The sequence below is a fragment of the Canis lupus genome, chromosome 5, assembly GCF_003254725.2.
Source record: "Canis lupus dingo isolate Sandy chromosome 5, ASM325472v2, whole genome shotgun sequence".
Taxonomy (NCBI): domain Eukaryota; kingdom Metazoa; phylum Chordata; class Mammalia; order Carnivora; family Canidae; genus Canis; species Canis lupus.
In genome coordinates, this window is record NC_064247.1 from 75,141,147 (window position 1) to 75,213,235 (window position 72,089).

Consider the following 72,089-nt stretch of genomic DNA (forward strand, 5'->3'; position numbering starts at 1 on the left):
AGGGGCCCGATAAAAATAACAAACATTCCCATATGCACATAATCACTCTGTGACAGCTTATCTATTTTATCTATGAACATATGAAATTATACATGCTTTGCATCCTAAATCCCAAAGCAGTTCCTCAGTTTCCAGCTCTTCACTGGATAGATGCATGTTCTTATCAAGTCATTAAATCAGAACAATAATCCTCAGAATTATGTGTACATGAAAGCATTCTATAAACTATTATTGCTGTTGCTTTGAAGGAAAAATACAGAAATGTATGACAATTTTATAAAGATACTAAACAACCTAATTCCCTTTCCTAGGGAAGGATCAAGATGAGACACGACAACTTAAAGAGTTAAAAACTTTTCCACTGAATTTAAGATCAACCTATGCAGACTTAGTGATGTAAAGTAGGAGTAAAGTCTATGATATTATCATATACTCATTATAAATTGCTTCTTGGACCGTCAAACATTTCAGCTTAGCATTTATTTTTCATTTAAACACCTGAAAATATATGTATTAGTTTATATGTGTTTCTTGCTTGATACATCATCTCTTAAATAATAAATATCATTTTGTATCCTCTCCATCTTGCTGCATAAACAAATGGAGCTTTGTGGTAAGTGCATTACAGCAATTCAGATAATTTTATCTGCCATAACTCAAGGTTTAAGTTACAAATTCAAGGATTTCAACAGGAAAAAAATTTGTCTCTCTGTAAGCATGTAAGAATAAATACACAGATGATAATAACAATATTCAAACACAATTTAACTTAAAATACTACAACAAATGAACTAAAATTGTAGACCCCATCACTTACTCATTTTACTTCAGCTTTTTAATTTCATGCTTTGGAGGAAGAGAAAAACAAAAAAATACAAAATAAGATCCAGTGGACATATGTCTTGCAGAATAGAAGTATTAAAATTCCTGACCTTATTTCTCTGTTTTAAAGAAAATTTGGGTTCTACACTGAGTAGCAGAAACAGTGAGTTAAAATATTCCTTTAAACAAAATCTTTATTAGATTCTTAATATAATACTAAGATATTATAACATCTGTTAGTCAAATTGTAGGGAGTGGAAGAAGAAAGCTATACTTTAATTAAAAAGTGTTGAAGCTACCATTTTTTTCCTCTGGTTTATCAATATAAGCCAAAGCACCTATTAAAGCTTGCTTTAAGTGTACATTTAAAGCTATATGTGGACAAGCCACTGGAAATGAGGTTTGTACCTATTTAAGCCAAAGGAGCTGGTTCCAGCGTTGGAGGCCTAGGTAGTTGTAGTAAGTGGGAATATCTACAGAAAAAGTGGTGGTGGGGGGGAGATTTTCCAATATACCAAAATGGCCATTTTTAAATGATAATACCTAATGTTAGGCTTTCCTATCAGCAGTTGTTTTGCTCAGTTTAATTTAAAGGCTCTGTGTTTGACTCTAGAGTCGCTTTATGTCAATTTTAAAGTCATGCCCCACCAAAAGTTACTATCGCAATTTCCAATCATTTCCCAAGAACCTCATGTTGAGACACTATTTTTTTTTAAGATTTTATTTATTTATTCATGAGAAACACAGAGAGAGAGAGAGAAGCACAGACACAGGCAGAGGGAGAAGCAGGCTCCATGGGACTCGATCCCAGGTCTCCAGGATCACACCCTGGGCTGAAGGCAGTGCTAAACCACTGAGCCATCCCCGGGCTGCCCGAGACACTAATTTTTATACTCAAGAGGGAGTATATTTTTATATGCAGTTGTTGTTAAAGTTTCAACAACTAACCTGAAGATCCTTTAATGCATTTTTATGAATAATACAATAGCATAATGAAATTTATTCCTATTATAATAAAAACACATTTCAACCAGCTTGATAAAACCAGTTCAATAATGGCAATAGTCTGAAAACCTGTTATTGAACTGCTCCACAATGCTGAGTTTTGGAAACAAATTTATCATTAAAGAAGAGAGTGTTCTTCTTGTATCTAGCTGGTGCAAAAGAAGTCACTGGGGAGTCTCCCAGTTCAGAAAAACAAGCAAACAAATACGTTGACTCTGCTAGGTGAATTCCTCCTTGAAGTATCAAGGTAGAACTGATTATAGGAATTCATGATAAACAACCCTACTTTAGCTAAAAAGCGTACTACTTGAAAGTATATAAAACAATGTGAGGACCTTAGTACTATGAAGAAAGTTGTCAGACCTAAATGAAGTACCAGCAGTGATGGGGGTCAAGGGTTTGCTGAACCGTGCTGAAACAAATATGCCCAGTGTGGGACCCAGGAAATTTAACAAAATCCCCTACCCCTGGACAAGCAGAGCAGAACTGACTCTATTTTGTGCTGCACCCACCTTGTGCTGACCTGCTTATTACTTAGGGCACTGCCCGGCCCTAGTCAAAGACCAGGGCACACCCTAATCAGAAATCAGCTCAATGATAGGCCAGTTCAAATGGATACTTTAAGGTATAATGTAATTAATTCAGTTGGCCACCTGCGAGTGGACCAGTATGACTGTGCAACTTTCTGCATATCCCATTGGCCACTGGCCCCTATAAAGTTGCTAAGCCTCTTAGTCTCGGGGTCCAAGTCCCTGCTCCACTGTGTTGGGTATACTTGGACCCAGGCCTGAGCTTGGAGCTTGTAAATAAACCCTCGTGTGTTTGCATCCGTGTTGGCTCCTTGGTGGTTTCTCGGAATCGCGATCTTGGGCACATTTGGGGGCTCGTCCGGGATCCAAGAAACCTCCAGGACCCCATCCGGAGGGTTTCACGCGTGGTGAGTGCACTCAACTTTTTCCACCTTTTGCGCGCATATTTTCTGAGAGCTCTAAACTGTACTTTACCCATAGGAATTCCAATCTGTATTGGGTCGGCATTGGCTTAGGCGGACGTGCTGGCGGGAGATGGAGGAGATGTCCCTTGCCCCTGCCTGGAGGACGGGGTCCTCATCTGTAAGGAGGGCCGGCTGCCAGCCCTTCAGGTTACTTTCTGTTTTATCTCCGTGGCCGCACGGAACGTTTGTCTGTTACCTTGTTCTTGTTACTGTTTGCACGTTTATCTGTGTTGTTGGGTCCTTGTTAATCGTCTTTACTGTCTGTGTCTTGGTGTGGATTGGGGACATAATGGGGGAGACAGAAACCACTCCCCTATCTCTTACGCTCTCTCACTTCTCGGATGTTAGGGAAAGAGCTCATATTCTGAGCATAGACATACGGAGAAAAAGATTCCACATTTATTGTATATCAGAATGGCCAACCTTTGACGTGGGATGGCCCCAAGAAGGAACTTTTCACCTACCTATTATCTTACAAGTTAAGACCGTGATCTTCAGGGACAAACCAGACGGCCACTCTGACCAGGTGCCCTAACATGCTGATCTGGCGGGACATGATCGAGAATCCTCCTTCTTGGCTAAAACCATTTTTACCCCCCAAAGCAGGACCCACAGAGATTCTAGCCCTGCGGAAAGCCAAAAAGGAGACCGACTCTATGCCCAAAGCACCCCTTCGTCCGGTCTTCCAGGATTCCTCCCCGCAGGATCGGATTCTCCCGCCGCCCTACTGGGCATTCCCCACCCCCACACCCCCCCCCCCCCGCTTCCACCCCTCCATTGGAGGCATCGGGGGCTGCAGAAGGGGTGCCACCCCTCCCTGACGAGGGAGTCCCTGTGCGCAGGCCAGCAGCGGGGACACACAGTCAGACCCACCGGACGGCCCCACCTCCGAATGCGGGGCCGGCTGACTCCACCGCCCTTCCTCTCTGCTCCATGGGGCCCCCCGATGAGACTGACGAACAGCTAATGTTATATTGGCTGTTCTCCACCAGTGATTTATATAATTGGAAAACCCAAAATGCAAAGTTCTCTGATAATGCGAGAGATCTAATCGGGCTTTTAGATACTGTTCTCTTTACCCACCAGCCTACTTGGGATGATTGCCAACAGCTCTTGCAGGTTCTCTTCACCACCGAGGAAAGAGAACGAATTCAGGTGGAAGCCCGGAAGTCTGTCCTGGGAGAGGACAGACAGCCGACTCAAAACCCAGACCTCATAAATGCTGCCTTCCCTTTATCCCGCCCCACCTGGAACTACAACTCAGCTGAAGGTAAGGAGAGACTCCGGGTCTACCACCAGACTCTAACGGCAGGTCTCAAGGCTGCCACGCGCAAGCCTACCAATCTGGCCAAGGTCTATGATGTGAGGCAGGGTAAGGATGAGAGTCCAGCAGCCTTCTTAAAGAGAGTCATAGAGGCTTTTAGGCAGTACACCCCTATGAACCCAGAAGCCCCGGAAACAAAGGCCGCAATGGCTTTTGTTAACCAGGCCGCTCCGGATGTTAAAAAGAAATTGCAAAGAGTAAAGAGACTGGGAGAGAAGAGCTTGCAGGACTTAGTGATAGTGGCAGAACGAGTCTATAATAATAGAAAAAGTCCGGAAGAACAACAAACCAAACTAAGTGACCGGCAGACCCGAAACCTGGCCAAGATCCTGCTGGCCACAACCATGGACGACCCACAGGAAAGACGGAACACCTCAAGAAGCTGGCTTCAGGGACAGGTAAGGAGGATGGCCCTGGTCCCCGTCGGGAGCACCCTAAGCTGAACAAAAACCAATGCAAAGAGGAGGGCCATTGGGTGAAAAGCTGCCCTAACAAAAGATCTAAGGCCCCTGCCAAGATCTTAAAAATGGAGGACCTGGACAATTAGGGGAGTCAGGGTTCGGCACCCTTCCTCAAGCCCAGGGTAACTCTTACAGTGGAGGGGCAACCTGTTGAATTCCTAGTGGACACTGGGGCACACAACATTCGGTTTTATTACAACCCCAAGGGAAATTGGCAAACAAAACTTCATGGGTGCAAGGGGCCACGGGCACCAAACAATACTCACGGACTACCCGAAGAACTGTGGATCTGGGCACGGGCCGGGTATCCCACTCCTTCATGGTCATCCCTCAGTGTCGCTGTTAGGTCGGGATTTGCTCGGGGGCACAAATTTGCTTCCACCTCAAAGGGGCAAAAGTGCTAAACAAGAAGGGGCACCCGATTCAGGTGCTTGTCCTGAGTTTAGAAGACGAATATCGTCTCCACCAAATGCCCTCAGCCCAAATGACTGACATTGACCGTTGGCTGCGGGAATTTCCCCAAGCGTGGGCAGAAACTGGGGGAATCGGGCTGGCCCAGCATCGACCGGCCATATACATAAAACTAAAGCCAGGGGCAGACCCTGTCAGGGTCCGCCAATACTCCAGCCTCTAGTAGCACGAAAGGGAATCCCACCTCACATACGGCGACTACTGGATTCGGGCATCTTAAGGCCCTGCCAATCCGCATGGAACACTCCCTTGCTGCCGGTTCAGAAACCACACTCTAACAATTACAGGCCAGTCCAGGACTTGAGTGAAGTCAACCGGCGAGTAGAGGATATGCACCCTACGGTCCCAAACCCATACACCCTCCTCTCCACCTTGCCTCCAGACAAAACTTGGTATACGGTATTAGATTTAAAAGATGCTTTTTTCAGCCTGCCTTTTGCGCCCAAGAGCCAAGACCTCTTTGCCTTTAAATGGACGGACCCTGAGAAAGGCATCAATGGCCAGCTCACCTGGGCTAAACTACCACAAGGATTCAAAAATTCACCGACCATCTTCGATCTTCACACGAAGACTTGGGTGAGTTCCGTTCCGAGCACCCTCATTTGACTTTATTACAGTATGTAGATGACATCCTGTTGGCGGTGGAGGACCAGGACACATGCCTGTGAGGCACCAGGGACTTGCTCCAGACCATAGCGGCCCTAGGATACCGGGCCTCACCTAAAAAAGCCCAGATCTGCAGAACAGAGGTGAGCTACCTTGGGTACAAATTAAAAGATGGACAAAGATGGTTGACGGATGCATGGAAGGAAACCATCTTAAGAATCCCACAGCCGCAAACCGTCCGCCAGGTACGTGAATTCCTGGGGTCAGCAGAGTTCTGTCGCTTATGGATTCCGGGTTTTGCCGAGATGGCCAGACCCCTCTATGAGGCCACCAGGCACCAGCAAAATTTTAAATGGACTGAGGCCATGAACAGAGCCTTTAATAACCTTAAAAAGACCTTGCTGTCTGCCCTGGCCCTTGGGTTGCCCGATCCAGCCAAGCCCTTCTACCTGTATGTGGACGAGAAAGACGGGGTGGCAAAAGGGGTCCTTGTCCAGTACTTAGGTCCCTGGAAAAGACCCATAGCCTATCTCTCCAAAAAGCTGGACACGGTGGCTGCTGGATGGCCCCTATGCTGAAAAATTATTGCTGCGGTGGCCACTATAGTCAAGGACACAGACAAACTGGCCATGGGGCAAGAACTGCATGTTACCACCCCACATGCTATTGAAGGGGTACTCAAACAGCCTCCAATCCGCTGGATCAGCAATGCCCGTCTGACCCATTATCAGAGCCTACTGCTAAACCCTACCAGAATTTTATTTAAGCCACCAACAACCCTGAATCCGGCAACGCTACTCCCTAACCCAGACTGGGACCCCCCTCTGCACAACTGTCAAGAAATTTTGGCACAGGTACACAGAATCAGAGCTGATCTCCAGGACCAGCCACTGCCGAATGCGGACGCCACCTGGTACACGGACGGCAGCAGTTTTGTCCAAGAAGGACTCAGATATGCGGGGGAGCCGTAACCATGGAGATGGAGGCTGTCTGGGCAGAGCCACTGGCAGCCGGAATGTCGGCTCAATGGGCAGAACTGATGGCACTGGCCAAGGCGCTGACCATGAAAAACAGTAAACAAATAAACATCTACACCAACAGCAGGTATGCCTTTGCCACCGCTCACATCCACGGAGCCCTTTACAGGAAGAGAGGGCTTCTGACAGTAGAGGAAAAGACTGTTAAAAACAAAACAGAGATTCTTGAACTCCTAAAGGCCCTCTGGCTGCCCAAGGCCCTAGCCATCATCCATTGTCCGGGGCACCAAAAGGCAGACACGCCAGTAGCCAGGGGAAACCGGCTAGCCGATTTAAAAGCAAAAGAGGCAGCCCTTCTGGAGACCCAGGTCTTAGCTACCATGCTACCTGATCCGGGGGCACTGACCCTGCCTGACACCCCCAACTATACTGATGCTGACTTACACTGGATCAAATGCTTGCCTATGACCCAGTGCTTGCATGGCTGGTAGAGGGCTCAGACTCCAGCATCATCTTGCCAGAGGAACTAGGATGGCGAGTCCTATCCAAAATGCATCGGAGTACTCACATGGAAACAAGGAAGATGGAAGACCTCATACTACATGCAAAGATCACTATTAAAGACTCTCGAGCAAAGATCGAACAGATTGTGGCAAGCTGCCGTGCATGCCAATTAACAAATGCCTCCGCCCATGGATATAACCCAGACACCTGGCTCCGAGGGGACCACCCAGGAGCCTACTGGGAAGTGGACTTCACTGAGGTAAAACCTGGAAAATACGGGTATAGGTATTTGCTAGTGTTTGTAGATACTTTTTCAGGATGGACAGAGGCATTTCCCACCAAACATGAAACAGCACAGATCCTGACCAAGAAACTGCTGGAAGACATCGTACCGAGGTATAGTTTTCCCGTTAGAATTGGGTCAGACAACGGCCCAGGATTCATATCTAAGGTAACACAGGGAGTGGCACTAGTACTTGGGGCAGATTGGAAATTACATTGTGCATATAGGCCCCAGAGCTCAGGACAGGTCGAGAGGATGAACAAAACATTAAAGGAGACCTTAACTAAATTAGCCCTGGAGACTGGCAGGGACTGGGTGACTCTCCTCCCCTTTGCCCTATATAGGGTGAGGAACTCCCCATATAAGATGGGACTGGCTCCCTACAAAATCATGTTCCGTCTTCCTCCACCTGTTATCCCCAATTTAAAACCTGAGGTGCTTGCTGAATTTGATGATCACCAACTTCTTTTCTCCCTCCAAATGTTACAACGAACCCATGAGCAGGTGTGGCCTAAGCTGAGAGCCCTCTACGAGACTGGGCCACCCCCGGACCCCCATCGATATCGGCCAGGTGACTGGGTATACATGCGGAAATACCAACACCAGACACTTCAACCTCACTGGAAGGAACCCTACCTCATGATCCTGACCACTCCCACCGCTCTCAAGGTCGACAGGATTACTCCCTGGGTCCACTACACACACGTCCGGCCAGCTGACCCGCACACCGTTCTCAAGGACTTTGTTACAGAATGGAAAAGCCAACCAGACAAGGACAATCCCCTAAAGCTAAGACTGCGCCGTTCTCACTTATTTCCCACCTCCAAGAGTCCCTAGTCCAAGGTTGTCCTTCAAAGTAGAAGGAAATTAGAATTAGTCTTCTTACAACAAAGGTGTGGGGGGGGGGGTATGTGCTGCCTTAAATGTAAATGAGAGCGAGAACAGCAACAAGGATGGTGAGAATCCTGGTTTAATCATTCCCCTGGCTCACTCTGAGAGCAACCTGGACCCATAATTGGGTCCTACATAGGATCCTCTGAAAAAGGGGAGAATGTGGGACCCAGGAAATTTAACAAAATCCCCTACCCCTGGACAAGCAGAGCAGGACTATTTTGTGCTGCACCCGCCTTGTGCTGACCTGCTTATTACTTAGGGCACTGCCCGGCCCTAGTCAAAGACCAGGGCACACCCTAATCAGAAATTGGCTCAGTGATAGGCCAGTTCAAATGGATACTTTAAGGTAAAATGTAATTCAATTGGCCACCTGCGAGTGGACCAGCATGACTGTGCAACTTTCTGCGTACCCCATTGGCCACTGGCCCCTATAAAGTTGCTAAGCCTCTTAGTCTCGGGGTCCAAGTCCCTGCTCCACTGTGTTGGGTATACTTGGACCCAGACTCGAGCTTGTAAATAAACCCTCGTGTGTTTGCATCGGTGTTGGCTCCTTAGTGGTTTCTCAGATTCGCGATCTTGGGCACAACACCCAGAATATTAAAATAGGAAACCAGTTATCAATCAAGTATGATCCTCAGAAAGACAGAAGTAATGTTCTTATAAATTGTTTATTTATTCACAGTCAACTGTACTTTTGTATATCTTATCTTTTCATATTCTCCTTTTGCTTTTTCTAAAGACCCCTATTTTGGGGTATGTTTATTTTTTTGGCAATATAATTTTAATTTTATCTTTTACATCACTAATTATCAGTAGCTTCATTCTCATAGTATATTGTTACCATGCTTTTTCCAGTTTCTCAAGCTAGTTTATATTTATTATGACTTTTCACAATAATAATAATTTTCTCCAAATAAAGTGATGGCTATGTCACATAAATCATAATGCAAGCTGATCTTGTGTTGTTTGGTTATGTAGATAATTTGTGATATTTTAAATTTTTTCTCTAATTGAGGGTTTGTGCTTTTAAATTACAAAATTTTATAGTAATTGCACTGTTGGTTTCTAGTTTTATTGGCCATAATAAAAACTGTGACTTGCAAAATCTCTAAGTTTTTAGTGTTATGGTTTTTTTTTTTTTTTTTTTTAGTGTTATGGTCTTATTTGATCATTGTACATGCCTGTGAACCAAAAAATAATACTTATACTTGCTCTTTGCACATAAGCTAAAAATATTTCTTTAGGATATATATTTCTTTAAGCTTTTAATTACAGAAGTAAAATGCAAGGTAGTCTGGCTTTTTATTGAGTTGATCACTAACATTTTTTTAACAAGTTATATATTAAAACTTACTACTATAATTTTACTTGGTCCAAGTCATTCTTTGTCCTCGGTCTGGCACATTTAAGTAATACTGTCTTAATTGTCACCAACAGTTATTTTCTCTTTTGTACTTTGCATCTTAACCACCTATGGTGTCTCTGCCTGTGTCTCTGCCTCTCCTGTCTCTCTCTGCCTCTCCTCTCTCTCTCTCTCTCTATGTCTCTATGAATAAATAAATAAATAAGTAAAAAATATTTTTTAAAAAGTAATTATAAGAATGCTTTTACTCCAAGTCTGCCTCCACTTGGCTAACTACCCACATCATATATTCATATTATACTATCCTCACCCTTTTAGATGACTCAATCCTTCTGTATTATACTTGAATAATTTCTTACATAGGATAGATGGTGGCATACCAATTGCATCTTGAATTCTCAAAAAAAAAAAAAAATTTCCTAAGAGAAGAATGATCTCTTGGCTATATATGTGATCCTTAGAGTTCTGACCTTAAACCAAACGATCAATTATATGTTGGTCTTTTGCTCCCACTTGGTTGAGCATCTACCTTTAATTTCAATGCTATTTGGGAGCCATGGAGCCTAAGTCATTCTTCTACCGCTGAAAAGGTTCTGTTATTTTTTTCATTATTACCTATCCTCTATTTATTCTTTGTCCCTCTTAGTCATCGGTTAAATATCTTTCACTTCTGATTTTCATTTCTTTTTTATTTGTCTATCTTGTAAGCTACTTATGCCACTTGGTTATCTGAGACAATAATTGGGTTCTCAGTGGAAATCTATTTTTTTAGTTCTTTTACTGAATTGTGAAATCCAATTTCAGAAAGTAATTTTGTTGTTGTTGCTCCATTTCATCTATTTGAAAGTTTGATTCATTTTTTTCTGCGCTAATGCTCCATGCTATTTATCCATTGGTTTTCCCTCAAAATTAATAACCTCTTTCAACTACTGAGTGTGTTCATCCTGAGTCATACTGAATTAGTCATTTGCAACTCTGGCCATATATTAGAAGCACAGTAGAAGATTTTAAGATCTACTGATACTTGGACTACAGCCCCAGCTTTTTTACTTCATGGTCTGCACAGCACCCAAGTATAGGTATTTTTAGAAGTTCTAAAGTGCACCCAAGGACTGAGATCCACTGTCTTTCAAGAATGACACTGACCCCCTCATTTTTATGGTTGTAATTCCTACATTGTCTACATAGGCTACAAAGGTCTCCAGGCCACCAGTGGGCAGTGAACAACAAAACAGCTCTTGCCAGAGTCAGAGCAGCAAATTGCTGCCCTGTGGAAGATGACAGAGTTAAGACTCCCTAGAGCTGTTAGGACACAGATGTCCCCTCCAGACAAGGGGATATATAATTCAGCCCCTCTGGCCAGTTGCTCTCTAGGTCTGTGCAGATTTAAACAATGAGAAAGTCTGTCCAAGGGCCAAAGATCAGAGGGAGCAGACAATGGTAGCTCTTTTCTGAGATTGCTCCCATCTGCTGGCAGAGGAGAGGCTTGGGCCATCATTGTAGATAATTAAGTCCACTGCACTTGCCCTCTTTCAGAGACATCTCAGGAAATACCACCACCAGAAACACACCCTCCAGGGTCCATCTGTGATCCTGGGTAGATCCCAAGTGGAAAAGGGAGCCAGGTAAGCACATCCAGATCATTATCTTTCAGGTCCCTCTCCTTGGGCATGGCTGTGCACACCATATGCCATAGCACAATGCCTTGCACAGATGTGCAAAGTACATATTCACTAAATCTTTGATAGCAGATGAGGTCTGAGTCATCCGTGCCCTACAATCTGAATCTTGGGGAATCTTTCAACCCCAAAGTAATATAGTTAACTGTTTCAAGAATGCCTACCTACAAATCAATTTTGCTTAGAAATCAATACTGATATTTCTTTATTCTTAGTATCCCTACTTATTACAAACTACATTATTTCCATTTATATAAGGGTGATCCCCACCCTTTGTGAGACTTCAGAAAACAGAAAACATGTATTAACCATTGCTGAATTCCCAATATCCTGCATATTAAATAATATAATAAATATTATATTTATAGTATAATATAATAAATAGTAAATGGTAAGTATTTGTTGTTGAAAAACACAGTATTTTCCACTGAGCACCTCCTCAAAGAGGTACTAAAAGATTAAATCAGATAATATATGTAAAGTGTTTAAAGTAGCTTCTTGCACAAATTAAATAATAATAAATAAAATATAGCCATTGGCTCACTTGACTCAAATTCCTGCTTCTTTCAGACATAAGCATAAACATGTAATTCAATCTTCTCTCTCACTGATGATAATAACAGAATTTATAACAAATATGTATTAATCATTTTATTTTTTAACAATAGTGCCCTATACCCTCTTCCCAGCCCCTTGTCCATATATGCTGTATAAGTGCAATATTGTCATTTAAAAAGAGAAAAACACTTTGAGTTTCTATGCCAATGATTTTTACAATGGTCCCTAAATTCCCCAGACATTGAGAAAGAACAACTCTGTCAGATTAAACTATATGTACACATGCCACACATGCATTGTTCTATAGTGATTGTGCAGAATGTCAACAGCACTGAGGTTGAGTGTAATTAGGTAATTCAGAGAGCTAACTCTGATTCTAAAAGCTAATAAACTACACTGAAACTTGCTTATAGTCACATCCTCCCCAGCTAAGCAATGTGAAATTTTAAAAAATTAGAACAAAAATAAATTTCATACAATATTTTTAATGTTTTTCTGTCCATTAACATCTTGGTAGAAATCTTGAAGAGAACAAAATAGCCAACTCAATTTATTTATTTTCCAAATATCCCTCTGGCACTTTGTGATAATTATGTGAAGTACTAATGGCATTTAAATTTTATTTAGTCATTAGACTTCTTTAGAGCTTTAGTTCCAGAATCTAAAGTGCTTTATGAAGAATTTATAAGTCCCATTATCCAGAAAGTAGGAGCAAAAGAACTCATTTAATTGTGCATAACTGTGTGCTGATGTTTTGCCTATATTTATGGAAGGAGGAGGTCAGAATTCCACTGAGTTTAATGGCATCACCAGCAGCAGCATTATCATCATCATAAAGTAATAAAACCATCATTTACTGAGCCCTTACAATATGCTTAACACCATTCTAGATGTTTAACCTCACAATAACCCTATGAGGCAATGATTATTAATTACATAATACAGATAAGGAAACTGAAGCTCAGAGAGTTTTAGTAACTTGCCTAACATTGCACAGCACCTGATAACAAAGACACTGTCTACATTCAGGTCTGACTCTAACACTTGTTATACTAACACATGCTATACTATCACACACCTATGTGTATAAGACTTATTTGATATCCGTAAAGCTACTATTGATAGAGTAGGCAGCTAGGCAGGAGCTAGAGGCAAAGGTAGTGATAAATAGATGAAGATTAGAAGTCTGAGGGCCCAACATCTTGATTTTGTGGCTCTTAACATCCTGGCTTTATGGCTTCCAACATCCCAGAGCTGATAGACCAAGAGATACAAGTGCAGACCATGCACTCTCTTATTCAACCTCTGCCCTAGGGTAATCTATAGCTTCAGTATACTATATTTACTCTGTGGTTCTGACTACCCTGCTCCCTCCCCCATCCTGAAGATGACCATGACAGTTCTGGCAAGAATCTTGTAGGGCCAAAAACTCTCCCTCCCAACCAATAGGAGGAGTCCCTTAGGTAACTGGAAACCACTTCAGTCAGAGACCACCCTGGCAGTGACCCATAACCTCTGCAAACATAAAAGACATCCCTAACCCCAGTGCAGATGCCATCTCTGGGTCTGTCCGTTCCCCATCTTGAGAGTACACTGTCCTTAATAAACTGCTCTGTGCTTACTACTTTCCTTCTGGCTGTCTTTATTCAAACGCAAATCCTCACATAAATCTTCCCCAGGGAATCCAAAAACCAAGACTCTCCCACTGGTAACAACTGTAGCACCTTGGGAAAATCACAATGTGTAATAATCCATTTCTATCAAAAGCTCTATGCAAGGCTGTCTGAGCTTGTCTGGGCTTATGTGAAGAGATGCCTCCTACTAGACATACCTGGAATAACAGGAAGGGAAGTCACGAAGGGGCACCCACTGGAAAGAAATGTATGAAAAATAAGAAATCCTTTATTAAAAAATTATTTTTCACAAGTTCAACTGTCCAAAAAGTTTTGCCCATCAAGGCCATGCTGCAAAGATTAGTCAATATTCAGTTTGGGAAGGTTTGTGCTCCTAAAGAGTTCTAACCAATGCATTTTAAGGTCAATCAAAAGGTCTCATTATAGGGGCACCTGACTGGCTCAGCTGATGAGCAGTGAGTTGTGAGTTCAAGTCCCACACTGAGTGTAGAGATTAAATTTTTTTAAATCTTTAAAAATAAATGCAATTATGATTTATTCTAAAAGGCCTCATTATAAGATTGATTCAATCAGAAATTTGGTCAAGAAATCTCTTTATGGGATCCCTGGGTGGCGCAGCGGTTTAGCGCCTGCCTTTGGCCCAGGGCGTGATCCCGGAGACCCGGGATCAAATCCCACATCGGGCTCCCAGTGCATGGAGCCTGCTTCTCCCTCTGTCTGTGTCTCCGCCTCTCTCTCTCTCTCTCTCTGTGACTATAATAAATAAATAAATAAATAAATAAATAAATAAATAAATAAATAAAATCTCTTTATAAGATTAGTACAAAGATCACCTGTTTTCAAGCTTAATTCCAAGGGAGCACGTAGTATAAGACATCATATTTGGAAATAATGCATGGGTGAGGGGAAAAGGATGCAGAGATATGATCTACTGTGGGGACCACCTGGGAGCCCTGAGGAATACTGACTGGGGAACCAAGGTCGTTATGACTCATATTGTTTATAAAGCTGATTTTGCTGGGTGGAGGCTGACCTTCTGAACCAGACCAGTCAGTTGTCTTGACGTGGACTTCACTTCTACCTATGGAAGATATAAATTGTCAGCATGTAGAATGTTCCCTTGTACCCTTTCCAGGCAATGTCTCCCATCCCAGGAAGTGACAGATATTCCAATTCTTCCACCTTCTACAACTGTTGATTTATTTTGCCTGTTCTTGACCTTCACAAAATGGAATCATACAGTATGACTAGATTTAGAACTGGATTCTTGGGCTTTTCATCAGATCTGCAATGATAATTGTCCCGTGTAGCAAAAGTTTATTTTCCCACCTATGTTATATTGTCTTAAATGAATATACCACTATGTCTATATTCTCCAGCAGATGGGCATTTAGCTGCTTTCTAGAATTAAGGTATTATGAATAAAGTTGCTGTGCATAATCCTGTGCTTGTCTTTTGATAGATTCAATTCTCAATGGTAAATATCTATAAATAGGTTTGCTGATCTACAGGATAAGCATAAGTTTAGCTTTAATAGATACTTCCAACTAGTTGCATCAATTTAAATTTCTTGAGATTTGTTTTATGGCTCAGCATACATCTTGAGAGCTCCATGGCACTTGAAAGGGATGTGTATTCTAGCTACAGAATGTTGAGTTTTGTAAACAATTAGATCAAGGAAGTTGATAGCACTGTTCATATCTTCTATTCTTTATTGATTTTTATGTCTAGTTGTCTTACTTATTGAGAAAGCATGCTAATATCCCCAATTATGATTTTGCAACTATTTTCCCTTAAATTCTGACTATTTTTGCTTCATGTAATTGGAAGCTCTATTATTAAACACATATGTATTAATAATTGTTATGCCTTTTTGATAAGCTGGCATTGTTTTCATTGTAAAATGTCCTTCTTTATCAATTTTTGTCTCAAGGTCTATCTTGTCTAATATTAACATTGTCATTGTATCTTTCTCATGTTTACTGCTTTCATGGCATATCTTTTCCCCATCCTTTTGCTGTCACTTTTTATCTGTTTTTATAATTAAAGTATGTTTCTATAGATAGGATTTAATTGGATCTTGCTTTTTTTCCCCCCCTCCTGTCAGAAAACCTCCATCATTTAACTGGCATATTCATTCCATTTATATTGAATATAATTTTAGATATAGCTTGATTTTAGTTTAATATTTTGCTATTTGATTTGTCATAGCCCCATCTCTCTTTTCTCTATCCCTTCTTTTTTACCCCATTTTGAGCTAATGAAATATCCTTAGTATTTCATTTAAATTCCTTTATTGGCTTTTTAGCCATATATCTCTGCATCTTTTTCATGTTAACTTAAAGGTTACATCATGAATAATACAATTATCACTATCAATTTAATGTTAATAGTATAACACCTTACATAATATGTATTAATTTCAACACTATGAATCTATTAGCCCCAAGTCCCCACTCTCTGTGCTATTGTTAATGCATATTCTTATCTTCATATGTTATAAACTGCACAATCAGAATATGTTACCAACTGCCAATTTAGAGTTGTCATTTCTGCTTTACACAATCAAATGGTAAAAAGAGTCATTGTCTCCCCCAGGGACCACTATAGGAGCCTCCTGGCTGACTTTCCACTTCCACTCTTGCCCTCCTTTTTATGTCACCATTTACACAAGAGCCAAAGGTATTTGCTTTCAAATGAGAAATGGATGATGCTATATGTCCCAAGCTTAATTTGCTTCAAAGACTTCCCAGGATGAAATGCAGACTCCCAGAAGTGGTCTTATATTAATCTTCTAGGGCTTCTATAACGCAACACCACAGACTGAGTGGCTTAAACAACAGAAATTTATCTTCTCACAATTCTGGAGGCTAGAAATCCATGATCAAGGTGTCAGTAAATTCAATTGCTGGCAAGATCTCTCTTCCTGACTTACAGACAACTTCTTTCTTGCAATGTCTTCACGTAGTCTCTCCTCTGTGAACACAGAGAGATCTCTGGTCTCTTCTTCTTATAAGGACACTAGTCCTATCATGTGGGACCTCACCCTTTATGAGCTCATATAACCTTAATTTACCTCCTAACAGGCTCTATATCCAAATTTAGTCACATCAGGGATTAGGGCTTCAATATATGAATTTGGAGAGGGGGACACAATTCAGTCCATAAATAATAGGCCTGAAATGTTCTGTCTGGGCCTTAGGAGGGAAAGCTCTGTCTAGCTAATATGCAACCCAACACAATACACAGCACAAACATAACAGCCTGTGCCTATTAGTCAATGCAGGATGTACTGCAGGATGGACCTCACTATGTCTATGTAAGCATAACTTTCATGGACTCCTAGATCTCGCCTCTCAGAGCAGTTTGAACTCTCAAAAAATGAATATTTTGAAAAATTACAGTACAATTTAAACCTAGCAATAACCCAGACACAGCCAGTCAGATGCCTCTGGGCCTTCGCATTACATCCCTGTGCAAGCCCTGAGTACACCTGGACAGAATTCTGCATGCTCAGGAGGACCCCAGACATAGGATCCTAATGAACAAATAGGTGATTTCAGGAGACCCAAGAAGGCAGCCAGGGAAAAGGAGAGATGGTGAACTAAAAGTAAGTGAGCTAAAAAGATGACACTCAAGCACTCATTTTGCAGAGAATTCAAATAGCTACATTGGAAAAAAGCAAAGAAGTTGGTACAAAACTTGATCTAAAAATATAAAAAGCAAAAAAACTTGACCTAATTGCTAGGCACACCATTTTTCCATGACAAATTGTTTGAGTTTGAGCAACTGCAATCGATATATTTACATATGGCATTTACCCAAAAACAAGAAAATAGTTCGCTAAAATAATTTGAAAATTATTTTTTTATAAATACCTCAAAAAAGGCTATATTTCCTATCTCCTAGGCCTGTCTGAAAATGAAAAGTTGTATTCTACAGTAACATGTAACAAATCTGACTCGTGTGCATGTGGCCTTTATTCATTATTTTAACAGACCTGGACGTTTGCCTGAGTTGTCAATAATGCTTTGCCTTACTCCACGTGGCAGTTCCTCCCAAGTGCTGAAGCTGACCTACCCAAATGAGGCTGCTCGCTCAATCTTTTTTATTTATTCCATAACATCTGTATTTGTTTCCTATCACTGCTCTAACAAATTACCACAAAATTAATGGCTTACAGTTTTATAGGTCAAATGTCTGCTGAGGGTCTTATCAGGCGGCAATAAAGGCACTAGAAGGACTGTGTTCCCTTCTGGAGGCTCCAGGGAAGACCCTTTTTCTTGCTCATACAAGTGATTGGCAGAATTCAGTTCCTACAGCAGAACTGAGATCTTTGTCTCCTTCCTAGAAAATAGCTGAGGGCCATTGGCAGCCTCTGTAGGACACCCACATTCCTTGGTTCACTGTCCCCTCCCCCTTCTCAAAAGCGAGCACTCTCACACTTTGAATCTTTCCCTCTTCTTCCACGACATCCTTCAATGACCAAACCAGATTATATCGGGTCCACCTGAATAATCCAGGATAAGGTCCCTATCCATCTCTAGGTGCACACTTTTAATCACATCTTCAAAATTCCTCTTACTGTGGAAGGTAACATATTCACAGGTTCCTGGGAATAGAGTGTGGACATTTTTGAGAAGGCCCTTATTCTGCCTTCCACACCACTGCAAGGTCTTTGGGTCCACATACTGGGCATTTTGCTAGTGCAGCATTTTCAGGCTTTCTCCTCTCCTCCTCCCTATCATACAGAGAAAGTCACTGCAAAGTGCACAAGGACTATCATTTTCACTTGCACTGGGTATTTATTTAGTCTCTCAGATTTGTGGTGGACACCCAAATGTGTGACTTAGACTCTGTTCCTCAACAAAGACCAGATTTTGCCAACAATCCAGCTGCAGATTCTCCAAAAGGGTCCAAGACTATTTCTAATTTCCAATATTCATAATCAATGCCTGCAGAACACATCCTTTTTATGAACCATTAACTTTAGCATAAAATGAAAAAGGTGAGAGAACCTAGCAATAACTTGGTGTAGATTTCTTCCAGAAAAAGTGCTTCAAAAATGTATTCAATTAGGACCAAATAATGCCTGATTGAACATTAAAAAATAAAAACAGGGGAAGGAAAGATTCCTCTTTAAAGTTAAATAAATGGGATCCCTGGGTGGCACAGCGGTTTGGCGCCTGCCTTTGGCCCAGGGCGCGATCCTGGAGACCCGGGATCGAATCCCACATCGGGCTCCCGGTGCATGGAGCCTGCTTCTCCCTCTGCCTATGTCTCTGCCTCTCTCTCTCTCTGTGACTATCATAAATAAATAAAAAAATTTAAAAAAAAATAAATAAAGTTAAATAAATTTTAATTAAACAATTTGTTAGTTGATCAACCATCTGAATCGCTATCAAAATCATCTACAAAGATTTAGCTTTTGTATTGGAAAAATAAAACTAATAGATATCCTTTCATATGTCTGAGCACTTTCTAGATACAAATAAAAATAAATGTTATAATTTAGTAAAATTAAGGAAAATAAGTTCTAGTATGCATTCATTACTTTTGAACAATCTGCACAAGACTAAGGGCACATCAAAAAGGCAAATGCCTCTCTTCATGGTTGTGAGCCCATTTTCTTAGTGTTAATGATTTTGCCCACATCTGCTCCATATAGGGTATTTAGGATATAACTTGGAAACCTGGGAAGTGTATTTAAAATAGGATGTTCCTATGATTGTCCAAGGTTGCCTACTCATCAAGATTACCTCTTCTCCTTCACTTTTTCCTCCCCAGCACTTACCATTCAACACACCATATAAAAAGCTCATTTATTTGTGCATAAATAAATAACCATACTGTCAGGATATACTGACATATAACAACAGCCCTGAGGCTCCCTGCCCTTTGATGCACTATCAACAAACAGTACGAGTTGCACAGTCTAGAATGTTAAGTAAATAATAATGATGACATCACAGATTCTAGATAAGGGATATGACATTTACTATGAATGAGTCATTATTCTTAGAAGGTTTTATTTGAATTCTTCTCTTTCCTTTTCACCTTGGAGTGTGTCAGGGAGAGGGGGTGTTTATTTGATTTATCTTATTGTCTGTATATCTTCCGTTGCTCAATTCAATTTTTTTCTCCTTGGGTGAACCGAACAACAACAGCAAAGACCTAGGTGATGACAGGACAATTTTGAATATCAACAGCCGCAAGAAAGTGACTCAGCATGTGTTTTGCAGAAACCAAACTCATAGACTAATGTTTCTGAATGACTGCCTTCAGTGGGCACACAAGTCATCTGTGAAAAAAAAAAAAATGCAGGTTTGAAATAAATACACAAACAAAAAGCAGAATCAGACCCATAAACACAAAGAACAAACTGACGGTTGCTATCAGGGCAGGAGGATGGGTAAAATGGGTGAAGGGGAGAGGAGATATGGGCTTCCAATTATGAAATGAATAAGTCATGGGAATAAAAGGCACAGTATAGGGAATATAGTCAATATTGTAATATAATTTTATGGTGACGGTAGCTACACTATAGTGAGCACAGCATAACATATAGAGAAGTTGAATCACTATGTCATACACCTGAAACTAACGTAACATTGTACATCAACTATACACATATTTTTTTTAATCTTTAAGATTTTATTTATTTATTGAGAGAGACAGTGTTCACATGAGCCAGGGGGAGAGGCAGGAGAGAGTGAAGCAGACTCTCGGAGAGCAAGAAGCCCAACATGGGGCTCGAACCCAGGACCCCAAGTTCATGACCTGAGCCAAAGGCAGACATTTAATCGACTAAGCAACCCAGGTGCCACTAAAAAATTTTTTTAAAAGAACATAAGTTTGCTTAAAATGTTAATGTTCTGCCTTTAAGTTAATTACCTCCAAACTAAGCTCTGATATCATGGTAGAGCTCGGAGGCCATGAATTTCCTTCCCACATGAGTTGATGGTCGTATGCCCTGGAGTCAATCCCTAAATTCTCAATCCCAACTACTTTTCTATATAATGAACATTCTCCAGTAAAAGATTTATAAGCTTCCTTCCAGCTAAAAAGTTCTATAATTTTAGTCATTAAAACTGAATGACCATCCTCTAATGATATAAAACATGCCTGGAATTCAAAGGTACAAAGATGGTTATAACCTAATCCAGAAGCAGGTTATTTTTTCCAGGTATCTTGAGGTCCAGTCCACACCTACTTTCAAGAACAAAGAGAATGACTGATGAGGAAAGTCCTATTTCAGACTAGAATTCATTCTATGGATAAAAGGAAGACCTGAGAGCAAACTGTCAATGTCCCTTCTTGTACAGCCTCAGGAATGAATAATTAACTTATTTCAACCATCATTTGTAGAACTCCAACCATGTACTATGTATGGTGTGCTGGTTGGTATAACCACAATGAGAAATAAGAAAATAGTTCTAATACTAATCTAATCAGGATAAGTGAAAAGTATTCTTTAAACACTCCTTACAATACAATAAGCTAAGGGTGATAAGAAGTGCTGGTATAAACAGCATAAGGATCAACTCTAATTTATTTCAACACAAGGCCTGCATGTCCAAGAAAATATCTCTGTACTAAAACCATGCAGTGAGAGAAGATAAAATCAACTGCCTCTGAAAAGCTGACAATGAAACAGGACCTCTGCTTTTGTGCTAAATAAAGACATCAATTTGTCCACTCTTCATACTTATGGTAAAATCAGGATGGAATGTAAAGGGAAATAAAAGGTAATGATTTTGGAACAAAGCTGCATGATGCAAGTGCTCCATTGGGAATAAACAGACAAGGAGCAAGTTAGAGAGTTCTGTGCGATGAAGGTCAGTTTCCAGTCTATTCGGCAGAATCAATACAGTGCCTTGGACTTGCAATAGGTCTCATAAGTCATAGATTGACTGGGCCATGTATCAACCTCCACCCTGCATAGCTTTCAATGCCCCTCATCGACAAGCACTGCTGAGTAAAAATCTGTGATCAGAATCCACAATTGGAATGGAATGCTGCCCACACATAGACTGGCAGAGAAACCGAGTAGATAACCAACAGCAAAAAGTACCATCACATTCAGGAGACTATGTGTCAATTCTGGAATTGATTTCCAAAGTCAAAACTGAAACTACCATCAGAGGCCTCCTCCAAAATTCCACTTCATAAAGAAGGTTTGTCTCAATGAAAACTGACATTCTGCACAAATCCAGAGAATCGTATTAATGTCCATCCTTCTTTTTGATATGGTTTTCTCATAGGAAAACAGTTGACAAAATAGAACAAGAAACAGAGAAAGGGAATGGTTAGTACCAGGAAACATCGTTCAAACCTCTAGGCACTCGTCCCATTGCTAACAGTGAACACGAGTCAAAAATCCCTGCCCTCCTAGAGCTTATACTCCACAAGAGGAGACAGAAAATAAATAAATAAGCATGTCATATACAGCATATGAGAGGTGATAAGCATAATAGAGAAAAAGTAGTGAAGGCAGGGAGATAGTTTTGGGGAAGTAGGGCTGCATCAGAGAAGCTGATGTTGCAATCAGCTACAAAGCATGATATTTTCTGAATGCCATCACTCCAAGTAACACCAACAATGTTCACTGTCCAGGCAAAGGGAAGACAAGCACAACTCCTGTTATAGTCTGACCTTTGCACTGGCAACCAAAAACTATACAAAGCAGGCATTCCTCAGTCCCTTGTCTCGAACTAGGAATTTATTTGATGGGCCAGAAAGAGAAAACTCTGACTATAATAATAGCTAACATTTATATAACATTATCTGTGATCATCCAGGTACATTCTAAGAGCTTACACATGTTGATTAATTCAATGGCTCATGTCACTTCAATAAGGCATATTTATTATCAACCTGTTTTTCAGATGAGAAGACCAAGACAGTGAGGTTTACCTGAAGAGTAGATTTGGGATTCCAAACCAAATGTTCTTTTTTTTAAAGATTTTATTTATTTGCTTGTTTGACAGAGAGAGAGAGAGCACAAGCAGGGGGAGCAGCAGAGGGAGAGGGAGAAGCAGGTTCCCCACTGAGCAGACAGCCTGATGTGGGGCTCAATCCCAGGGCTCTGGGATCATGACCTGAGCTGAAGGCACACATTTAACTGACTGAGCCATCAGGTGCCCCAAAACCAGATGTTGTAGCTCCAGAGGCTGTGCTCTTAACTACTGTACAGAGACATATGCCTGCAGCTAAAAACCTTCCTGATATCTCCATTTGGATAGCAAATGGGCAACATGAAATTAATGTGCTCAAAATAAAACTTTGGATTCTTAATACATCTTCCCTCCCCCTCCTTTTCTACCTGTGCACACCTGCTCCTCACTTGGGCTTCCAGAACTCCCTTTATAAATAGAACATACACAGCTGCTCAGGCCCAAAACTGATTTATCTGTTCCTCTCACACTCTTCATCTAATCTGTCCAAAAATCCCGCAAAATATTTCTCACTTTCAGCAACCTCCAATCACTTCCAGGCCATTGTCAGGTTTCATCTACAAAACAGAACAGCCGGCTAGCTGGTCTCTCTGCTTCTCTCTTGTTGCAGAGTCAATTCTCCCTCCTCCAAGTACGAGTGATCTTTTGAAATGCAAATTGTATCATACAATGCCCTTGCTCAAATCAATCTGATGACTTCTATATTAGTCAGAGGTCTCCTGAGAAACAGAACTAGTAGGATATAGAGAGAGAGACAGAGAGACAAAATGAGAGAGAGACAGAGATTTACTTATTTCAAGAAATTGGCTGCTGCAGTTTTGGGGGCTGGCCAGTCCAAAATCTGAAGAATGGGCCAGCAGGCTAGAAATTCCAGCTACAGTTAATGTTGTAGTCTAGAGTCTAAAGACTAAAAGCTCAAGCAGAATTTCTATGTTTCGGTCTGAAGAAAGAATTCCTTCCTCCCTAGGGGACTTCAATCTTTTCTCTTAGGACCTTCAACTGATTAGATGACATTAAGGAGGGTAATCTGCATTAAGGAGGGTAATCTGCTTTACTTAAAGTCTACTGATTTAAATGTTAATCACATCTTAAAAAAAAAAAAAAAAAAAAAAACCTTTGGGATGCCTAGATGGCTCAGTGGTGTCTGCCTTCGGCTCAGATCCTGGTCCCAAGATCCAGGATGGACTCCCACATCAGGCTCCCTGCATGGAGCCTGCTTCTCCCTCTGCCTGTGTCTCTGCCTGTCTCTCTCTGTGTCTCTCATGAATAAATAAAATCTTTTTTAAAAATATTAAAAATAAAAATAAAAAAATACCTTCATGGCAACATCTATACTGGTGTTTAACCAAACAACAGGGCACTGTAGACTAGCAAAGTTCACACATAAAATTAACAATCACAGCTTCAAAAATTCAGAACAAAAGCTATGGCCTATAGGTCTCTCTCTCTTTCTGCTCCTACTTTATCCATTCTTTGAATCACCTGGGCTCCTTGTTCTGCATACGTGACATGCTTCTTCCTACTTACAAAAAATGCCGTGTGCTTGTTTTTTCTGTTCTTTGTATCTGGTATGCTCTTCCCCCAGAACTCCATATGCCTCCATCCTTCACTTAATTTGCCTCTGTCTAACGTCCCTGCCTCAGGGAGGCCTTTCTTGGCCAGTGTATCTCCGACAGACCAGAACCCTTTAGTACCCTCTAGGTTCTCTGTCTGCCTTCATAACACTTATCATGTCTAGAGGCATATTGTGTGCTTGTTCACTGTCCCCTTTGCCCCACCAAGATGTTTTATTTAAACATGTAAATCTCTAGCTTTATTCAGTGTGAGGCTGAATAGTCTCTGCTATATTGTTGGTACTCAGTGAATGAAGCTGAATGAACAAAGGACATTATAAAAGTACATTTTTAATCCATTGGCAGAAAGGAACTATGGTAATATTAAGAAACATTAATATCACTTTTCAAATACTTACGATGTAAGTGAAACTATACATAGTGTTACTTTTTTGCTATAATTTATATTCCATGCAACATTCTCTTTAGCTGTAGTGATTGTTTTTGTTTTCATCTAAGGTTTTTGCCAATCTTCTATAATTGAGTTTTTTGGGGTTTTTTTTATTTGAGGTCACAACTCTAAATGCTCTTTCCTCCCTAGAACATTACGCTTGGATCAACCAACCTCATCAAAGCACAATGCACTGAATAACCATCATTAAAAAAAAAAAAAATATATAATTTGGGGCACAAGAGTGGCTCAGCCCGTTAAGCATCTGACTTTGGCTCAGGTCATGACCTCAGAGTCCTGGGATTGAGCCCCACATCCGGCTTCCTGCTCAGCAGGGAATCTGTTTCTCCCTCTCTCTTTGCCCCCATCCCTCCCCTCATTCATGCTCTCTCTTAAATAAATAAAATATTTTTTTAAAAAATCATACGGGATCCCTGGGTGGCTCAGTGATTTGGTGCCTGCCTTCGGCCCAGGGTGTGATCCTGGAGACCTGGGATCGAGTCCCACGTTGGGCTCCCTGCATGGAGCCTGCTTCTCCCTCTGCCTGTGTCTCTGCCTCTCTCTCTCTCTCCAGTCGCTCTCTCTCTGAATAAATAAATAAAATCTTTTTTAAAAATCATACAATCTATGTTGTATAGGTCTCCAGAACTTATTCATCTTGTATAAGTGTAACTTTAGAGCCTATAGTTAACTATACAGTGTTGTGCACTTAAAGTCATGTTAATAGGGTAGATCTCATGCTAAATGTTCTTACCACAAATAATAATAAAGCATGGGAACACAAGAATACTTTTCAAGGTGATGGATATGCTTATTACTTTATTTGTGGTAATGATTATCATAGGTTGTATACATATGTACAAACCCACCAAAATGTACACACTACACACAATTTTCTATATATTAAGTATATCTTATTAAATTTAAAAAGAAATTAGTAAGCTCCATTCCTCCACAGAACCTTGATCTCTATGCCAGCTGTACTGCAGCTCTAGCCATGCATCACCCACCCCTCTTTGTCCAAATACTGTGAATTGTTGTAGCCCATTACATATTTTAAAAACAGTTCAAACCAGAACTGGTATTTAGATAAAAGGATACGAAAATCAGTGGAGTCAATAGAGAGCTTGTTTATATAGTGACTAATAGTGTTCTTCGCTTTAAAAAAAAAAAAAAAGATGTTATCTATTTATTTGAGAAAGAGAGAGAGAGAGCACAAGCAGTGGGGAGAAACAGAGGGAGAGGGAGAATCAGACTCCCTGCTGAGCAGGGAGCCTGAACGTGGGATTTGATTCCAGGACCCGGGGATCACAACGTGAGCCAAAGGCAGACACTTTATTGACTGAGCCACCCAGGTGCCCCTGTTTTCTTTGCTTTTAAGGAAATTGCTCATCATCTCATTATACAGTGACCTAAGAGGATTTTTAGTATTTTTAGTTCCAAGTTTGCAAATTAGATAACCAAAAATAATAATAATAATAAAGCTATCAGATTCTGCACTGCATCAAAAAAATATCTTCAGGAATATCTTCAGGAACACAGAAGGAAATTTATGCGAATTTACTGTTGACTCTTCTGTGTTTGGCAGACAAGGCCATTACTAGGCATTTCATATGCCATCTGTCCTTCTCCATCACAATAAACAGAGATATAGAGAATTCAGTATGTATATGTGATCACAAAGACTGTCCCTTTACAGAGTCAAAATCCAGTTCCAAGATGTTCTGATTCCCAGTCTGTGTTCTTCTCAGCGACCTGGCCACAAAGGGATGAATACTCAATATTCCAGGCACTCAATACAGTTCCACAGGTGGATGCTGGACACCTACTTAAAATCTAGACTCTCAAAAACATTTTTAGGGCAGCCCCAGTGGCTTAGCGGTTTAGCACCACCTTTGGCCCAGGGCGTGATCCTGGAGACCCGGGATTGAGTCCCACGTCAGGCTTCCTGCATGGAGCCTGCTTCTCCCTCTGCCTGTGTCTCTGCCCCTCTCTCTCTCTCTCTCTCTCATTCTCTCTCTGTCTCTGTCTCCATGAATAAATAAATAAAATCCTTTAAAAAAAATTTTTTTAGGAAGAATTTCCCTACCAGTCTACACTGCAAGAATCTCCAGCATCCTAGCAAGGCCCTTAGGATTCTACATCTGTAAGGAGAGTAAGGAATCAGATAATGAAGTCTAAGATGTCTTCTTGTTCTCTGCTCCTAGGACCATGGCCACAGGACAGGGTCCTCTCCTCCCAAGGCTAAGGCCCAGAGGCTCAGTGTCCACTAGAGAACCATCTTGTTGCTGAAGGAAGAGCTCTGACCTCCAGTATGTCACTCCTCCAAAATCATTCAAATGCTCTGTGAATTCTATTGTCATCTTTCCAGGAATGAAAAATTACATAATTAAATAAATGAAGTGGGTATTTAGTTTACACAAGAAATGATGGTTCCAGACCGAATTCTACAATCATGTGAACCGCGTGAATTTCATGTACTAACCTCTCCGAGCCTTTCTTCAATCATAAATGACACGACTGGGATTCTATAGAATCCATTCCAGCTCTAATATTCTGTGAGCTAAAACCAAGTAAAACCTTCTTGTTTTTCCTCTCAAATTTTACTTCACCTTATTCATTTTTTTCTCAATTAAATAGAACAATATTCTATGGAAAATAAGCTCTTCCCCCTCCTTTAAGAAACACACCTTGTCTTTCTGTTGTGTGTCTCCTCTTTGTACTTCCCAGCAGTTGCCACTTCAAGTGCCCGCTCTATTTTGTGCTGAGTTTTATTTCCTTCACTTTCCTCTTTCCTTGAACAGCAGGTGCCAGAATAACAAGGCAGTGTGAAATTTACAGAAACAATGTGTTTATACAGTTGGCTACCTTATCTAAAATGTAATTCTATTGGACTCTAAATCAGATGTCTTGCTATATGCCACAAGTTACAAAGAATACTATACAAAGCTACTACCTATCATATTTTGCACAAAGGTATGGGGTCTCAAAATTACTTTATTGAAGTGCAAAAATTTCTATGAACCCTTCTGTTATATCTCTACGGAAAGTAAAACACTCTTACTCTGAAATTATTCCCTGTTTATATCATAGAGTATTTAAGAAGGTCCCAAATAAAACACTAGTCACAGCATTAGGGTGCCTGAGTGGCTCAGTCAATTAAATGTCTGACTCATGGTTTCAGCCCAGATCATGATCTTGGGATCATGAGATCGAAGTCCTCCATCAGGTTCTACACTCAGCATGGAGCCCTTTCCCTCTGCTCTGTCCCCTAGTTAATCAAATTACTAGTCACAGCACTAAAAATCCTTTCACTTAATCATATTGAAACATGTGAATCATACTGGAATTCTTGGTAGATCTGGCCTCAAAATGTAACAAATGTACAAAAATGTATTTATTTTTGAAAAAATAAACAAAAGATATCTTAAGATTATCACCTTTCCTTATTAAATTTACTTTGTGATTATTTCTGTGAAAGCTGTCTCTTGGATGAATTTGTTTTATTTTAATTAAAGTTGAACACAAAAGGGTTTTGTTTTAAACCCACATATCTGACCCTACAGAAATCTCCTATTTGATTTAACTAAAAGATATGCTTGAACTTCTCCTATATGTTAGGAAGTTAACCATTGCTTGCTACCCACCCAAGATCAATACCAGGAATGCTCTTAAAGTAACTGTATTTTCCTGTTTTCCTACATCTGATATTGCTACTTCTCTTCCCCTGTGAAACCACTGACCTACTCAAAATGGGGTTGGGTTTTGTATGTTCCAATGAGGACCTTAAAGAAATAGTGATTCCTTGGGTTGAAATTCAATCAATGCTCTTATAGTGTAAATGGATTTATTTTTAATCTAATTCCAGCATCATGGGCTTCTTATTAGCCATAATTAACTTCTAACAAATCAAGGTCTCTGCTGGAATTTAGTCTCGGGCAGCACCCACGAAATCAGCATAATGCCTCAAATTCAGTACCTTTACTATCATTCTACATTAGGCACCACAGGTAGAGTTAGAAAAGACACACTTCTTGTCCTCAAGGAGTTTGTTATAATTAAGGAGCCCAGGAAGCCTTCTCTGTTCCAAAATATTCCCCCACATGGCCTGGCCATAAGGTCTGAGATTCCCACATTCTTCATTCTTTTGGGGTGAGACAATGAAAGTAATTGTAAAGAAAACCAGTATGCAATCTCATTAACACTTGATAAAATCTTTATAAGGTAGAACTCAGGAGGGTCAGTCAACGTTCTGACAATTTCAGTATTCTCTAACCCAGTTATTCCCAGCTCTGCTGATAATCAGAACCACCAAACAGATTTTTATTAATTCAACAGGCTAGACGTGGAGTCCAGGAATCCATATTTTTCAGCCAGATTAGGAAATTAAAATCTCAAGTCTGCTCTCTTGCTTTTTTCCATTTCCCTTCCTCTCCTCTCCTTCTCCTTCCCCTTCTCATTCTCTTCCACTTCCTCCTGTTTCTCCTCCACTTCTCCTCTTCCTCTTCCTTCTTCAAATAAGTAACAGAAATAAAATATGGTAAAAGTAGTGTTCTCCTAATGTTATAGATACAGATCCTTAACATGAAAACCAGAACTATGCTGCACCTGTATATTTTAACATTCATTCACATCTATTTTAGTTACTAGGAATATTCAGATTAAATGTGTAAAATGTCCAAGAAAAGCTTGGTAATTTTACTTTACAGAGATACTAAGCAAAAGCCTTGTTTTATGTGAACACCTTATCACAGGCACACAGGGGGATCTTGAAGTATTTAGGTAGCCCTATACGTAGGAAATTTGAGATATTTGTGACACCATATTTACATTCCAACAAATAGTTCTGGCCTTTTAAATATCTTCTCTATTATTCTGGACATACTTCACTTATACATGTGTATTTCTGAGATATCTAAAGGGAATTCTCAAGGCTTTTAATTTCTGCATAATTCTTTCAGCAATTGCTTCACTTTTAATAATATTTCTTAAGCCATGTTTTGTGTTTATGAACTTTTACCCAAATTTTAGAGATTTAAGACTTGAATATACATTTAAGAGAAGATGTTTGGGATTTTGTTTTGTTCTCTTTGTCTCCCCAGAAAGCAATATACGCAGGTAGTTATTTCAGGATATGTTCTACTGTCGTTTATTTTATTGCTTCCTTATTTTGGCTTTGTCATATTGCTCCCATAGCAAGTCTAACTGCTAATTATCTTTTCCTCAAATTTCTTAGGATTAATTTAAAACAAAGTTGATTCCTCATTCACTTCAATTTGATGTGCTTTATTTTGCATAGCAAATATTTATTCCATTGATAAGTATTATATATACTATAAATCAAATTGCCATTACAAATTAGGTATGCATATCTAGTCTCTTAACAAGATTATTCTGAGCTGCTTTTCTCTTCTGTGAAAATATGTTTTCATCTCTTCAAAACATCAAATCATGTTGTTTTAACTTATTCTTAAACACTGGGGTTTTTTTAAGTCATTAACACTTTGTAGGAATCTTAGCATGAAAAGATCTCTTTCCTAATCCAAGACTATCCTTAATTTTTAAAATCCTTAAAAAGTAATTTAATCAATTATGGGATGCCTGGTGGTTGAGCGTCTGTCTTCAGCTCAGGGCATGGTTCTGGATCCATGGATCAAGTCCCACATCGGGGACACAGGAGAAACTGTTGCTGAGGGAAAGTACCCCATCACACTCTTTATAACCAGCTTTGGTGTTGCCAACAGCAAACATCCTCTCAAATAAGGTAATGCTTGGCAAGAGGCAACCACTCAGCACTCTTCCCACCAGGGAAGACACAAAATTTGTACAAGTGAACACTCCAAGGAACCATCACTCAAATCAAGATATAGAATACTAATCTCAGCACCTATAAGCCCCCTCTCTCCTAGGCACTACTCCTCTGAGTGCCATATCCCAACTTATGCACTTTCCTGAATTCTTAAATCATAGATTAGTTTGCCTATTTTTTAATTTTATTTAAGGTATATTTTCACCTGGCTTCTTCCACTCAATATTATTTTTCTTAGATTTATTCCTGTTGTCACCTATAACAATATGTCATTCTCATTATTGTAGGATACTTTACAGATACTTGTTTGTTTGTTTACTTCCTCAACTCTTGGTAGACATTTGGGTAGTTTCTTGCTTGGGGATATTACAAATGGTGCTGCTACAAGCATTCTAGTAGGTGTCTTTGGTGAATATGATAAGCCTTTCAGTTGTTTCTATACCTAACAATGAAATTCCTAGGTAAAAGAGTGTGTATATATCTAGCTTGGCAGATAGTGCCAGTCTTCCAAAGTGGTTGTACCAGTTTATGCTCTTACTCATAGTGTATAAAAATCCCAGTTGTGGGACACCTGGCTCACTCAGTCAGAAAAGTATGCAACTCTTGATCTTGAGGTCATGAGCTTGAGCCCCACACTGGGTGTGGAGATTACTAAAAATAAATAAGCTTTAAAAAAAAAGGGATCCCAGTTGCTCTGCATCCTTAACCATGCTAAATATTGTTAGTATTTCTCATTTGGGATATTCTGGTGGATATGTCAAGCTCTACTTTTATTTCTTTCTTTAAAAAGCTTATAAGAAAGTTTACTGATGAGGTTAAGAGATAAAATATTTGAATTCCCAACACAAAGTGAAAATACATTTTAATAGATAATTGTACTACACACTTCATGTAAATTGCAAACAGAGAGAGACATAAATGTTGAATATGCCCATACTCAGGAGAATTTAACAAATATAATATCTTATTATGCCATCCTTCCTGAACTCCCACTGTATACACTTTTAATTGGCTTTTCCATTGAATAAAAGTATTTCATGAGATTCAAAATATTCCTTCCTAACTATATTGTATGAATATTTTATTTTGTTGGACCATATAGCATGTGTGATTCAGTGAAATATATAAATAAAATATGCTTATCCTTTTTTGAGAGAGAAAGAGCTTGAGCAGGAGCAGGGGTAAAGGGGGAGGAAGAAAGAGAATCTTAAGCAGGCTCCATGCCCACCCAGCAAGAAGCCCAATGAGACACTCCATCTCACAACCCTGAGATCATGACCTGAGCCAAAGTCAAGAGTCGGACACTTAACTGGCAGAGCCACCCAGGCAAGTAAACACACTAACGATCTTCTAACTCCAGTTCTACGATAAGACAAAGGTGATGGTTTAAAAAGTATATGGTCATTTCATCGCACTGGGAATCAAGCCTGAATTGTCTCCCGTAAGAAGGGGGAGAGGGCTATTATAAGGACCAAATTTTTCAGAAGACGACACAAATTATCGAATGCTCTGACAAATCATTCTGTATGTAAATTTAACAGTTGAATCCAGATCTAAAATCAATACTGATATGCCCTAAAGTTGCCAACTAAGAAGGAAAAGAGGTTCAGATATCAACATCCAGCATGGACAGTGGCACAGGTGAAATGCAGAATTGCTGGCATCAAATTTTATCAACTTTCAACTATTCTCCTTTTTTTTTTAAAGGACTGAATATGTCCAGATATTTGGGAACCTATTTTAGGCAATGCATCTATTTACTAGTAAGTGTAAAGAGGTAGCCATGGTAAAGGGGGAAACTATAAAGCTACCGCTCTAAGCTATGTGGCTGGTATCTGCAAACTGCTCAGATACATAAAAGCCAGGAAATACAACTTAGAGCACAGATGCAACTCCTGTCTCTCATCCACTACCTTAAAGGCAGGAACTATGTTTTATGCATCCATCACAACAAATGCCTTCTTACAGTCATTTACATCCAGCAGCTCACACAGCAAAGACAGCACACAGGCTGGTAGGTTATGCTCTTCTCTCCTCTCCAACCCTACTCCTACACATTCTTTTGTAATGTATTTCCCATTCATTCATGTCTCCCAAAGAACAGGGTAATTGGAATGTTTCCCACCAACAGCCCCTGAAACCTTTGGTCCCATGCTCCTCCTTTCCTTCACCTTAGCACATTACATACTTAGAAGAAAGTTGACAGAATACAAGCTCAGCGATATCCAAGGCAGAAATACTCTTTGCTAGCATATGATCTCAAATACAGTTTTCAGTACACAATCAGGTCCTCAATAAACACTGCCAATTCCCTGTCCTTTAGCCACACATTTCCTCTGAACCTAGCACTGACTCAATGAAGACATTCTTTCCACTTAGGAGGGCCATGTCCAGAGACTGAAAATATGAGTGTTTTTCCTGAGTTAGGCACCACGGTCTTGCTTTGACTAAGCATGAATAATGCTTAAAACTCTTTTGTGCAGTTCCTGGTTGTACTACAGCTTTATAGGTAAAGTATGGGTCTTTAATATACTAAGGGTGTCACTCCTGACAATTAGTTGAGTTCAACAGAAGTGGTACTAGAGCACCTGCTGGAAGCCAGGACCAACGCTAGGTGCTTGAAATACACTTCCCTTGGTGGCCTTTTGAAGTTAGGAGGATCCGGGATCCCTGGGTGGTGCAGCGGTTTGGCGCCTGCCTTTGGCCCAGGGCGCGATCCTGAAGACCCGGGATCGAATCCCACGTCGGGCTCCCGGTGCATGGAGCCTGCTTCTCCCTCTGCCTGTGTCTCTGCCTCTCTCTCTCTCTCTGTGACTATCATAAATAAATAAAAATTTATTAAAAAAAAAAATTTGAAGTTAGGAGGATCCAAACCACACGGAGGGATACTCCACAACAGTAATTGAGTTATGCATGGGATACACAGGAAAAGAGGGCATTTATTCTTGCTCAGAGAAGTCAGAGAAGAGTTGCTAAGGAAGGAGACTTGGATGTGGTAGTGGACCCACAATGTCACCCACCTCATCAGTGATAACTCCTTAACACTCCTTGTGAGCATGCAGCCTCACAACCTTGATCACCAAACCTCAGTGCATTACTAGTAAACCCAAAGTCCTCTGATGGCATCTGAACACTCTAGTTCAGTTAGCATTCAACATGGTTCTCATGGTTCTCCTGATCTTCCCTTCAAGCAATCACTAGTTTTCATCCCTTCCACTTATTCTTTCTTCTGTGCTGCCACCTAAAATATATTCCTTCCCATATGACACTTATTCAAATCCCCTATATTTTTTTTTTTTTAATCACAGTCTGGCTCAGGACTTACTTCCTCCAGAAAGTATCTGTCTACATATAAACACTCCCTTCCCTATGATTTCCTCTATTGCACTGTCAGCGGTGTATTCAGCTGTTATCTTGAAACAGTCTCTGTTGTCTAAGAGTACCTTGTCTCCCTACAGGGATTCAATTCCTAATGACAATAAATGTAGGGTTCCAACAGATCATTCAAAAAGCAGGAGGTTTTAATAGTAGCACCTATCCTCCTGGGATAGGTGCTACTACCCTCCTGGGGTAGGGTATCCTCCTGGATAACCCTCCTGGACCCTCAACTCTAGGGCTCAGCTGTTCTCTGGACGGTACAGCAGCTATAGCCTTGATTTCGGTGAGAATTGGTATCCACTGTCCCCAGAATCTATACCAAGGAGAAGCCCTCTAGCATGGGGTTGTAAAGCCTTTAAGAAAGGAACATCAGGAAGCTCACAGCCCCACTTAGCCTCCCATATGCTCCAGATACAGGGAGGGTGGTCTCTAGAGGACTCGTCCAGAACTGAGGTTTGTTAGTTTCCTAGGACAGTGGCAACAAAGTACTACAAACTTCATTATTGAACAGAAACTTGTTCTCTTACAGCTCTAGAGCCCAATAGTCCAAAATCAAAATGCCAGCAGGACTGTACTGTCTCAGGGACTATAGGCTGGTAATTCATTCCATATCTCTCTCCCAGCTTCTGGTGGCTGCCAGCCATAATGTTCCTTGGTTTGTGGCCACATCCCCATCTCCATAGTCATGCTACCTCCCCCTCCTCTCTTCAAATCTCCCTTGCATGTCTCTTGTAAGAAACTTACTGCATTTAGGGCCCACCTGGATAATCCAGGCTGATCTCTTTATTTCATGATCCTTAATTTAATTACACCTACAAAGACTCTTTTTCCCAATAATATCACATCCACAGTTTCTAGGAAATAGGGTCTGGACATATCTTTTTGCAGGCCACATTCAACCCACGGAGAGTGATAACCTAACTACCTGAATTTTTTCACTAACAATGGTGGTTTACAAAGCATACTCACCATTTAGCTTAAGTATTGCAAATAATTAAGTCTACCTCCTTAGTTACCAAAATGTATTCAAGGAGCATCACTAGGTGCTTTGAGGGGTAAAAATGAACTAAGATTTCTTTAAAGGTTATTATAATCTAGCAGGAAAAGTAAGCAGGTGCACAAGTACAGGGAAGTTGGATATACATGAGAATACAATGCTTTGCAAGAAGAGTAGAAGCAGAGTAAAGACTGCTTGTTCCTTTTCCCTCTAATTCTTCCTCAACGCCACTCTGACCAACAAGCAGTCAGACACATTATGTATCTCACAACTGTCCTATTACCTGATGTTTGGTTCATTTCATTCATGGGCACTGAAGGCAAGTGGACACCCCTTGCTAAATGTGATCTTAGGGAGTTCTCATGAGCCCAAAATCTGAATGTCATACTACAAATGCATATCACATTAAAAATATGGTAACTTCCCAATAAATTCTAGAAAGAAAGCAAAATATATGATCTCTAGTATTGTTTCAAACTTATTTTAACAATATGAAAGTCTATGGACAACATATATATAAAAGCTATGCACACACGTACACAGACATACACAGGTAAAAAATGTACTCTTTTTAGAGCTGCCTTTGCTCAACATAGAATATACATAAAACATTATCTACCACAAATGACTTTAATAATTATAACTTCTGCTTAACCATCAGATTTCCATTTCTTTGTCTTTACTCATGATTCTGGGTCTTTATTCATACAAAAGTAACACTAAATCACTTTCACAGAAGGACTTAACTTCTACTGGCAGCTCAGGGTCAGCAGTCAAGGCTGGGAGAGAAAGGAGGACCAATTAATAGAGCTTTAAAGATGGTTCAAATGTCGTAAAGACAAATACCCAAAATGGTTCCACATCTTTCTAGTTCAAAATTTCATTTGCAATCACTACTTCTAGCCCAATTATGTATGTAAGACTACAGTTTCTGCATGACAATGGCTTGCTTCCTTTAGTTTTTAGCACATCAAGGGCAATCCGAAGATATAATCGATACATTATGGCTATGTAGTTACAGAAAGGAGATCAGGAAATGGGGCGGCAGGGACAGTGTCCTCACAAGATGAGGTTGAAGACAAGGGGATCTGTATCTGGCCACTGTGTTTAAGGAAGGAGGTGCACAGAAGAACACAGTTGGAATGCTCCAGTAAACATGCTGGGCTGCTTACAAAGGAGGGAGTTTTGGCTAAACATGGGTACAGAATTTTCGACAAAGGGCGACAATCCTTAAAGCATTCATCTTTCCAACCCTCAAAGCTCAGCACATGTTAGAAAATCATTTTCATCAAAGTTGAAAGGAGAATATCTATCCATTCCATGACTTGCCTCCCTGGTTCCCTATTAACAGAGAGCACTCCCTGAGTGGAAAAAAAGATCCGAAGTGGTAGAATTTTTTATGGATTGTTCTCACTCTATTATAGATTAAATGTACCATATTGTCAATTAATCAAACTATCAACATGGATTGCAAAGCAGTTCACAGGCCTGCTGGATTTGAGTTATTGGCTCAAAGCTGATTACCTAACAATTTTTCTATAAAAGTTGAGCCCAGCAGCTATACAGATCCAGAGAATCTACCCTTCAGAAGAGACCAACAGCTTGGCCTTGGGAGCACATTGTGCTTCCTCAGCAACCTCACCCAGAGCAATGCTCTGGATAGCAGCTCACTGTTGGCTACAAAGCAGTAATCTGGAGAGTATGCAATCCAAATTAAATTTGTATCCACCCATATTTTTTTAAATCCATTTACTATTTCCCTGTTAAATTCTTTTAAAGGCTGAATCTTGTGGAGCAAAGTTTTTTTTTAGAAAAAAACTGTAATTCAACATGTTCGATTTTACAAAATTATTTTCAAATAGATACTAATCCACATACACAGTTTTTCCAAAGAATATTTATCAGTGTCATTGTCATTTGAACCAAAATGAGGGGCACTCCACAGAGATATGGAAGGTGAAAAAGAAACAACCAACAATTTCCATGAAGCAATGGTGGGACCAAACAAGGACTTCAGCAAATGGCAGATATGACAATTTGCCAAGCCTTTCAAAATGTCCTCCTACATATCACCAACTTCAGGGATGTGAGCAAATGGTTTCACTGAAATTCCTGAAATTACTGCAGATGTTTTCTCCCTTAGCCGGAATCCATTCATTTTTATCCATACGTGTTTATAGCTGACAACACTAAGGCTTAGAGATACTGCACAACTTGCCCTAGGTCCCACCTTCAGGAATTAGAAGAATTTTCAATCAAATCAGATACTCTCTTATGCCTGAACCCATTCTGCCACAGTAACGGACTTTTCACCATAGTAAATAACGTTAGAGTATGGTCAATACGAACATTTCTGTTAATCAATATAAGGTAACCAACACCATACATTGTTTTGTGACAGTATCTGTATTCTGAAATCTCTCCCTTCTGGCCATATTTTGAGGAAATTCCCCCAGCCAGCTCATGGTGGTAGATGTGTGGTTTCTAAGATGACACAAGAACCTACTGCCGCATGGGTGGAGAGCCCCCGTGGAAGCGGTTCTCAAGAATCAGAAATGCTCTAACAAAAGGGAGGACTAAAGGAGATGAATTTAATACAGTAACAACAATCACAAAAACGTTATTCCCCAAATGTCACTAGAAGATATGCTAGCTATCTTCTCCTATTCTTCTATTAAACACATACTTCCTTCAACTTTCTTAAACCCAATTCTGGAAATTCTGAGCCTCTTACAGAAAAGATTTGCTTTTTGCTAGGAACAATGCAACAACTGAGCCTTCTCTTTGGCAGGCAGCCTCCTCAAAATATGCCCACTGGACTTCACAGTGAGAGGTTTGGCATCACCTGGGGGCAGGAATTGTACCACCAGCAACTTTCCCTGCCAATCCTTCTACATGACAAAGCACATATGGATGCAAATAAGCTAATCCTTCTTTGGAAGAGTAAACTGCACCTGGCAGTCAGTTTACAGAAGTGCCAGACAGAGAAGATGTGATTGTGAGGTATCTGGGGGATTGCTACAGAGCAGGCTGGGAAAATCCCCACCTGGGATGCCTGAGATAAAACCTAATCACCTGCTGGGATAATTGGCCTCTGAAACAGATACATGCTAATAATAGTATCAAGTCATAGGTTATTAAACTGCTGAAAGGTTAGGGATATTTGCCTATTGATTACAGAATTCCTGAAAATGGCAAAGCCAATAAAGCTCAAATAAATGAATCAAATGAGACTACAAAAAGCAACTGTACATCCTGTTAGGTGACAAAGAAGATATCCAGGGATAGGTTATCCCTTCAAATAATAGCGCAAGGAGAATGTTATTAGAGAACAAGATGGATCTCTATAAAAGCTGAGAAACCCCACCACCACTTCCACCAAATTAACAAAATAATGTTGGTATAGGATATCCTTAGGAACAGGAAAATAAGTCTTTAACAAAAATGTGTAAATATATGGTCTAATTCATATGTTCATTTTAAATTCTCTCTACTCTGAATTCTCTAATGACAAGCGGTGGTTTTAAAATATGTCTGTGATAGTATTGATACTCCTCCTATTGAAAGATGGGAGTTTATCCTCTCTCCTTAATCATTAGTGACTTGCTTGTAACCAACGGCATGCAGACTAAATGATGCTGCATGACCTCCAAAGCTAGGCAGCTTCTATCTGGTTTTTGGGGGACACTCATTCTAGGGAATTCATTTAATAAATGGCTACCCTGAGACCACCATGCTGGAGAAGAGAAGAAAGCTCTCACAACGCCAGCTAAGGTTCTAGCTAACCGCCAACTTAGCTCCCAGTCATGGGAGCGAGCCATCCTGGTCACTCTGGGAGTCAAGCCTTCAGAGGACTCCAGTGATAGCCAACATGTGATCACAATCACACAAGAGCTGCCTGGTCAAACCATTTCCGAATTCCTGAGCCATGAGTGTATGAAGCAAATAAAATGATCATTTTTTTTCACACCACTAAGTCTTGGAGTAACTTATTATGCAAAACATTGTTGACCATTCTCCAAACTTCCAACAAATTATAGTTAACGTTTTACAATGCCTTTCAATTTACAGAGTATGATCATACAATCTCATTAATTTTTATGAGTATTATATGAAATATGTAAAATTATCAGGAATTGCAGAAATGTAGACAAGTGCTTAATACCAGAATCAGGACTCAGAACTACATCATTTTATTCCCGGCACTCAACTCTGTGCTGACTCTCAAATGGGATAAGATATTTTAAGTGCCTAAAAATTTTATCTATTCAAAAATGCTAGGTGACAATGAAAAAACTATCAGCATTGGTCCTTTGCTCGATATTTCCAGATAAATGGTCTCTTCATGTATTTATATGTTCTTATAAAGTGTTTAAAATAATAATAAAGCAATTCCTGGAGAGTCTAAATGGCAGCCAATTCTTATATTTCTTTACATTTGTAAATAACATAGTGATTTCTCTGTAATTTTACCTTCAACGTTATAAGGAACAGACCAGGTTTCAGGAAGTGAAATAAAATTGAATTTTAAAAAGGCATGGAGAGACTTCTATTTCATACCAACTCTCTGGATTTCACATCCCAAACGCACACTGGGAATTGATTGGGGTCCTAAAAATTTACAATTTGCTTAATCCTAAAAGAGTCTGCCAAATCTGGCATGTCGTCTAGGTATTTTTAAGTTCCCCCGTATTAAATTTTTACAAAGGATAAATCAACAAAAACACATTTACTTTTTCCTATTAAGGGCACTGATGTGATGCAAAGAAGTATAAAATGTGCTTCCAGCCTTACAAAAGCTTACAGGCTGGTTGGGGCTATTCAGAGATAAATCTGTATGACGTAGCAGAAAGTGGACTGAATCAGGAATACGGTTCCCTCTTTACCTAGAAAGGGCGCCATACGGATCAAGAATGAATACACCTTGTAAGGCACAAAAATGCTAAGCAAATGTAATACAAAATACACGTACCAATTACCACAGAAAGATTCCATCCAAAATGGAGGCTGGATCCCCGCTGTTTTTAGAAAGTTGTTAAGCTGGATCTTACGGATGAGTCCACGGTAAAGGTGACCTAAGCCATACCTGAGGCGCAGGCCGCGGGTCTAAGCAGAGGCTTCAACGAAGCCGGTTGAAGCTCACACACACGCTCCCTCTTCGCGCCTTCCCTCCACAGCGCCAGGGGCTCCGGGAGGGAGCTTTTACGTGCCGCTGGTGCCCCGTTTTTACGGTGTACGTCACTGCGCGGCTTACGACAGCTGCCCGGTTTGCGTCACTGCGCGGTTTAGGTCACTGTGCGGTTACGTCACTGCGCAGTTTAGGTCACTGCACGGTGTACGTCACTGCTAGGTGTACGTCTCTGCACAGTGTATGTCACTGCGCAGTTTACATCAGCTGTCCGGTTTACGTCACTGCGCGGTGTACGTCACTGCGCGGTGTACGTCACTGCGGTTACGTCACTGCGCGGTATAGGTCACTGCGCGGTGTACGTCACTGCGGTTACGTCACTGCGCGGAGTACGTCACTGCGCGGTTTAGGTCAGGTGCTGGGTTTCCTGTCCTACGCTCCGTTGTACCTCTGGAGCCCGGCCTGACATCTCGGGCCCTGGTTTCAATTCGGCAGGCCTGGTTTTACGCCTGAGGCCCCCTTTTTGCGGCTGCCCCAGGGGACACCTCTGGCCCCCGGTGCCGCCGTACTATACACTTGCACACTTGGAAACTACTGTCTGAGGGCCCGGTCTCCCAACAGCCTGAATCTCGGCGCCCACTTAGATTCTCCCCCTCTGCGCCCCCGCCCCCCCCCCAGGAACGCCGGCAGGTCTTCTTCCCACGCCCTCAACTACTAGCGGCCCCCAAGAACGGGCTGCGTGGAGCACCAGGGGAGTCCGAAAGACCACCAGGAGCTCGGCCGGTTCCAACGATGGGTCCAGGGCCCGCGGGAGGCGCTGCGCCAAGGCTGCGGCCGGGGGGCGGTCTGATCTAACGCGGAGTCCAGGACGACACGGAGTCAAGCAAACTAAAGAACCAGAGGAATAGTCTATAAACAAAGGAACAGGATAAAACCGCAAGGGCGGGGGGGGGGGGGGCTAATGAAATAAATAATTTCCCTTTGAAAGAAAATTTCATCCAGCATTGATCAGTGTGATGAAGAAACGGAGGCGGCCAACACTGTCAAGCTCAAGAAACACACCAGGAGAAATAAAGTATCAGACACTGAAAAGTACTCTAAGAACTACTTGTAACAGTAATTAAATAGTATTAAAAATAGTATTAAGGGCAGCCCGGGTGGCTCAGTGGTTTAGCGCCGCCTTCAGCCCAGGGCGTGACCCTGGAGACCCGGGATCGAGTCCCACGTCGGGCTCCCAGTGCGTGGAGCCTGCTTCTCCCTCTGCCTGCGTCCCTGCCTCTGTGTGTGTGTGTGTCTCTCTCATGAATAAATAAATAAAATCTTTTTTAAAACAATAGTATTAAAACACAGCTTTCTCAACCTTAGCACCTAACATTTCGAACTAGACGCCTCCCCGTTGTGGGGCCTTCTTGGGCGTTGCGGCATGTCTCGCGGATCCCTGGCCTCTGCCCGCTGGATGCCGATACGTCCCCTCCCGTGTGACAAACAGTGTCTCAGGACGTTGCCAAATGTCCCAGGGCGGAGAGAAAAATCCGCCCCCTCCGTGTTGGGATCCGCTGCCGCAGTCCCTAGACGAGAACTTTCAGCTCCAAGCTTGTATCCTCGTACTGACCCCGGAAGATTACACTGTTCGCACCGGACCTGCCCCCTCCTCCCTTTTCAACCTTTGTAACTAGAGATGCCATCCTCTTCGGTGTGTGCCCAGTGGTAAAACTTGCTGAGCTGTTTGCCTCAATAACATTCCAAACCTGTATTGTAGGAATTGAAAACGCCGTCGGACCCTGTAAAACAGATGACAGGGTGTCCTGAACTATTGACATAGTTAAGAAACTCGATGAATAGCGCTTCTAAGCTATTATCCAGAGACCGACGGGAATGCTGTAGACTTTCTCCAAATGAAAGCACTCATCTTCACAGTTATAAAAGATAACCCATTACCATGGCAGGAAATCAAAACTGCAATAAATTTCAAAAGAGAAGAATGATGAGGAGGAGGCATAAAGGATTGGTAGAAAATCTCAAGTGAGAACATGCTCGACGCATAAGAATGGGAGGAGGGCTGTTCAGACGGTGACGGCGCTGCTCGGGGAGAGGTCCCACGCTGCCGGTGAACAAGACGGCGCTTAGAAAACCGGTGGAAATTTGTCAAGAGGGTCCAGACGGTAGTGTTTAAACAAACCCTTCCCTCCATCACCCAAATCATTTTCAAATTAAGTTGAAACCGTGGCAAAGAAAATCTTTATATTTGATTCTGGCTACAGAGAAACTCCATTTGGAAGCTGTTAAATAGCTCATGAAATTAAAACTCACACCTGAATAAAACTCTCCATCTTCCTTTATTTGTGCTAAAAAAAAATTTTAGGGCGTATGCCATTGGAGATTTCTGAGCGAGAAACTCCAAAAGCTCCAGGAAATATGTTTAATGAGCATAAGGAGAAATAATTGAGAGATTATGTATTTGTAGCAAATAAAAATCGGTTTTCATGAGCTACCTTTTTCACATCAACGTGCAGATTCATAAACTCATTTTTAACAGGGAATTGACCTGATCCTTTACTTATTATCATCCAAAGTTGATAATAGTTATCTATTTTGCTTGTCTACTAATCTACTATATTAATACAAGTTAAAGAAACAAAGCATAGGAATCTCAAATCAAAAAACATAATGTCAGGGCAATTGTTCTCTTTATCTTTCTGAAGAATTTATCACACATTTCCCTTTAAGAAGTACAGGTTGGGGGGGCGCCTGGGTGGCTCACCTTTGGCTCAGGTCAAACCCCAGGTCAGGCTTCCTGGTGGGGGAGCCTGCTTCTCCCTCTCCCTCTGCCACTCCCTCTGCTTGTTTGTGCACTCATTTTCTCTCTCTCTCTCTCTCTCTCTTTCTCTCTCTCTGTCAAATAAATAAATAAAATCTTTTTTAAAAAAGAAAGGAAGTACAGGTTGGAAAGGGCACAGGAGTCAGATGCCTTAAAATACCTCCTCCACCATTCACCACATACATGATTCTGTTCATTCATTCAACATTTCTGAAAATCAAGTTTCTCATATATAAATTGGGTATGAAAATTATACACTATTCATAGTGTGAAGATAAAAATAAATGGCATGTAGGAAAAGTCTTCACAAACTGTAAAGTTTTTTCAAGCGCTATTTTGTTATCTTGTTATTGAATTCACATAAAATGGGACCACAATATGGTTGAAAACATTCAAGCATGCAGATGACCCAAAAGGCCTCAAGGTTCACCACAGTTTGATAAAACTTTAGACAGGCTTCCTCCTGACTCTAGACATTGACCCCCCCTTTCCTCAAAGGGTTGTTTTTTGTTTTTGTTTTGTTTTGTTTTCAGAAAACCTGTAAATTTCTTTCTCTGCCCCTTCGACATGTAAATCTTTTTAAAGACTTCTTGCCCATTCTTCAATCCAGGAATGCCTACATCTAGGAGCTGAGAGCCTCCCTTTGAAATGATAACATCAAGGAGTATCTCCCACTTTCCACGAGAAGGTAGGAGCCCAACTTCCAGGGTCACTTTGCTCCAAGTAAAATGACCTTCTGTCTTGAAGATAAGAGAAAGTTTACTTTTCCTTCTGGCAAGGCCAATTAGCAAACACAAATGGCCTATGATCCCTCCATACCCCAGCGATTCAAAATTCTACCAGCCTTTGTTTCAGCAGAGTTGTGTTCAACAGCCTTGAATAAAGTTTTCCTTGCCTGCTTAACTGTGACCTGTACTATTCTTGCTTTGATATTTGCATATTTGCAAAAGAATGAAAATATTCTTGGATGCATTTGCCACAAAATTTAGCAAACCCTGGCCCTATCTGTGACTCACATCAGTTTCTAATAGATTGTAACCTCCTGAAGCAGAGGGGCTAATCTGAGGACTGACCACATCTAACAATTGCCTTTTTATTGAAGTATTCACATATGTGAATCAACATGTAGTTTTACTGGGACACCTGAGTGGCTCAGCAGTTGAGCGTCTGCCTTCGGCTCAGGGCATGATCCCGGAGTTCCAGGATAGAGTCCCAAGTCAGGCTTCCTGAGTCAGGCTTCCTGTGAGGACCCTGCTTCTCCCTCTGCCTATGTCTCTGCCTTTCTCTCTGTGTCTCTCATGAATAAATAAATAAAATCTCTTTCTAAAGCAATGTGACATTACTGTTTCAGTACCTGACTCTATTTCAGTATTAAAATCAGAATTTAGGGTGACTCAGTCATTTAAGCATCTGCCTTCGGCTCAGGTCATGATCCCAGTATCCTGGGAAGGAGCTCTCTGTCAGGCTCCCTGCTCAGGGTGGGGGTGAGGGTGAGCAGTTTGCTTGTCCCTCTCCCTGTGCCCCTCCCCCTGCATATGCGTGCTCTTGTGTGGACGCGTGTTTCTTTCTCTCTCTCTCTCAAATAAATAAATAAAATATTTTAAAAATAAATACCAGAGTTGAACTTATTTGAAGATGGAGCCGTTAACATCCTTCTGTAGGTGGTCATTACGGTGACGCCACAAAGCACATTGCAAAATAAATGCATTTCTTTATATTTTAAACCACTTTGTTGAGGTATGATGGACACACCAAAAGCTGTACGTATTTAATACATATAACTTGATGAGTTTGGACATATATACACCAATGAAACCATCACCACAATCTATGCCATAAACATGTCCATCGCTTCCAAAAGTTTGCTTGCACCCTCTTTACTATTTTGTGTGGTGACAAGAACACTTAATATAAGATCTACCCTCTTAGCAAATGTTTAAGTATACAATACAATATTGTTCACTACAAGCACAGTAGAGCTCTAGGACTTACTCATCTTATATAACTGAAACCCTGTTCTCTTAGACTAATACTTCCCTGTGTCCCCTCCCTAGTCCCTGGCAACCACCTTTCCACTTCCTGCCGCTATGATGTACATTCTTCATGTAAGTGGTATCACATAATATTTATCCTTCTGTGTTGGGCTTATTTCACTTCATGTAACATCCTTGAGGTCCATCTATGCTGTCACAAATGACAGGCTTTCCTTCTTTTTTAAGACTAACTAGTATTTTTGTTTTATGTATATACCACATTTTTATTTATCTCTTGATGGACATTTAGGTGGCTTCCATGTCTTAGCTATTGTGAATAATGTTGCAATGAACACGAGAGTGTAGATATCTATTCAAGATAATGATTTAATTTATTTAGATATATACCCAGAGTGGAATTGCTGGAACATAAGGTAGTTCTATTTTAATGTTTTGAGGAACTGCATTCTGTTTTCCACAGTGACTACACCAATGGTGCACCACTAGGATTCCCTTTTCCCCATATCCTCCCAACTCTCATCTTTGTTTTTTTTCTTTTCTTTTCTTTTCTTTTTTTTTTTTAATTAATAGTCACATGAGATGAAAGTTCATTGTGGTTTTGATTTGCATTTTCCTGGTTAGTGACATTGAGCCCCTTTTCATATATACCTGTGACTGTTTGTATGTCTTCTTTCAAAATAAAAATACATTTCAATATAATTTTACAAAATGATGACTTTTGGAGATGTATTATAGATGGGTAAATGTACAAATTTTAAGAAATAGCCATATCAAACATCTGTCAATATTAAATATAATTTAAACATAGTTAACTTAGCTCTAAAATGTTTTTTACTGAAAGATTTAGAAAGAATAAATGTAGCACAGAAGCAAGACAAATGAGAAGAGTATTGTGTCTTAGGGGGAAAAGCTAGGGAATATAAAATTTCTCTCTTAAAATCTTACAATGACTTAAAGCATAGAGTAAATCATCTTACCAGACCTAAATCTTTGGCAAAAACTAGAGCAGATCAAATTTCTCCCCTTACTTGCTTTGCATTTGTTTCTACATCCCTGATACTCAGTATCTTCTCATGAATGGAGAGGAACTACTCCCTGCATCTAAGAACCTGAAATATCCAAATCTCTTAATATAATTACCTAATGCCTTCATTTACATAATAGGGTTTGCATATGGGTAATGCAATCATTGTGTCACATCCAAACCCAAAAGCCCTATGAAATCTCCTTACATCCCAATCTGATTAGTACTCTACATTTTTCAAAGCAAGTACATGTCTATTATCTTTATTATCATTAGCAGTGAGTTACATATTATTAAGTTCACTTTATTTGCGAGAAACTTGATGCTAATGGAGTTTATCTTTATAGCTTTATGAGATATAATTAATATACAAAGCCTGCACATATTTAATATATGCAATTAGATGCTGAGAGTTTAAATATCTTACTTGTGTGTCAGGACAGGACTTTAAAAAGATCGGAAGCCCAGGGCATTTGGGTGGCTCAGCCAGTTAAGCGTCTGACTTTTGGTTTCAGCTCAGGTCATGATCTCAGGGTCCTGAGATCGAGCCCATAGCAGGGTCCATGCTGGGCATGGAGGCTGCTTAAGATTTTTTCTCTCCCTCTCCCTCTGCTTCTCTTCCCTCTCTAAGAATGAAAAAGAAAGAAAGGAAAGCAGGCAGGCAGGTAGGCAGACCTTAAGCCCATTTCTCTGTCAGATGATCAGATTCCCAGGAATGATAGAAGCAATTTTTGATTCTGCACACCCTGCATATTCCCAGAAGGACTTTAGGACCAGAATCCACCCAAAGTGATGAAAGATGCACATGACATCCCCAAGACAACTGAGAGGGTTAGTTTAAGGTTTTATCTGAATTCCCCAGCACAGCAGGTGAGCACATAGAACAAACTGAGAATGGCCATTGCTTCTCTATATAGTCATAGGAACATAAAGGCCAGAGGGGCAGAATGGCCTCTTCTAGGGCCCGGGGTGAGCGTCTTGAAAAACCTGCCTAAGAAGAGCCTCCTCAGAGACAGGTGTGTTATTAGCTGACAAGCAAGCATTGTGCCAGGAATTTCAAGGCCATGAGAATTGATCTCCAAAAGGCAGGATGCTGCTGAGTCTCCAACCTGGGATAGCCATCACCATGCAGTTACATCTTTTCATTTTTCACTTACATTAAAGACATCTGCATCCTCTGCCTGTGTCTATTGATACTTTGTTGTCAATCACACTCTCCCTTGAGAAAAACATACAGAGAATCACAGAAACTAATAAGTGGTAGATTTGGTGTTAAGAAATTCCAATTGCATATCCAATACTCTTCTACTGTCTGCTTAATATTTAAAGGAATCTTATAAGACAAACCTAAATCACAAAATGGATCCCAAAGTTTTTAAGCAAAAAGAATAAATGCTCTAAAGTTGTTGGGGGAGCTCTGTCTCTGATTAAGATGTGGAATGGTGCACAAGACCGTCATTCCCATGGTAACAACAAGGAAAAAAAAAAACACTTTTCTATAAAGCTATCAAAGAACAGTGGATGGATGGAAAAAAAGAAAAGAAAAAAAAAAAAAAAAGCTTTAATGAGCTAAATTCCAGAGAGAGACGACCAAAGAGCTGCAGATGCTTCCACACCTAGAGGCAAATTCCAATCTGACTGCAGATCCGGGGAAGAGCACACTTGTCATAGATGGAAGAGGGAGGTGTGAGGAGAAACCAGCCATGCTTCAGCAACAGTGAAGCCAGCAAAAGAAGGTGGAATCTGTAATAGCTCAAAGAGTAAAATCATTGTTCAGGCCAACATCTTCCTCATCCCCACCCTCCACCCCTTTTATCTCCTAGAAATTGTTCTGAGAAAGTAGCAGAAATCGTTGTGAGGACAGGGCTAAAAAGACAGACAAAATTTTAGCCATTTCATGGTACTCAGATCCCAGGGCCCTGGAAAACTTGAATCCATACAGGAATCATAACCATCTAAGCTAAAAATCAAACCTCTTCAAGTTCAAATCCTGAGGGGATCAAAGCAATTTATTTGTCCCTCATATGTAGCAACAGTAGTAAGGAAAGTTGGGGATTGAGCTGAAGGGCAAAGTTAAATCCCCTAAGTCATATTTGAAATCAGATATAAACTAACTGCAGTCCTGGCCCAATTCAAAGTAAATGGAATCTAAAGGAACAGACCCCGGCCTGGCCACCTGACTGAGGAAAGTTCTTGTGCCCTGTGGGAAAAAAGAAAAGAAGAACAAATATCGTATTTCACTGTTCTTCAATGACTGGTAGAGAATAAAAATTTATAAAATATGTAAAGTAGGTAAATTGAACCCATAATGAATAAAAGTAAATTCCATAAAGGCAGACCTACTAATGACTCTGTTACTGAAATCTGCAAAAACTTTATTCTATTTTTTTAAGGAGGCTCCATACCCAGCATGGAACCCAACAGGGGCCTGAACTCACCACCCTGAGACTAAGACCTGAGCTAAGATCAAGAGTCGGATGCCTAACCAACTGAGATATCCAGGCACCCTTGAAATCTGCAAAGATTTTAAGACAATTATTTTAAATACATTGATCAAAAAAATGAATAGGTTAAATAATGGTGGATTTTACAAGAGATCTGTAAACTAAAAAATAAATAAAATTCAAGTTATCAAACTGAAAAGAAATGAAGTTTTTTTAAAAAGTAATTGAATCCCACTGGAGACTGAGTCAGTCTCTGCCTGGACCTCTTCATGGGGGCCACTCCCCAGAACTGCGTGGTCTTCCTCACAGAAGGGTGGCTGGGTGCCAATAACAACCATCCCAAGAGACGGGAAATAGAAGCTGCCAGCTTCTGTTGTCAAGCAGGCAGAGAACCCAGCTTCGACAGTGGAGAGGTACACCTCACTTCTCAGTGGGAGGAGTGTCATAATTAGGGGAGCACTATTAAATCCACCACAGCCAGAGAATGATAAACCGTGGTATATTGATAGACATAATGTATTTCTACTTAGCAATACAAGGGAAGGGGCATTAATATACACAACACGGATATTTCAAAAACATAACATTTAGTGAAAGAATTCGGACTCAAAGGAGAAGTACTGAATCACTCTGCTTAGATGGAGTTTAAGAACAATTAAAAATAAATCCATAAAATGACAGAAATCAGAAGAGTGGCTGCCTCTGGAGGAGCAATGGATGGAAATAGGGCATACAGGAACTTTGGAGAGGGTGAAATATTCCATGTCTTCATTTTCATGTTGATTTCATAGGCTTATACATGTGTCAAAACTTACTAGATGGTACACTTAGGATTTGTGCATTTTACTATATATAAGCTAGACCACTACGGAACTGATCAAGACACAAATAAAAAATCATTGAAACCCAAGCTATTGTATAGTTATGAATCGAATACTGATTTGGACAAACCTGCTATAAAAAATAAAACTAGGACATTTGGAAATATTTTATGGTGTTTATGGTATTTGGTGAGAGAAAATTTATTGACCTATAAAGACCAAGATAGTTAGCTGAAAAAAGCATATTGTAAAACAATGTGTGGAGTATGATATTGTACTGTTAAAATATACCTTACAGAGGATTTTTAGGGCAATGAAATACTCTGTAGGATACAATCTTGGTGGTCCCAAGTCACTGTACGTTTGTCCAACCCATAGAATGCTCAGCAAGAGTGAACCCTTGTGTAAACTGTGGGCTTCGGGTGATATGATGTGTCAGTGCAGGTTCATCAATTGTAATAACTGTTCATATTCCCGTGGGGGATGTTGATAGTGAAGGAGGTTATACATGTGTTGGGAAAGGGGATATATGTGAAATCTTTGTCCTCCTCTCAATCCTTCTGTGAACCTAAAACTGCTCTAAAAAATAAAGTCTTAAATATGTATATAATATCCCTTATATATATTCATAGGAAAAGTACAGGTGCATATGCTCCAGGGTGTTACTGTGGCAATCTCTCTGCCATGGGAACGCATGTTTTTATTCTATATTTTTGTTTGCATGCAATTTTCTAATCTTGTACAATGCACAAGTACTGTTTCTATGATAAAAGTTGTATGGGGACGCCTGGGTGGCTCAATGGTTAAGTATCTGCCTTTGGCTCAGGGCATGATCCCGGGGTCCTGGGATTGAGTCCCACATTGGGCTCCCTGTATGGAGCCTGCTTCTCCCTCTGCCTATGTCTCTGCCTCTCTCTCTCTCTCTCTCTGTCTCTCTCTCTCTGTCTCTCATGAATAAATAAAATCTTTAAGAAAAAATAAAGTTTGTATGAATCATTTGCATGTTTTGGTGGGAAAACAGTGCTAAAAAATCATTTCTGCCCCCCTCCAAATATGTCATTTTTACCAAATGTTAATTCAATGAAAACATATTATATATAGATAGTATCTAATAGAAGGTTGAGTAGAGTATAACAACAGGTGACCTGTGTGTTAATCACTGTGGTTCACGCCTGTGTTTAATCCTCACTATCTCACAGGAAAGGAGCCACTACAGATAAGGAGCGTGAGGCTCAACACAGTCACCATACTGGCAAAAATCAGAGTCTCCACTCTTCCTTACTCTTGACTATGTATCACTCATGGAGCTAGTGCTATACTTGCATCATCTTCTTCATCCTCAAAGCACTTTTTTTTTTTTTTTTGAGATTGAGAGGTTCAGAGGGTGAAGCTGGGGATCCAAAGAAGTAACTCGCCCAAGAACACACAGCCAGCCCATGGCACAGCCGTAATCGGAAAGCCTGCATGTCTGCTGTCAACCAGCAAACACCACACTGAATCCCTGGTGCTACGAGCAGCATTTTTATGTGAAGCTCTAGCAGAGACTATAACCCCATGCTTCAACTGCACAATTTATAAAATAGCCTGACCTCATAAGAGAAATGATATTTATGTAGGGTTTGTTGAAGGAAATGAGCCCATTCATTTCTTTTAAATCTAGAATTAAAGCCTGATCATCAGAACATTGCAGATTCGGAACATATTAAGTTGGCCTCGGTGCTTATTAAAGGATGAGCCAAGAAAACATCCCATGAATCCCACAAATGTGTTTGCAGTAGAGAAATCCCTTGTCTCTCACTATCTGATTCATAAGGTGAATCTCCCAATGAGAACTAGCCTTTAAAATTAGGTAGGGGAGTGGGGGGAGGCAGGGAGCATTCCTGGGTGGCTCAGGGGGTTGGGCGTTTGGGCATCTGACTCTTGGTTTCAGCTTAGGTCATGATCTCATGGGTTATGGGATCCAGCCCCACAATGGGCTACTGCCTCAGGGGGAGTCTGAGTGAAAGATTCTCTCCCTCTACCCCTCCCACTGCCTCCACATCCCCCACCTCCACTCATGGATGTACCCCCCTACTATCTCTCTCTCTCAAAATAAATAAGTCAATCTTATAAGTAAGTAAGTAAGCAAATAAATAAATAAATAAATAAATAAATAAATAAATAAATAAATTTAAGTGCTAGATGAAACTTTACATTTCTTGGGAAACTTCCTTGGCATTTATTTTATTTTTAATTTTAAAAATACTTAAATAGTACTTGCTTTGTGCCAACCACTGTTCTAAATGCTTTACTAATACTAGCACATTTGTTTCAATCCTCATCACATGCCTATACAAAGAAGTTACTTCTATCATCCACATTCAACTTATGCGGAAACTGAGCTACAGAGTAATAAGTTCATTTGCTCAAGGTCATACAGTTAATAAGTACCTTTTTTTTTCTTTACTTACACTAGTCTCTTTGCAAATGAATATGTTTTCTTTCTTACTGAGCTTGCTAGGGGGTTCAGAGGCAGAATTTTTACCTGTCTCCAGCAGCTCTGGACAATTCTTTCACCAGTAAACATGCATTTTGTTTTCCTTTGTAGTTCTGATATCATAGTATATTTTGCATTCTCTTTGTTCCTGGATGTATAGACACAGGAATAAAATAAGGGTGGAGCCAATGACTGAGATCTAGACAAAAGCGTAATTATGTCTGCAATCCCTATATGCTAGAACAAGTACTCTGTGGCACTAAATCAAGGCAAAGGAATGATTTCTATAATTGAAAGATTAGTAGAAGTTCAAACTAAATCAGATTATGAAACAAAAATATGAATGAAGCTAATTTACACAAAAGACCAAAAGCGTTTAGACAAATGGGAGGAGAATGGTAGTGTCTTTTTTTAATCTGAGCAAATTCAATGGGATTAGAAGACAAGGCAAGAGTATGTACAGGAGCTTGTCATGACACTACAGGAGCTTGTCATGACACTGCTCAGAGCGTCTCTCCTTAAAGTGATTTTTCTCGTATGGAGTCCAGAAAGGCAATAAATTTAACATGGCCCAAGAAAGCATTCAGGAGCCCAGGTATATAAACCACCTGCTAGAACACAGTAATACTAAGAAATGCCTGTTCTTGCCTTTTGTTGCAGATAAGATCCTTCAGCGGTGACAGATTTTCATTTGTAACCATTCACAGCCGATTCCAATTTAGCACTGAGGTGAAAGTTTATCTTTGCAGCTGAACCAAAGCTGCTCCACATAGCAAAATATTTTTCAACTTTGTTTCTATAATATTCCCTTTGTCAGGAAAGTGATGAGAACTGCTTGTGGGCCATGGATGGCTTCTGGGAAAATAAACACCTGTGTATTTGGATGCTATTTCTTTATAAAGATGCTTTCATGGATCGTTCTTCTGGAAATCATGGGAAAGCTACTGCCAACATTATGACATCAACATAGAAGTTGAGAAGCCAGGTAAACCTCTCCCTGGCCATAAGAGCCACATTCACAGGACAAAGGTGTCCAGGGACACCTGTATATTTTCACTGGCTACGATAATAAATACCAGGGACTGAGTGGCTTAAACATCAGATATTTATTTTCTCACAATCCTAGGAGCTGGACATCCAAGCTCTAGGTACTGGCAGGGTTGGTTTCTTCTGAGGCCTTTCTCCTTGGCTTGAAGCTGGCCACCTCTTCCTGTGTCTTCATGTGATCTTCCCTCCATTCATGCCTGTTTCTTAATTTCTTCTTCTTCTTACAAGGGCACCAGTCATATGGGATTAGGATCTACCCTAATGACTTCATTTTAACTTAATCACCTCTTTAAAGACCCTATCTCTAAAGACAGTCACATTCTGAAATACTGGGGTTAGGACTTTCAGCACATGAATCCGGGGGACATAATTCAGCTCATAGCATTGTATCCAGGCCCTCCCACCTCCTCACACTTCTCTACCATAATTCTGAGAAGATTGGCTATTTTGGGACCGAGACATCAATCACAGCAGCCCCATTTCTCAGAAGCCATATCAATGACTTCAAAAGCTGATGATTTTCTGCCTAAAGTCATTTGAACAGGCTTAAGGAGAGAAGGATTTCAACTACAAAATAAATTAGGATCTCAGGTTTTTAAACTTTTGTGTGACATAAATGTGAAATGAGAAGATACCCCAGACTAGAATCGGAAAAATAGGAGTAAAAGTGACATTTTAATTTCTGAGACCCTGTGTAGGCATTTTAGCAAGAGCCAAGGGAAAGGAGATGAGAAGTGAGAAAAGGAGCCACAATTCCCCAAGAGAAGTTAAAACACATTGAATATACACTATAACCCAAAATTTCCATGACAACACTCTCATCAAGATCAGAGAATCAAGAGGAAGTTGGGAAGGGCAGATTACATATACATCAATGCAGTCTTCCTAATAGTCAAAGAAGATGCTGTGGGGGGAGTTGACATGGTCTATGAATGAGTCAGGAGGCAGCTTATTAGCTTACCTATACTCTCTGCGTGCTCTGGACATTGGCCATATTCTCACAGTTTGTACAGTTTGAGCTACAATAGCTCAATCTCCTGAAATATGAGGTTGCATTTCACTAAAGCCAGGTTTTTCTGGGGATACCCACAGCATGTTAGAGCTGACGACAGACAGCACATTCATCAAAATCAGAGTCTTCCAGGTGGCCCCAGTAGTGTTGGTTGATTGCTCAGAACGGGGTCTGTAGTCCAAAAGTTTGGAGTACACACATTTTGCATTGTCTTATTTTTTTTATCTTGTTTGTTGAGACTCATGGTTGCTAAATGTAGTTATAGTTTGAATAACCCAAAGGTATATGCAACTTTTTAGAACTTCCTTGACCCCAGGAGCACTGTTAGGAAGATGATTCTTAGGACATACACACCTTGAGACATGCAGATGGAGTCCAACTGCCTCATTTTATAGAATAAGAAACAGAGACACAATACTGATAACCATTTTTCCAGGGGCAGGCCCCAAACTGGGACATAAATATCCTAATTCTAGAGTCCTTTCTTTATGCCATTGAACTTCTTCCTAATGAGTACTGGTCTCTGGACTCGGAGAGAGGGACATGAAGATACCTATTCAGAAAATCTCAATCTTCAAGTTGGAACATAACTTTTTACATAACTGATAAATTTAACCCTCATAAATATGCACCAAATACTACATAAAAATTTGGATTTGGCTCATAATTGGGATATTCAAATAAAGAAAAGTTGTCTTATAAATTGAACAAATTCCCTCTGCCTATGTCTCTGCCTCTCTCTCTGTGTGTGTGTGTGTGACTATCATAAATAAATAAAAAATAAATAAATAAAAAAAATAAAAAATAAATTGAACAAATTTAAATTCTCACATTGAAAAAACACTTCCACAGATTAACATAGTCTAGTCACCATATATAATTACAGAAGTTCAGAACTGTGAGGGCACACATGCACAAAGGAAACCCACAGAAAACACAAAATGCTCAGTCATAATATCTATCTCCTTGTTTCCTGGCCACTTACAATTTTAACTTCATTTTTTCTTCCCCTAAGAATAAGATTGCCAGGTCAAATACAAGATGCCCAGTTAAATCTGAATATTGGAGAAACAATACATTGATTTTTAAAATAAGTAGCTCTCATATATTATATAAAATATGCTGTATTTTTGGTTTTTTAAAATCTGGCTATTCTGCCAACAAAGTATGCTCACACTTAGGGAAAAAGCCTTTGGGTCAGGAGTAGGTGAAAAGTTTACTACAAAGCCAAGGAAAGAGTGGTCATCATTCAACAATGGAAGCTCAATTCTAAAATGTAAACTCAAGTAGAGAAGATGAGAAACGAGGGGATAATCTCATAGCTTAAATCACATTTTCTACATTCTCAACCAGGGCCTCAATGAAAACTAGCAAATGTAAGCCTGTGTTTTAAAAGGTAAGTTTGGGGGTACCTGGATGGCTCAGTTGGTTGACCGTTTCACTCTTGATTTTGGCTCAAGTCATGATCTCAGGGTCATGACTTCAGAGTTGTGGGATAGAGCCCATTGTCAGGCTCCATGCTCAGCCAGGAGTCTGCTTAAGATTCTCTTCCTCTACCCCCCGCCCCCACACTCTTTCTCTTTATCTCTCTAAAATAAATAATTAAATATTTTTTAAAAAATAAATGGTAAGTTTGTATCTGTATCATAGCACACAAAAATAGTTTAGGAATAGGCATAACCCACTTATGGGTTAGTATCTCTGTATCTAATTAAAACTGTTTAATTTGGAGATTCCTGGGTGGCTCAGTGGTTTAGCGCCTGCCTTCTGCCCAGGGCATGATCTTGGAGACCCGGGATTGAGTCCTACATCGATTGGGCTTCCATGGAGCCTGCTTCTCCCTTTGCCTATGTCTCTGCCTCTCTCTCTCTCTCTCTCTCATAAATAAATAAATAAATAAAATCTTAAAAATAATAAATTAAATAAAACTGTTTAATTTATTTCTATTCCAGACTCCAGACTATGGTATCAGTACTGAGCCTGGCACACGTTAGCATTCCATAAACATTGTTGAACCAGTGAATAAACAAAGCCAGCTCCCATTCATGTTTATGTTGGCACCTCTGGCGAAAATCAACTAAAATGTTTTCATGTCCCAGACAGGTAATGTAAGAAATGGCCAATTGGGAGACATGAAGGAAGAGCTGGGTATGTGGCAAACTGTACAATGCTTGCCTCTCACTTGTCTGCAAATGCTGTTCAAGATGAACTACATAGAGGGGAGAAAAAACATGAAGCTGAACAACACAATTAATAAACATTTACCAAGTGTAGTAAATATCCAGAATTGAAAAGGTCTTGGTTTTGAGGCACTTGGGTGGCTCAGTGGTTGAGCGTCTATCTTTGGCTCAGGTCATGATCACAGGGTCCTGGGATCAAGTCCTGCATCGGGCTCCCTGAAGGAAGCCTGCTTCTCCCCTCTCCCTCTGCCTCTCTCTGTGTATCTCTTGTGAATAAATAAATAAAACCTCTTAAAAAAAAGAGAAAAGATCATGGCATCAAAGGAAGTATATCAGTGTGGAAACAGATACCAGAACCAAATATGGGAAGGCTTGAAAGCTCAGCCAATTTTCAAGGCAAGCAAGAGGTCCATCAAAGGGGTTGCACCCATGATGAAGCCACCACACTGAACCAAGTTTGATGTACCTAAACTGACGGCAAACCTAATGGCGCACGGTTTTCAGATGTTGCCATTTGAGTTCACTATATCCCTTTATCTCGCTTTCATACCCTATAACCTCAAAATTTGATTCTCTGATCCCAGGACAAATTCTCCCCAATATGGGAACATATTATTAGTATATACATTTTATCCTAATTGTTACTGATTTCATTAACAGTTAATATGCAACATATTTCCAAATACATAAGGCCACAAATAAAATCTTGCTTCCATGCATTTAACTTAACCTTTTAATTTTCCCCATTTTAACAAAAGATGCTTTTCTTCCAACACATTACATCTTTACCTGTTTCTTGACCATTCTTCTCTCATAATTCATATCAGGTACCATCCCCTTTATAAAACTGATATTAATTTTTCTTCTTAATTAAAATACATTTTAAAATATCATCCCTTTCAACATCCACTATGGTGGTAGTTAATATGATGTTAACCAAATGAGATCATAGGACATACAAATTTTTTATGCTCAGTATATGGCACTATAAATTTGCATGCATATTATGACAGCTTTTCCTGTTTGGGTGTGGCCATAAACTCAAATATTTTTTTATGGACGCACCACATGCTCATTGACTGGTCATTACTTTTCATGTTCAACTTATTACTAGTGGGTCATTAGGATTACTCCAAAATCAGATCCTATTTTTTTCAATACCACAATATTTTTAAAATTCTACTAACATTATGAAAACAACAAAATTATCTAGGTTACGCTGTTTCTTTCTATCCCAAGGTTTAGAATCAATTCTCTTTAAAGGAGCATTGATTTCTATTACTGAAGAATAATATAAAGGTCTGGTGAGACTGTTTCTTATTTTTTTAAGATTTTATTTATTTATTCATGAGAGACAGACAGAGAGAGAGGGGCGGGGGGCACAGACACAGGCAGAGGGAGAAGCAGGCTCCATGCAGGGAACCTGACATGGGACTCGATCCCGGGTCTCCAGGATCACGCCCTGGGCTGAAGGTGGCGCTAAACCGCTGAGCCACCAGGGCTGCCCGAGACCGTTTCACTAGGACAATATCTGGACTGAAGATGACAACAGAGGTATCTTATCTTGACCTTTCTTGGTGACTGAGCAGGAGACTTTTTACATATGGGATCAGATTTGCCCTCCCACCTTAATTCCATCCATGATAACTTTTACCTGTTTTATTATCAGTTTAAAAATCAACTTCTTTCACTGTTTTACCTACTTTCTTTTTCTAATGGCATCTTAGTAACAATGATGTACTGTGCCTCATATTGTCATACCAACATGCATTTAAATTATCATGTTTATATCAAGTATTGGAAACTATAATTATTGTTGTTTGTATAATTGTCATGTGTTTTCTTATTTTGTTCCTTCAACTCAAGATGTGTGGCTTTTTTTTTTTTTTAAGATTTTATTTATTTATTTAGAGAGAGGGAGAGAGAGCATGAGCAAGGGGAGGGATAGAGAGGAGAAAGAGAATCTCAAGCAGGTTCCCTGCTGAGTACAGAGCCAGCGGAGGGGCTCTATCTCAAGACCCTGAGATCAGGCAGCCCGGGTGGCTCAGTGGTTTAGCGCCTGCCTTTTACCCAGGGCATGATCCTAGAGACCTGGGATCGAGTCCCATGTCGGGCTCCCTGCGTGGAGCCTGCTTCTCCCTCTGCCTGTGTCTCTGCCTCTCTCTCTCTCTCTCTGTATCTCATGAATAAATAAATATAATATTTTTTTAAAGACTCTGAGATCATGACCTGAGCTGAAATCAAGAGTCAGACCTTAGCTGACTGAGCCACCCTGGGGCCCCAAGATGTGTGGCTTTTGCACCAGGTTTGGGTTGTCCTTGTCTGTATCTACTTACATGAGCGCCAACAGGTTAAAAGGAAATACATTTTATTCTTACCCAAAGGAAGCATTGAAAATTTGAGGGCATATGTGACTATTTTTATTTTAATAAAATAAATTTCCCTCCTGATCTTATCAGGATATTCAAATTTAACTTTATTTTTCCTGTTATCATAAGCACTAAGGATATGCAGAATCTATGACTGATATGAATCTGCATATTCTTAACTCTCATGATAAATTGGCTACTATTTCTCCTACAGGTGAACTTTTAACCACTATAAATAAGTTAGGGTACATTAAAGCCCACTGTGTTGCTCAGTTCCTATTGGCCAGCACTGTTTCATGGCTGCAGGGGTGGGGGTGGGCGGGAGGTGCAGGGATGTGAGTAGGAGTGGAGCTCACTCTCCAGGAAGCTTTCCCACTTCTGTTTGCCTTGTCAGGCAGACAGCAGCACAGACCTTTCTCTCTGCCCCATACGCACCACCACTGAGGGCTACGCCCACCTTGAAAGGGGTGAAGTAAATCAGGTGGGGAGAACCGATAGTCAAAAATATATTGCTAAAATAAGTTGAAAACAAGTAGCAACCTTCATTCCAGAAACAGGTACCTGAAATACTTATCTGAACTGTTTCATTATAGGCCTTCTCTGCTGAGTGATTAAATGTGAAACTTGTAGGTACCATATCATTCAAGATGGACCTGTGTCCCCAATCAAAAAGCAACAAATTCCAAATAACAGCAGCACCACAATATGAATCAATGGTATGCATAAATGCAAAGCCAAGTTTCAGTGTACCTTAGCTAGCCAGGTACATCAAGGCACATCAAGAATCAGACCTTCAAGAATGTGGCATGATAATTCCCTCTTTGCTGACTTAATGCCCTTACTACTTTCTTTTTTTATTTCTGTTTTCTTTGTATTATTACATCAGGGGTGATATAGTCATTTTCCATGGAATTTAGAACCAGCTAAATCCAGTAATAGCACGACAAGATTTATATTGAATCTAGATTGTCTTTTTTAAAATAAACTTGACGTGTAACATTATGTAAGTTTACAGCGTATGGCACATTGCTTTAATACTCTTATTGAAATGGAAAAACAGGGGCACCTGGGTGGCTCAGTGGTTCAGTATCTGCCTTGGGCTCAGGTCAGGGTCCTGGGATGGAGTCTGACATCAGGCTCCCGGAGGAGCCTCTGCCTATGTCTCTGTCTCTCTCTCTATGTGTGTCTCTCATGAATAAATAAAATCTTTAAAATTTTTTATTTTAATTAAATCATTTTTAAAAAGGAAAAACAAAAGACCCAGTGCAAGCCAACTGAGTGTAGGGATGTCCTCAACCAATCTTTTTTTTTTTCTTAAGTGAAAGAGAGAGAGCACACATGAGTGAGGAGGGTGGGTAGAGAGAGAGGGAGACAGAAAATCTTAAGCAAGCTCCACTGCCCCTGAGCAAGGCTTCATCTAACAACCCTGAGATCATGACCTGAGCCCAAATCAAGAGAGTCTGATGCTTAACCGTCTGAGCCACCTGGGCGCCCCTCCCACCAGTCTTTTCAGGGTACAGCTCTGTCAGCTTAAATCGTGCCAGGAGAAGAAACCAAGTCAGGGGTAGGCTTGAGGGATAAGCCTATGATGGATAATGAGGGAGGGAGCAGGAAAAGGGAGGGAAGGAGCAGGTAAAGGTAGGGAGTGCCTTCAGACAGTACTGTGGAATGATGCCTGCAAAACAAAAGAGAAAAGGAAGGGGTGAGGAGGAAGAGCCTTCTTCTATGCCACAGTTTTGAGAAAATTTCAACCAGGTCAATGGCCCTTCCCTGATTAAAGTATTCCTGTGTTAAGCCTATGGCATAGCCTCTACCGTGCTCAGTCTGGACTAAAGGCAGCCCAGGAGAAGCTTGATTCCAGCATAAATGCAGTGGAGGAGCCAAAGCAGTGGCAGCTGGTGCTGTCAATCAACTATGCTCTCAGCAGCAGGTTCTCTTTTTTTTATTTTTTTATTGAAGTATAATTGACATACAATATTATATTAGTTTCAGGTGTACAGCATAGTGATTGACATTTGTATACATTGCGAAATGATCACCACACTAAGTCTACTTACCATCTGTCACCATCTGAAGTGAAAAAATTTTTATCTCGTGATGAAAACTTTTAAGATTTTCTTCCTTAGCAACTTCCAAATTTGCAATACAATATTATTGACTAGAGTCATCATGCTACACGTAAACATCCTCATGACTTATTTTATAACTGAAAATTTATCCTCTTGATCTCCCTCACCTATTTCGCCCACCCTCCCCTCTGGCAAACACTAATCAATTCTCTGGTTCTGTGAGTTCACATCTCTAGATTCCACACATAAATGAGATCATTCAGGATTTGTCTTTCTGTGTCTGGCTTATTTCACTTAGCATGATGGCCCCCAGGTTCACCCATGTCACTGCAAATGTCAGGATTTCCTTTTTTTTATGGCTGAAAAATATTTCAGTGTATGTGTATCCCATTTTTTTTTATCCATTCATCCACTGATGGACAGACCTTTAGGCACTTTCCATATCTTGGCTATTGTGAAAAATGTTGCAATGAACATGAGAGTACAGATATCTCTTCAAGATACAGATTTCATTTCCTTTTCTTTGGGTACATACTCAGAAGTGGAATTGCTGGATTGTTTGATAGTTCTATATTTAGTATTTTGAGGAACCTCTATCCTGTTTTCCATAATGGCTGTACCAATTTGCATTCCCACTAACAATGCACAAGGATTTCCTTTCCTCCAAACTTTAACCACTGTTTGTTAGTTCTTGTCTTTTGATAACACCATCCTAACAGCTGTGAGGCAACATCTCGTTGTTGTTGCTTTTTTTTTTTAAGATTCTATTTATTTATTCATGACAGAGAGAAAGAGAGACAGAGACACAGGCAGAGGGAGAAGCAGGCTCCTTGTAAGGAGCCTGATGTGAGACTCGATCCTGGGACTCCGGGATCACGCCCTGAACCACCCAGGCATCCCTCATTGTGGTTTTTATTTGCATTCCCCTGATAGTTAGTGATGTTGAGCACCTTTCCTATATGTGTTTGTTGTATGTATGTCTTCTTTGGGGAAATATCTATTCAATCTTCTACTCATTTTCTAATCAGTTTCTTTGGTTTTTGTTATTGAGTTGTAGGAGCTCCTCATATGTTTTGGATACTAACCCCTTACTGGATAGATGGTTTGCAAATATTTCCTTCCATCCCATAAGTTGCTTTATCATCTTAGTGATTGTTTCCTTGGCAGTGCAGGAAACATAACATTCCTTTCCTTTTAGATTGATGCAGTCCCAATTTTTGCTTTTGTTGATTGTACTTTTGATGTCATATTAAAAAAAAAAAAACCACTGCCAAGACCAATGTCAAGGGGTTTTTCCCCCGTTCTCATCTAGGAGTTTTGTACTTTTATGTCTTTCATTTGAGTCCTTAATTCATTTTGAGTTAATTTTTGCAAGAGGTATATGATGGAGGACGGGGGTCCAGTTTCATTCTTTCACATACAAATATCCAATTTCCCCAATACCATTGATTGAAGAGAATATTCTTTCTTGATTGGATATTCGTGGCTCCCTAGTCAAATAGGAGTTGACTGTGTGGGCTTATTTCTGGGCTCTCAGTTCTGTATCTTTGTCTACATGTGAGGCATGGACCAGCATGACCCTCCAGAGACCCTTGGCAGATGTTGTTGGTGTCAGGACCAAAGCCAAACAGAAATATAGCCATATCCTCAGAGGGAAGGAGCTGTTTCTGGGTCTGTAGCTGGGATCATAGTCGGCAATTCAAAAGCCTAACCATGGGCCTGCCTTTTCAAAATAGCCCTCTTTGGTCTTGGGCATTACTAGTATTTTACAGTCTTCTACCTGGATCCCAAGTTCCCACAGAGGCACTTTCCTCCCAGATGGTGCCAAATGATTGTTGCTGAGCAGGAATACTTGGGGGGGGCCAGGGGGCGATGCCCTATTCTGCTATCTTGCTGATGTGACTCCCTGTGAAAATATTATTTGTTAAAAATTCGACTTCCCCTTTTAAAATTATTTTGTGTGTATGTGCCTTGCTGCCTGATTTAACATCTTTCCAGATTACCCAAAGAAATTCCTCTAGGATGTCTTTGTTTGTAAGAGACTCTAACAAAATTAAAACTGGGGTACCTGGGTGCCTCAGTCAGTTAAGCCTCCACCTCTTGATTTCGGCTCAGGTCATGATCTCAGGGATGTGAGATTGAGCCCCGTGTCAGGCTCTGTGCTGGGTGCAGAGCCTGCTTAAGGTTGTCTCTCTCCCTCTGCCCATCCACACCCCCCCCAAAAAAATTAATTCTTTATTAGTGAAACCAAGAACGTATTCCTTAACTTTTCTACAACTTCTAAAACAACTAAAACTTGTATGTGTGCCAGAAAACAGAAACCTCTACAGACCAGCATCATCTAAAGCAAATCTTAAAAGATGAGAGTAGGGCACCGTATGGGTAATGAACCATGTAGCACTTTCTTCGAGAGGCACCCAGTTTGAAAGAGCATTGTCAGGCTGACGGAAGCATTTGTCTCAGTAAATATTCTTCTTCATTCCTAAAGCACTCAACCATGAGAAGGTGAGCACAGACAGCAGTCTAAAAGTCTCTAATGAATACTTGTAACATACAAGGCAAAAAATTCTTGGCCTATCTAACCTTTGTGAAAAATAGCAAGAGAAGAGATGGGGTTAAAATGAGGAAGAAGCTTCCACTTCCAACTATGATGGACCAGCCTATTGCAAAATGAACCTCTCAGCAAGAAAATCTTTAAAAGGTGAATAAAATACAGAAAACATCAGGTTGAAGGTATTAGAGAGTTACCAAGTCAGCCAAGACTCAAGGAGCCAAGTTGCTGGAAAGACCAGAAAAGTGAACTCAGCGTTCTGGGTCCCATTCCCTTTAGGCACTTGATGATTCATACACAGGGCAAAAGAATTTTTTTTTAAATCCCAAATGGGGGCACCTGAGTGGCTCAGTCAGTTAAGCAGCCAACTCTTAAATTTGTGTCAGGTCATGATCTCGGGGTCATGAGATGGAGCCCCACATCGGACTCTGTGCTCAGCCTGGAATCTGCTTGAGATTCCCTCTCTCCCTTTCCCTTCTGCTTCTCTCTCTCTCTGTAAATAAATAAATAAAATCTTTTTTTAAAAAATCCAAAATACTGTGTCTTTAATGAATAAATAAATAAAATCTTTTTAAAAATCCAAAATAAAAAGGGAATGTGCCCCAATTTATTTCATGAGGTCAACCCAAATTTCATATTAAAATCTGAAACGGACATTGCAAGAAAAGTTAATTACATAATATCTGTCAGGAACAAAATTGTAAAGTTGATCTCAATGCAATTCATAGATACATTAAAAAGATAATATATCATAACCCATTTGAATTTATTCAGGAATACAATATTGTTCCCACATTAGGAACACCAAACAGAGAAAAGAAAGAAAGAAAGGGAAACCAAACAATTCACCATTCTGGAAGAAGAAAAGAAAAGAAAAAAAATCTTAATAGGTGCCAGAAAAGCACTTTAAAAATTCATTATAAAAACATTAGCAAAGTAGACATAGAAGAATCTGACATTAGTTTGATATTGAGGGACTACAAAATACCCTCAGGAAACCTCACACTTATGGTAAAATATAGAAGCCTTACTTGCTAAGATCAGGAACACGACAAAGTACCCTCTATCATCACATCTATCCAACACTGCATTTTACATCTTTGGCTGTGCATTGATGTAAGTAAAAGAACTACCAAAGCATAAGGAATGCAGAAGTAGGGACGCCTGGGTGGCTTAGCTGTTTGGCACCTGCCTTTGGCCCAGGGTGTGATCCTGGAGACCAGGGATCGAGTCCCGTGTCAGGCTACCTGCATGGAGCCTGCTTCTCTCTCTCTGCCTGTGTCTCTGCCTCTCTCTCTCTGTGCCTCTCATGAATAAATAAATAAAATATTTTTAAAAAAAGAAATGCAAAAATAAATATACCTGAGATTAGTCACAGACAACACTTATTTATGTATGTGACTATACAAAAATATTCCACAGGTAAACTATAAAAATGAATCTATCAAAATTGCTCAATAAAGTCAGGATAAAAAAGTTTCATTATAAAAAAAAAAAGTTTCATTGTTATCTACCAGAAAGAAGTAGAAAGTTAATTTTTCAATGATCCTTATAAAAGCATAAAGAATACTTAGGGATTACCCTAACAAAATATGTACAATACTTTGTCACAGAAAACTAAAGACAATAATATGAGAAAATAGAAAAGATCATGCCTGGGTAGTGCAGTCAGTTAACCATCTGCCTTTGGTTAAGTTTGTGAGGCTTGAGGTCCTAGAATTGAGTCCCACGTTGAGGCTCTCTGCTCTGTAGGGTGTCTGTTTCTCCCTCTGCCCCTTCCTTCTCTTTCTCTCCTGATCAGTTTTTCAAATAAATAAACAGCTTTTTAAAAAAGAAGATAGAAAAGGGGCACCTTGGTAGCTCAGTGGTTGAGTATCTGCCTTTGGCTCAGGTTGTGATCCCGGGATGCTGGGGTCAAGGACCACATTAGGCTCTCCATAGGGCCTCCTTCTCCTCTACCCATGTCTCTGACTCTCTCTCTCTGTCTCTCATGAATAAATAAATAAAATCTTAAGAAAGAAAATAGAAAAGATCTAAAGGGGACAAATATCTATGAACTGCAAGATATAATATTTCAGACATACCTCCTACTACAATGATATATGCATTCAATACCAAATGAAAAGCCCAGCTGTATTTTTATAATGTGGAAATTGAAAAACTGCTATTTTTTTTTTTTTTTTTTTTTTTTTTGAAAAACTGCTATTAAAATGTATATGTAAATTTAAAAGATCACAACCTGGGATCCCTGGGTGGCTCAGTGAGTGGTTTGGTGCCTTGCCTTCCGACCAAGGCATGATCCTGGAGACCCAAGATCAGGTCCCACATCGGGCTCCCTGCATGGAGCCTGCTTCTCCCTCTGCCTGTGTTTCTGACTCTCTCTGTCTCTAATGAATAAACAAATAAAATCTTTTTTAAAAAATAAAAATAAAAGATCACAGCCTAAGTCAATTTTGAAAATAAAGTTGAAGAATTCACATCACTAGGTATTAAGACTTATTCAAAAGCTATAATAATTAATTAAGACACTGTGGCATGATACTAGGACAGAAAAATATTCCACTTAAACGGAAGAGAGCTCAAAAGCACAGCTACACAAATATGAACATGTGTATTTTTACAAAGGGGACACTCAGGGGCACCTAGGTAGCTCATTCAGTTAAACATCCGACTCTGATTTCAGCTCAGGTCTTGATCTCAGGGTCATGAGTTCAAGCCCCCAACAGAGCCTACTTAAAAATAAAAATAATAACAATTAATTAACTAATTAAAAATAAAAGGGGACACTCCAGTGGAGTGCAAAAAAGAATGACCCTTCCAGTAAAACTTCAACATGGAGAAAATCATTCTTGATCCTTCTTCATACAATACACAAAAGCATTCTAGAGGTCTTGAAGATGTAAATAGTAAAGGCAAAATAATAAATTTTTACAATAAAACAGAGGAGAAAATATTAATGAGCTCAGGGCAACCAAGAGAATGAGAGAAGACAGTCCCAAAAATAAATGCCACAAATTGCTCTTATCTACAATGTTTAAATGCAAGTGTGTGTATATAGACTATCCAAAAAGACAGACAATGCTATAGAAAAAATGAACATACATTTTAATGACTCTCCCCCCAAAAAAAGATATCCAAATTGCAAATAAACAAAAAGGTCAAAACCTCATCAATCATCAAGAACATACAAATGAAAATTAAAACCACAATGATACACCGACGTACATAAACTGGAATGGATAAAAATGAACAATATGAAAACTCTGGACATTCATCAAGTGTTGGCAAGGATGTGGACACTTGGAAATATCATGCCCTGTCAGTGGGAGTGTTAATTGGCACAATCACACTGGAAAACTCTTTGACACTATTAATAAATTAAAACTGCTTTGTATGTATTGTAGGACTAAACAAATGAGTAAATATATAGATATGTGAGTCATGTTTCTCCCGACAGAAGTGAGAAGCAAACAATGAATGAGGGAAGCCAAAGAATGATCTTGAATTATTGGACTTGAATTAAAAGTAAAGAGGAAAAATATGATTTCAGTAGTTTCTACTAAGGGGCCCACAGCCAATGACACCCCAGGAGAACTAGATCCAGACCTTGGTTTCTAAATGCCATTCCCCTCTCAAAGGAATTAGGGCTCGCTGAGGCAATTGTGGGGTAGCCATCAGATGAGCCTGGAACATGTCTAAGCAAAGCATCATGAATGGATGCTAAATTTAAATTGGGTAAAAACTTTGAAGAAAAGAAGTCTACTTACTACACAGCCTTTGAGTATCTTCCCATAACTTTTAGCAAATTACAAAATAAAATAAACTCATAATGGTGAAGGTAGATAACTTAGCCAAGTAATCAAAATTCACAAAAAGAGACAAAACATCAACAGAAAGAGTCATATGTGCTCCCAGACATAGTTACTTGAGGACACATCACTGCACGTATCCAAAATGTATATATAACCATGATTCACCAATGAGGAAACATCAAAGAAATCCAAATTGAGGAACATTCTATAGAATATCTGGCCTGTATTTTTTCACAAGAGACCAAAGAAGGCTAAGGAATTCTTCTTTAAAAAAAAAAAAATAAAGATTGTATTTATTTTAGAGAGAGCATGCTCTCATGAGTGGGGAGATAGGCAGGGGAGTGAGGAAAGAATCTCAAGCAGATTCTGTGCTGAGTGCTGAGCCCAACTCAGGGCTTGATCCCATAACCCACAACCCAGAAATCATGACCTGAGCAGAAACCAAGAGTCAAACATTTAACTGACTAAGCCATCCGGGTGCCCCAGAACTCCTCTTGATTCAAGGAGACTGGAGATGTGAGAACAAGATTCAGCATGGGTCCTGAACTGGATCCTTTACTGTAAAAATATAGTTAAGGAGGATGTTATTGAAGCAATTGATGTACTTGGAATATGACCTAGAGAGTAAGCAAAAGTATTATTTGATGTTAAACTCCCTGAATTTGATAACTCCACTGTTGTTATGCAAATAAATATCCTTGTTCATATTATAATATGATATAATAATATAGTTATGTAATATTAATAATTATTATAATTTTTAAAATATTATTTATTTATTTATTCATGAGAGACACAGAGAGAGAGGCAGAGACAGAGGCAGAGGGAGAAACAGGCTCCCTGCAGGGAGCCTGATGCAGGACGTGATCCCAGGGCCCCACAATCATGCCTTGAGCCAAAGGCAGAAGCTCAACCCCTGAGCCACTCAGGTGCCTTAACAGTAATTACACTAATACAGAAATACTAAGGAGTAAAGGGCCTGCTGCATGCAACTTATCTCCAAATGGTTCAAAAAATATAACGTATACAATGTATTGATATATAAACAGATAAATGGTAGGAAGATAGATAATTAGTTCATATAACGTATACAATGTATTGATATATAAACAGATAAATGGTAGGAAGATAGATAATTAGTTCATAACAGTGAAACATAGAAAAGAAATACCTTTCATTCAACCTACTCTTTTCCCTGACAATTTACTTCTTCCTTCATCTAATTTTAATTATATTGTTTGTTTTCCTGACTTTCTTTAATGTCTTTTATTAAATTTTCATTCAAATCTATTCTCCTGTAGCACCATTTAAATTTATTAGCCATTTCTGACCTGCCTTATTTCAATTTATTTCCTGTATTTGGCCAACTCTGGTGATGTTTCTTCCTGGATTTTGTCCATTTTTGTTCTTAATTTTTGAATATTTGATTTTAGGGCTTTTCCTTTAAATTCTCTCCATTATTTTGGGGTGTTAGGTAAGGCATTCTTCAGCTTTGCTGGGAATCTCTCCACTGAAATGCGTTGATTCTCCATTTCTGTTTTCTTCTCTCATTGGTTTTGAACAAAGTTGGTCTCATTTTCCCTTTGGAGGAGGCATTTGATGTGAAAAGTTCCTACAGAAGTCCCTCCACTGTCCGTGGAATGAGTTTCACTTTCTGTAATGATTGATATGTTTTGGGGAGTCATGACAGAACAGTTGGTGTATCTTCTGAGCTTGGATACCCAAGCTCATGTACCCATGTATCCATACACCCCACTTATCTGCAGTACACGGCGAGGAAGTCAAGATACTGTTCTTAACCATAGAAACTTTTAAAATCTGTATTGAAGATTTGACATGAAAAGAATGCAAAATAAAATATAGGCCTTAAAATACTAGAAAATACAAAATAGAAGGCAAGCTATTTCATCAAGCATTTGTACCATGTGTCATTCCTTTATTTGTTGGAACACAGTCACAGGTGAATTCCAGAGACTAAGCAAACGGTACATTCATTTTTCTAAGTAATTATCTGTCTTACTTTTGTCTCTATTCTAGGAGACATTTTGCTTATTTGATTATAGAATTTAAGGTTGAAAATCATTTCTTCGGAATCATAACAGCACTGTTCAGTTGTTTTGTACTATTATTTTTGTGGTTGAGATTTGTGATACTGTTGTAATTCTCTTTCCTCATTGAAGTGACCTTTTTTTTCCTCCTTAAAAACATTTGTATGGGTTTCTGTTTAATCCACTAAATGCTTAAAAGTGACGGGGGGTTTTCTCTCTTTATTTGGGAACTTGCTGCACAAACACAATCTGAACACCTAGGTCCTTTGGCAAGTCTTAGTGAGGGCTTGGCATGCTTGCTTTGGTAACTTCTCTTCCTTTCTTCCCCATTTCCTAGAACAACCATTACTTGTGCATTCGAATTCCTAGAATAAACAGATGTAATAACATTTTGAAATAAGTGGCTGTTATTCTCATAAAATATTTAGAAATGGTGCAGACTCGGTAGAACAAAAATAATTATAAAAGTAGTAGAGATTAAATTTTATGTGAGAGGACTTCAGAGAGTGACAGGTCTTAACGTGCCAAACTTCAAAAATATGGTTAAAACTAAATATCCAGCTAAAGGGAAGATTGTATTGAGAATAGTCACTTCTCTGGTCACCTGGGTGGCTCCATTGGTTAAGCATCTACCTTCAGCTCAGGTCATGATCTCTGGGTCCTGGGATTGAGCCCCATGTAGGATTCCTTGCTTAGCAGGGTGTCTGCTTCTCTCTTTGTCCCTGCTCCTATGTGTTCTCTCTCTCTCTCTCCCTCTCTCTCAAATAAATAAAATCTTTAAAGAAAAAAAGAGAATAGTCACTTCTCTGATCAGGTGAAATTTGTTTTCTTAACTTTTCCAGTTTTTACTGGCAAAAGATGTTTTAAAACTCCCAACTCTCTGAGGTACCCAAATGCAAAGATGCAATAGAAGCCATTTTTAATCTCCAATCCTCCCTGTTTTCAATGTATGCTTAACAATAACTGGAGGTTTGTAACATTAATCAGTTAACGTGATTCACAACCTATGATAATTCACATTTCCACTCTGTAGTCACTCTGACAAATCAAAATGTCCTTTATTAGTTGGGCTCACATTTACATAATTTTCCCTTCCCATGGGATGTTGGCAGTGTGAACAATTATCACAAGAATAAAAGAATATTTATTCTCTTACCAGATATCAAAGACTGCATAAATTTCAAAAGGCTTTAATTTACATGAAGAAGTCAATCTTATAAACAACCTTCACATGAAAATATCTCAATTTAGTAATAAGTCAAGCACAAACTCTGGAACCTGGCACAGTACCTAGAAAAGGGTGCCCAGTTAATGTAAAGAATTAATGTGTTGGGGCACCTGGGTGGCTTAGCAGCTGAACATCTGCCTTTGGCTCAGGGTGTGATCCCTGGGGTCTTGGGATCAAGTCCCACATCGGGCTCCCCGCATGGAGCCTGCTTCTCCCTCTGTCTGTGTCTCTACCTCTCTCTGTGTCTCTCGTGAATAAATAAATAAATAAATAAAATCTTTAAAAAAAAGAATTATGTTAAGATAGAAACATCACTTCCCTGCTCAAAACTCTCTAATGGCTTCTCATCTCATTGCAAATAAAAGCAAAGTTCTTACAATGGTCTACAAGATTCTCATGATCCAGCCTCTCCCTCTGTTGAATTGAAATGAGTTTCTCAGTATGACCACTTCATTTGTGTGATCTGTGGTACTTATACTGACCTCCCAGTAGTTTCCAGAATATTCCAGATGCACTTAGGATGTTGCCTTTCTCCTTCCCTACGCCCTGGATTTTCTTTATCCAGATATCCCTGCATAGTTTTTCTCCCCTCTTCTATTAAGTCTTCACTCAGCTTCTCAGTGAAAACTTCCTTCACTAACCTCTCTGTATTTTCACCCTTCTCTGCTTTATTTTTCTCTTCTGCCCTTATCATCATTTAAAGCATTATAATTTTCCTTTTTCCATCCTGTTTATTATTTGAATCCCATCGCCAGATCACTCTTGGATATTGATAGAATATGAACTCCAAGAAAGCAATCGTTTCAGCCTGTGTTATTTGCTCAGATCCCAGCACAGTGCTCAACACATAATTGCTGAATCAGTGAAAGAATTAATAAGCAATAAATGAATAAAGGACAACTCATGAGCTGAGGCTGGAGATTCGAGAGAGGTCAGATGATCCAGGGCTCATAAGTCAGGTTATGGGATTTCGATCTCACCCTAAATACAATGGCAAATCGCCGAAGGTTTTGATTGGAGAATGATGTGATCTCATTTACATTATAAGTTTATAATTTATAACAAGAGTGATAACCGGAGGAAGTAGAGAGGAGGCAGGAACCCAAAGTTGTTGGTGGCTCTGGTCAGGATGGTGGTTGTGAAGCTAGAACCAGATGGAATAGTGTCAAACTGGTGCGGTGCCATGGATGCCAGCAGGAGAGATTGTCTTAGAGATGGAAGTTGTTATGACTGTTCCCTGAAGATAAAGAGACTATGAACAAAAGAAGTCTCATTGCATTTAATGACATGGAAGTCCCTGCTAACCTCAGCAGAGAGAAAGAAACAATAAAGCGACTCACGGAAGACAGGGTCTCAGGAAACCAGCCTGACAATACCTGGGAAACCAGTAGTGTGGATAGGTTTGAGAAGAGATGGCAATGGTTTTTAAATCAAAGGTGTATTGATCTCACATGGAAGGTGGAGGAAAACAGCTGGCATACAAACCCTATTCCCTCCCTATGCCATCTTACAAACAACCCTCAGCCCAATTCCACTCTTAATTTTCAGCAAAATGCCCTTGAGAAACAGGAAGTAGGTTAACCTTCCCTAAGTAACTCATTCTGCTGTTTAACCCCAGCTTTACGAACTAATGCCCTTAAATCCTAGGTAAATCCTCCACACCACAGGCTATTTTAGGACCATAATCTCTTCTCACTGCATGATCAAACCAACTATCTTCAAATACAGTCAACTTTTGTTCTGCCTCTCCAGTACATTGAATATAAAAGTTGAAATAAGAGTCTGAAAGGGTAATTACATGTGATTTTATTTCTTTGTCACTAATTTCAAAAGTCCACATAAACCATAAATTCGCTGTGTCTTTGCAAATGTTATATTGTATTGCTTCTAACCTTTTTTCTTTTTTATTTTTTTTTAAGAGAGAGGGATTGATGTGGGGGGAGGGCAGAGGAAAAGAGAGAATCTTAAGGAGACTCCACACCCAGAACAGAGCCTGATGTAGGGCTCGATTTCACAACCCTGAGATCATGACCTGAGCCGAAATCAAGAGTTGAACGCTTAACCAACTGAGCCACCCATTACTTACACCCATTGCTTACGATCTCTTTAATTGCTGTGTTGTTCAAATACTCTTCCCTAAGTTTTCTGAATCTGCCTACATATCTCATTTGAAAGTTAGTCTCAGATTATACTTTCTTATAATCTCCAATCATCTCCTTGAGTTTTGATGTTACTTAACTCCTAGTTTTTCAGAAAATAAAAAAAGACAATCTACAGTAAGCTATGATAGAAGTGCTCTGACATCACTGACCAGTATACTCTTGTATTTTACTTTCCTCATCCATATT

At 39.9% G+C, this 72,089-nt stretch overlaps 1 long non-coding RNA gene and 1 pseudogene across 2 annotated transcripts; one reads left to right on the forward strand and one right to left on the reverse strand.

Moving 5' to 3' along the window:
- The first annotated feature begins 3,838 nt into the window (after nt 1-3,838).
- Nucleotides 3,839-9,411, forward strand: LOC112646672 (uncharacterized; annotated as a pseudogene).
- Nucleotides 9,412-19,025: 9,614 nt separating this feature from the next.
- Nucleotides 19,026-40,123, reverse strand: LOC112646671 (uncharacterized). 2 transcript variants are annotated; one of them, XR_007410973.1, is made up of 4 exons: nt 39,693-40,123; nt 27,227-27,331; nt 24,964-25,121; nt 19,026-19,876 (listed from the first exon to the last, which is right to left on the reverse strand). It is a non-coding gene; the product is annotated as an uncharacterized LOC112646671 (long non-coding RNA). The 2 variants fall into 2 exon arrangements; XR_007410974.1 differs by lacking the exon at nt 27,227-27,331 and having other exon boundaries at nt 19,028-19,876.
- Nucleotides 40,124-72,089: the final 31,966 nt, after the last annotated feature.